General features: G+C 39.3%; 2 protein-coding genes across 3 annotated transcripts; one reads left to right on the forward strand and one right to left on the reverse strand.

The window, feature by feature from the left end:
- Positions 1 to 1,538: 1,538 nt before the first annotated feature.
- On the reverse strand, positions 1,539 to 15,058 carry ccnk.S (cyclin K S homeolog). The gene is made up of 11 exons (XM_018232384.2): positions 14,853 to 15,058; positions 13,235 to 13,465; positions 10,212 to 10,293; positions 9,914 to 10,045; positions 8,711 to 8,816; positions 8,571 to 8,628; positions 6,607 to 6,776; positions 5,460 to 5,698; positions 5,264 to 5,297; positions 2,937 to 3,014; positions 1,539 to 2,697 (listed from the first exon to the last, which is right to left on the reverse strand). Exons 2-11 carry the CDS (start codon positions 13,429 to 13,431, stop codon positions 2,072 to 2,074), a joined length of 1,722 nt encoding a protein of 573 aa, XP_018087873.1. The 5' UTR covers positions 13,432 to 13,465; positions 14,853 to 15,058; the 3' UTR covers positions 1,539 to 2,071.
- Positions 15,059 to 15,211: 153 nt separating this feature from the next.
- On the forward strand, positions 15,212 to 60,215 carry setd3.S (SET domain containing 3 S homeolog). 2 transcript variants are annotated; one of them, XM_018232383.2, is made up of 13 exons: positions 15,212 to 15,357; positions 23,572 to 23,685; positions 24,891 to 24,983; positions 26,870 to 27,018; positions 31,080 to 31,152; positions 32,083 to 32,339; positions 45,372 to 45,430; positions 46,692 to 46,806; positions 49,589 to 49,663; positions 53,142 to 53,308; positions 55,417 to 55,502; positions 57,900 to 58,060; positions 59,724 to 60,215. In XM_018232383.2, the coding sequence occupies exons 2-13, from the start codon at positions 23,583 to 23,585 to the stop codon at positions 60,132 to 60,134; spliced, it is 1,749 nt and encodes a 582-aa protein (XP_018087872.1). In that variant the 5' UTR covers positions 15,212 to 15,357; positions 23,572 to 23,582; the 3' UTR covers positions 60,135 to 60,215. The 2 variants fall into 2 exon arrangements, with proteins under 2 accessions (XP_018087872.1, XP_018087871.1); XM_018232382.2 differs by lacking the exon at positions 15,212 to 15,357 and adding an exon at positions 19,094 to 19,203.
- The last annotated feature ends 11,874 nt before the right edge of the window (positions 60,216 to 72,089 follow it).

Genomic DNA, 72,089 nt, shown 5'->3' on the forward strand with positions numbered 1-72,089 from the left:
GTTGTGATCAACGCTGTGACTTTATCAGACATTTCTATCTTTTACCTTATTTCCGTCGCTGTGAAAACATCAGTATAGTCCTACCCTTGATCACATTTCCAGGCACTTCTGTTGCTCCTAAACAGATTACAGTAATCACTGAACAGCACTGGGTAAGGCACAAATTGCAGTTATCCAAATGGACATTAACACTACATTATATCCATCCTTTTACATTAAAATGTATTTACAGCCATTTGTTATCATTACAAAGAACAAAACGTAAACAGATCACTTGCCAGTTTCATTTTTACTAATCAGAACCAACATCTGACAGCTCAAACCTATATACACACACATTTGTCTCAGCCAATATGGCTCCAAAAAATATTCTTAACGGAACAGGAATTAAGTGTCCATAGTGCTCAAATGACAACAAAATGCAAAAAAGAAAAAAACCTCCAGCTTTCCAGTTTTTACCCGCTTGCTGTATGGGGCCATTAAGTGAGATTCCTCAACTGCTCTGGGTCTCAGTAGCCAGAGGGTTCATGTTTAGGTTAGGACTACATGGACGTTTTCAGCGGGATCTGACGCGCTGCAACAAAACGCATGCGACAAAGATAAGGTAAGTGAATGCACATGTCGCATGGTGTCACAGCGTTGGTCCAACGTGATTGTCGGATGCAGATGCTGCGTCTGCATCCGATAGTCATGTTGCGGCCGATCAACGCTGCGACACCATGTGACATGTGCATTCACTTACCTCATGTTTGGTGCATGCGACTTGTTGCAGCGCGTCAGATCCCGCTGAAAACGTCCATGTAGTCCTACCCGTAGACATGTCCCACAGACAAATATTTAAAAAAGATTTGGGAAGCTCATACAAAATGTTAGTCTGTAAGAAACAAGTGGAAGCATTGGCATGTGATGGTGCTGGATCCCCTCAAGCAGCTTCTTATTAGAAATAGTCTATACTGTTCCTAGAGAGACCTCAGGAATCATTTACACACATTACAATATGTTGGAAAACTTCTTTAATTTCCTATGGAAATAAGGAACTTCATTTAAACAGTGACAACTTCCTAAAGGGAAAGCTAAATTTGAGTTTTCCTTCATTTGCTTCTGGTCCCATCTATAAAGAATGCATAATGTTATTTTCCCAATTTTACACAATTTTTTTCCCCCTGTCCCCTGAAAAGTGTAAAATCGAGGTTGTACTGTATTCCCTGGGCCAATATCTCTGAATGCAGCATCGGCCCGGTCTCCCTTTCCTGGAAGTGCGGCCCGATTTGCTGAGAGTGGGACATTGAAGAGTAACTTTATATTAGAAAAAAAACGATTACATTTAGGAGTTTCTCATTTCCATGAGATAAAGCTTATATTCAACTTTGTTTACGTTTTCACTTCCGGTTAAGGGCAGAGACACGCGCTCAGATTCTTGGAGATTAGTTGCTCTTCTTCAGGGTGACTAATCTCCCCAAACTGCCTCCTGCCGGCTAGAATGCAAATTGCCGGCGGGATGGCAATCAGTGCACTTAGTTTTCCAAAGTTGCCTCACGAGGAAACTTCAGGCGACTTCAGAAAACAAAGCGCTCCGAGTGCCATCCCGCCAGCAATTTCGATTCTAGCCAGCGGGAGGCAGTTCGGGGAGATTAGTTGCCCCGAAGAACAGGCGACGAAATCTCCCAAAATTGGAGCGTGTCTCTGCCCTAAGTCCAATAACCTAAAAATTAAAAAAATAAAAGTTTGGGTTATGGATAGGGATGCACCGAATTCACTATTTTGGATTCAGCCAAACCCCCGAATCCTTCATGAAAGATTCGACCGAATACCGAACCAAATTTACATATGCAAATTACGGGTGGGAAGGGGAAAACATTTACTTCCTTGTTTGTGATAGTCAAGTGATTTCATTTCTCGTCCCTAATTTGCATATGCAAAATAGAATTCGGTCGGCCGGGCAGAGGGATTCGGCCAAATCCTGTTGAAAAAGGCAGAATCCCGAACCGAATCCTGGATTCAGTGCATCCCTAGTTTTGGGAATCGGCTTTAACTGGGTTAAACCAATATTATAGGAGCACAAGAAAGCTGGTTATCTCATCCAAGCAGCGCGGCCCAGCCCTGAAACTGGCGGCATCCCAGGAGGTGGAATTGGAGGAGGGACACCTGGAGGCTGCCCACCCGGAGGTACAGAAGGAGGAGGGTAGGAGGTTGGTGGCATTGCAATTCGGGGAGGGGGATGACTGGGAACTGTATGAGTGGGCGGCAGTCTAGGAGGTGGGAAATTAGGATTGTATGTTGGAGGTGGTGGATAAACAGGTGTAGGAGGAGGAATGTTAGGAGGTGGGAATGAAGAAGGAGGAGGTGGTGGTGGTACAGTGGGTGGAGGATTAGGTGGAAAAACATGAGGATGATATGACAAATGAGCAGGGGGCCCATAAGCAGGGGGAAGACTTCCATAAGATGGCCCTTCAGTCTTCATCATGGACTGTAAACTCTGGTAACCCTCTCCAGACATGTAGGAATTAGTAGTAGACATCCCTGTAATATAGCTAGCGGGGGGAGGAGGAGGGGGTCGATGAGGGATTGGTGGAGGCTGGTGAACAGGGGCAGGATGGGCTGGAGGAGGAATCTGGATCTTGGCATGTTCTGCTGGTTCTGAACCTCCTGCAGCATCTCCTTCACTCACACCAATACTTGGGACCAGAGGTTTTCGCTCTGTGTTTAAAAATGGAAGAAGAGATTTTATTTGTAGAAGGGAAACCCAACACAATATTTTGCCATTTTAGAATTCCCATGTTTTGTCGCATTAACCGCCCCCCACCCAAGATTTTTTTGTTTTGCCAAATTCCAAACTAATTCTTTGTAAAATGAACACGAGTAACTGGGAAAAAGCAAATATATCCCTGTAGTTACAACGAGGCTCTAATTAGAGTTTAGATGAATAATATTCTCACCTGGTGGAGGAAGAGCAGGAGGTAAAGGAGGATGGGAGGTCTCAACTTTTAATACTTTAGGCAGTGGTTGTTCTGCAGCTAAAAACAAAATATGGCTTACAATTAACAAGAGAAAGTAAACTGGAGTTAAAAGACAAATATATTTCCTAGCAGCAAAATTATAATATACGGTAAGAAATGAAATTCCCTTTCATAGGGAAAAAACACACATGGCTCCTAATAAGGGAAACCAGGAAAAGGCAACAATTCAGAAACCTCCCAATGGACCGTATATTATATAGTGAATAAAGTACCCCCTCTTGTAAAATATAAGGATATTATAAGTTACCCAGGAGTTTCATGACCATATAAAAACACAAGGCCGAAGGCCGAGTGTTTTTATACAGGTCAGGAAACTCCGAGGTAACTTCTAATATCCTCATATTTTACAACTGGGGGTACTTTATTTATTATAATACACAAATTTTAGTGAGTCATGTGACAGAAATTACATCAGAACTCACAGTTTATAACTGATGACATCACTACTCACCGTTTATAAGGATATAATTTACAAGATATTCATGGCTTTTGTGTATTATATATATATAAAAAAACAAAACACAACACACATTCCTCTTTTTAACTAGGAAAGCTGTATTAGTGCAGAGAATTACTACCCCTTAAGGTCAGGGCACACACTCTACACATCTTAATACTACTAGAAAATCATGTAAACATTAAATAAACCCAATAGGCTGGTTCTGCTTCCAATAAGGATTAATTATATCTTAGTTGGGATCAAGTACAAGCTACTGTTTTATTATTACAGAGATAAAGGATATCATTTTTTAAAAATTTGGATTATTTGATTATAATGGAGTCTATGGGAGGAGGCCTTTCTGTAATTCGGAAATTTCTGGATAACTGGTTTCCAAATAACCTGTATAATCAGCATAAGCCAAGCATTTATATCATATGATACAAAGATAAATTAAAGGGATACTGTCATGGGAAACATTTTTTTTCCCAAATGAATCAGTTAATAGTGCTGCTCCAGCAGAATTCTGCACTGAAATCCATTTCTCAAAAGAGCAAACAGATTTTTTTATATTTAATTTTGAAATCTGACATGGGGCTAGATATATTGTCAGTTTCCCAGCTGCCCCAGTCATGTGACTCGTGCTCTGATAAATTTCAATCACTCTTTACTGCTGTACTGCAATTTGGAGTGATATCACCCCCTCCCTTTCCCCCCCCAGCAGCCAAACAAAAGAACAATGGGAAGGTAACCAGATAGCAGCTCCCTAACACAAGATAACAGCTGCCTGGTAGATCGAAGAACAACACTCAATAGTAAAAACCCATGTCCCACTGAGACACATTCAGTTACATTGAGAAGGAAAAACAGCAGCCTGCCAGAAAGTATTTCTCTCCTAAAGTGCAGGCACAAGTCACATGACCAGGGGCAGCTGGGAAATTGACAAAATGTCTAGCCCCATGTCAGATTTCAAAATTGAATATAAAAAAAATCTGTTTGCTCTTTTGAGAAATGGATTTCAGTGCAGAATTCTGCTGGAGTAGCACTATTAACTGATGCGTTTTGAAAAAAAACATATTTTCCGATGACAGGATCCCTTTAAGTAGGGATGCACAGAATCCACTATTTTGGAAAAGATTTGAGCGAATACTGAACCGAATCCTAATTTGCATATTTAAATTAGGGGTGGGAAGAGGAAACTTTTTTTACTTCCTTGTTTTGTGAGAAAAAGTCACGCGATTTCTCTCCCTGACCCTAATTTACATGTGCAAATTAAGATTCGGTTCGGCCAGGCAGAAGGATTTGGCCAAATCTGCTGAAAAAGGCCGAATCCCGAACCGAATCCTGGATTCAGTGCATCCCTAGAATTAAGGATCAGGGCACACAGGCAGATTCGGGGAGATCAGTTGCCCGACGACAAATCTCCTCTTCTTCGGGCAACTAATCTCCCCGAACTGCCTCCCCGACGGCTAAAATGTAAATTGCCGGCGGTACTCAGATCGATTTGTTTTCCGAAGTTGGCTGAAGTTTCCTTGTGAGGCAACTTCGAAAACAAATTCCCCCGAGTGCCATCCTGGCGGCGATTTACATTTTAGCCGGCAGGAAGGCAGTTCGGGGAGATTAGTCGCCCCAAATAAGAGGAGATTTATCGACTACTCTCCCCGAATCTGCCTGTGTGCCCTGAGCCTAAACGTTGAGCTTTCCGATGCTACATTGCCTTTCAATAAACAATTTGCAGTGTAAACTTTGAAATGCTAATTACACCTCTCCCTGTACAAATAAATGCCAAACCACAGAAATCACTTACCTACAACTTTACTATCATCTTTAGGTGAGGCAGGCTACAAAAAAAAAAAAAAAGAAAACATTAAAAAATTTTTTTACTAAAGTTTGTTTAACAAAGTGTCAGTGATTTTCAAACCACAGGCAGAAATGACAGGAATGATTTTCTAGACGAGTGTGACCAGACGTTGTGCGTTTGATAAACAAAGAAGAAGTTGTACCATTGGTCGCTTCACTGGCTTTGGAGGACTTGACTGAGGAGAAGGCTTCTTGGACTGGTGGGATGAGATCTGCTGCTGTTCTTTTTGAGGAGCTGCTTGAGAATCTGCATTTTGGGCCTGTTGTTGAGGCTGCACTGAAGCTATTTGTGCCTGAACCTGGGGGGAGGTTTGCGCAGCTCCATGATGAGGCATCTGTTGCTTTCCTTGAGAATATAAATCAAGGATTTGATGACAAATGTCTGGGGAAATAATAAAAAAAAAAAAAACACATAAAAATAACATTTTAGAATCACATTATATTTACACTTCATTCAACAACTATTTGTGTCTGATTTTAGATACCTCCAGTACTAATCTATTCATAAGCCACGTGTTTTTTTTTCTGGCATCTTTTTTACTAGTTTTTTTCCCCACAATCAAAGCAAAAAAAATATCACTCCAACTAGTAAGTACAGCAGTAAAGAATGACTGAAGTTTATCAGAGCACAAGTCACATGACTGGGGGCAGCTGGGAAACTGACAATATGTCTAGCTCCATGTCAGATTTCAAAATTAAGGGGCAAACTTACCTTTGGTCGAATATCGAGGGTTAAATAACCCTCGATATTCGACTGCCGAATTGAAATCCTTCGACTTCGAATATCGAAGTCGAAGGATTTAGCGCAATTTGTTCGATCGGATGATCGAAGGAATAATCATTTGATTGAACGATTAAATCCTCAGAATACATCGAACGAAATTCCTTCGATCAAAAAAACCTTGGAAAGGCTATGGGAACCTTCCCCATAGGCTAACATTGGTGACATTGGTAACATTTAGGTGACGAACTAGGGGGTCGAAGTATTTCTTAAAGAGACAGTACTATCGAATGGTCGAATAGTCGAACTATTTTCAGTTCGAATCCTTCGATTCGAAGGTCGAAGTAGCCCATTCGATGGTCGAAGTAGCCAAAAAAAAACCATTTGAAATTCAAACTATTTTTCCTCTCTTCCTTCACTCGAGCTAAGTAAATGGGCCCCAAAATGTAAAGTTAAATTGCTCATTGCAGTTAATGTGACAAATCCAGGCAGCAAAACATTTGTGGTCTGCAAAAAGTTTTTCCATTGAAAGAAACATGCAACTAGTGCATTAGAAATAATTCAAATACCTTCAAGCACATCAACGGGAACATCTTGGACAAACTGCTCCCACCATCTTCTGTAAAGAGGCTTTAAGGTCCACTCCTGTATCTCAAACTTGCACAGCCTTCCAGCAAGATACATAACGGCTACAGCGATTATTTCTGGCTCCCACTGAAGGGATAGTGTGGTGCACAAACTAAACAGAAGGAACAGAAGGAACATATTGAAGTTCTTTTTTATCAATCCTGCAATGGGAAGTCTCTCAGAACCACCTTGCTTCAGCTGGGGTCATGTCAAAGCACAACTTAGCCTCAATAGTGACTACACTGTACACAACCAAGAAATAAACTGCTTATTTTCCTACTACCGGTAAGTAGAGATGCGCTGAATTCACTAATTTGGATTCGGCCAAACCCCCAAATCCTTCACAAAACATTCGGCTGAATACCGAACCAAATCCTAATTTGCATATGCAAATTAGGGGTGGGAAGGGGAAAACATTTTTTACTTCCTTGTTTTGTGATTTAAAAGTAATGTGAACAATGTCGCGTGCATCCCCTTCCAGCCCCTAATTTGCATATGCAAATTAGGATTTGGTTCGGCCCCTGCAGAAGAATTTGGCCAAATCCTGCTGAATCCGAAACCGAAACCTGGATTGGGTGCATCCCTATAATTAAGCCTTGTGTACAATTTAGGGATGCACCGAATCTAGGATTCAGTCTTTTTCAGCAGGATTTAGATTCGTCCGAATCCTTCTGCCCGGCCGAACGGCCAAACCCCCAAATCCTTCACAAAACATTCGGCTGAATACCGATCCAAATCCTAATTTGCATATGCAAATTAGGGTCTGGAAGGGAATGCACGCGACATTTTGATCAAAAAACAAGAAAGTAAAAAAATGTTTTCCCCTTCCCACCCCTAATTTGCATATGCAAATTAGGATTCAGTTCGGCCCGGCAGAAGGATTCGGCTGAATCTGAATCCTGCTGAAAAAGGCCGAACCCCAGATTCGGTACATCCCTATGCCTTATTGCCCTGTGTACAATTTAGGGATGCACCGAATTCATGATTCGGTTTAGGATTCTGCCTTTTTCAGCAAGATTCAGATTAGGACGAATCCTTCTGTCCAGCCGAACCGAATTCTAATTTGCATCACGCGACTTTTTGTCAAAAATCAAAGTACAGCCTTGTGTACAATTTAGGGATGCACCGAATCCAGGATTCGATTTGGGCTTTTTCAGCAGGATTCAGATTCGGCCGAATCTTTCTGCCCAGCCAAACCCTAATCTGCATATGCAAATTCGTGGCAGGGAGGGAAATCGTGTGACTTTTTGTCAAAAAACAAGAAAGAAAAAAATGTTTTTTCCACTTCCCTCCCCTAATTTGCATATGCAAATTAGGATTCTGATTCAACTTGGCAGAAGGATTCGGCTGGATCCTGCTCAAAAAGGTAGAGTCCCAAACCAAACCCTGGATTCAGTGCATCCCTATGCCTTATTGCCCTGAGTACAATTTAGGGATGCACCCAATTCATGATTCGGTTTGGGATTCCGCCTTTTTCAGCAAGATTCAGATTCGGACGAATCCTTCTGTCCAGCTGAACCGAATCCTAATTTGCAGATGCAAATTAGGGGCGGGGAGGGGAATCACGCAACTTTTTGTCAAAAAACAAAGTAAAAAAATGTTTCCCCCTTCTCACCCATCATTTAAATATGCAAATTAGGATTAGTTTTGGTATTCGGCCAAATCTTTCGTGAAGGATTCAGGGGTTTGAATCCGAAATAGTGGATTCGGTGCATCCCTAGTACAATTACATGCAAAGGTTTAGATTGTGTTGCAACATACAGGTATCGCTTGAAATTTCCAAACCTGAAGCCAGTGGAGAAATTGGCTCTTGGGGATTGTATGAATTAGGTTTCTAACTTTATAGAAAAGGACCAGAACTGCACTATAGTAAAGACTATTGAAAAGAATACTAATTGTACTTTACCTGTCATTTACAAAGGTCCATGCCATTTGAACCAATTTCTGTATTTTGTTCTTGTCTCCTGAAAACAACAATAAGCAAATGTTTAAAGCAGCCAAACGAGGACGACAATCAAAGCTCTCCTTTTAGGAAATATTCAGCACCTTTTAATTGCTTTGCGTATCGAAGAAGAAACTGGTAAGGATGCTCAACCTGGAGGTCAAACTTTATTGTCTGAAGAAGAATTCGCTCAAGGACCATGACTTCCTCCTACAAAGTAGAACAAACCATTATCTGGTTGACTATAATTTAGTGAAAAACATAGTTATACAGTAGAAGACATGCCACGGTAATAAAAGGGGTGCATTTAGACCAGAGATCCCCAACTTTTTTTTACCCATGAGCCACATTCAAATGTAAAAAAAGTTGGGGAGAAACACGTTCCTGGGGGTGCCAAATAAGTGTTGAGTTTGGGTATTTGGTAGCCCCTATGTTGACATGGGCTGCTATAGGAGGTTCTGTTTGGCAATACACCTGGTTTTTACGCAACAAAAATTTGTTTCCAAGCCTGGAATTCAAAAATAAACAGCTGAGGCCACTGAGAGCGACATCCAAGGGGTTGGTGAGCGACATGTTGCTCGCGAGCCACTGGTTGGGGAGCGTAAAGCAGCAGTTTTTGTAACAGAATTGCTGTACTGCTTGTTATTTACTTTGTGAAGTGGCGCCAACTCCAATCCACATTTTTAACTTAAACATAACAAGCTCTTTGAAAAGTAAACAATTTCAAGCAAATCTGCAATATACATAAATTAAAAAATATGCAGACTTTTCATGATTTTTAATAGTTTCTGATATTTCCCTAAGCCTAGTCCCCTGCTGATCTGTCTGACTACTTTGCTGAGCTGGCTGACTACTGTTACTTTGTATCAACAGCCATCTGTCCTTAACCTGCCTCCTCCAAACCTCACAATTCCCTGCACACACGATTTCAGTAAGGAACAGAACATCATAGAGCAATGCATTGTGGGTTATGTAGTTCCAGCATGCTGTCTGTAAGCTGTGGAGAAGTTGTTACAATTTGTAACATCAGTGTTTAGTCTCTCCTTCCCTGCCAGGATTTCAATTGATGCAGAAACCGTTAAACAGCTGGATTTCAGCATAGAAAATGGCATTTATTCATACTTTTTGTAGAAACAGGTAACTGTGATGGAAATATTAGAGGTTTCTGTGTTATTTGGGCCTCTTTATCAAATTGTGGCTTGGAAGCTGAAGTTCCCCCTTAAATCTTTTTAAAAAGTTGGTAAACTGTAAATATAGGTGATACATAATGAGGGTTTTCTTCATTAGCCATAAAAATTGTTTCATACCTTAGGATCATCCCCAAACTGGCCAAACTGTACATCATTTAGTAAGCTACGGGCAGTTTTGATAATATCTTTACATTTCTTGGGCGTTTCTTCAACTTTACCAGCCAGAAAGAGACAACAAGCGCCAGTCACCTGAAAGCAAATGTGAAACAATTCCAGTAAATGTGCAGTTTGCAAACGCATTACTCGAACTCCCTAATTTAGCATAATGGGTCACGATACCTTGATTTAGCGCATAGATAAATCTAGTGTACGTAGCGTTATACATTTTGGCAAAATACATTATATAAATACTTACATATCTAGGAAATTGCTTGAAGGAATGAAACATGTAGAACCGGTGGAAATAAATGATTCCAGTTGCTAGGGTATCATAATGTCTATATAGCAAGTTAAGAATAAATATAAAATGATTGAGCCAATTATCGTTCGACAAGTTGGGTCAGATTGGCAAAAAACTGACTGTGGAACGCACACTGGTCTTGGAGGAGGCACCGTAGTGAGCGAGGAACGAGGCTTTGTGAAAGTGAAACCTAAATGCTAATATGAGGCAAGTTGTGCCAATTGAGAGACCCGAGGAGGTCCATTGTGGGTGAGATTGAACATTTAAAGGACATGTAAAGGCAAAAAAATAAAATCCCATTTTTACTTTCTTTAATGTAAAAATTGTTTTTATAAGAAACCTGACTCTATGCAGTGAAATTCTCCCTTCATTTACTGCTGTGGATAGGAATTGTAAGACGGTCCCCAACTGCTCTGCAGGGAAACAATCATACTTATGAACATGGAGCCCCCACCTTACTTCCCAGCCATGCAGAACTCAAGCAGCTTTGTTTGTTTCCCTGTAGAGCAGTAGGCGACTGTGTAGAGATTTGTATTGGATTTTACTTTTGCCTTCACATCCCCTTTACTGTTTCCAAATCCAGCTGCAGGGACAAAGATCATGGAGCCAGATTTAAACAGATAAACTTGGTTTCTATTTGGAGGATTATTTTCCTGCAGCCACTGGTTCTGCAGTGTTGGAGAAAGTTTGTATTAAATCATACAAAAACTGTAAAATCCACATTAGATTGCATGACAACACAGGACCCAGTGCAGTCTGTATATTCTGATTATTGTCTTGCTGTATCAGCTTCTGGCAGATATTATTTGACTTGTGCTGTTTTGATCATTTATGATGATCTGTAAGCAGCCCAGACCGCACCGAGCATGTGCACAGTCTTGGTCTTGCAAAGATGTTTAACAAAGTTACAAGATGGTGAAAGCATAAATCATTTGTTTGATTAGGCTTGTGGTGCAGTAAGTTCATGTTTAGTATACAAAATACAGCATTTCTGCCTTATTCTATTTTAAACTTTACTTCCCCTTTAAACAAACACTTCAACATGAATATAGTGACTGGGGGATGCCCCAAGCAAGTCACTGGTGCTGTTGTGTGGATGGTAAAAGCGGGATGGAAACACAGAGTTTTGGGATTATACTATACATAATTAACAGGGTGGAAGCAAAGACATGATATAATTGGAAGGTGTGTTGGCAAATCCAAAAAAGAAAAACTTACACTCGCACACCCTGGCCGTCCAGAATCAAACGAATCCCAGGTGCTCGATGATAGAGGAATTGGGCAACCTCAAAAACAGCGTAGACACAGAACACACCGGCACAACATGGGTATTACTAGCAGGTTTAACCTTACTCGTTTATTGCGGATGCAACGTTTCGGGGCGTGACCCCTTTCTCAAGCATGTTGGCAAATCCACCAATATACACATTAAACATTCTCATAGAGAATAATGAACCCACTCTTCATAAAAGTCATTAAAGGGATACTGTCATGGGAAAACATGTTTTTTTCAAAATGAATCAGGTAATAGTGCTGCTCCAGCAGAATTCTGCACTGAAATCCATTTCACAAAAGAGCGAACAGATTTTTTTATATTCAATTTTGAAATCTGACATGGGGCTAGACATATTGTCAATTTCCCAGCTGCCCCAAGTCATGTGACTTGTGCTCTGATAAACTTCAATCACTCTTTACTGTTGTACTGCAAGTTAGTGATATCACCCCCTCCCCTTTTCCCCCCAGCAGCCAAACAAAAGAACAATGGGAAGGTAACCAGATAACAGCTCCCTAACACAAGTTAACAGCTGCCTGGTAGATCGAAGAACAACACTCAATAGTAAAAACCCATGTCTCACTGAGACACATTCAGTTACATTGAGAAGGAAAAACAGCAGCCTGCCAGAAAGCATTTCTCTCCTAAATGCAGGCACAAGTCACATGACTGGGGGCAGTTGGGAAATTGACAAAATGTCTAGCCCCATGTCAGATTTCAAAATTGAATATAAAAAATCTGTTTGCTCTTTTGAGAAATGGATTTCAGTGCAGAATTCTGCTGGAGTAGCACTATTAACTGATGTGTTTTGAAAAAATTTTTTTTCCCATGACAGTATCCCTTTAAGCAGTTACATGACAATTCACACACATGACAATTCTCATAAGGTCACACACATATACACACACACTGTTATCCAGGAAACCCCAGGTCACAAGCATTCTGGTGAAGGGGTCTTCTGCAATTTGGATCTCCATACTTGAAAAGTCTACTAACAAAACATTTAAGCATTAATTAAACCCAGTAGGATTGTTTTGCCTCCGATAAGGATTGATTATATTTTAGTTGGGATCAAGTACAAGCTACTGTTTTATTATTAATGAAAAATTACTTTATTTGAATAAAATGGAATCTATGGGAGGCGGCCTTCCCATAATTCAGACATTTCAGGAGAATGGGTTTCCCTGGTAATGGGTCCCATACCTGTACTCATATTTGAATACTTTTAACAGGGGAACATTATTTTCTATAATAAAAGCCATGTACCAAGGTGACATCAATTTGTACGGATTAGGATAAACAAACAAACACTGTACAGATTATTCATGAATACAATACAGGTATAGGATCCCTTATCCGGAAACCCGATATCCAGAATGTTCCCGAATTACGTCTCCCATAGACTCCATTTTATCCAAATAATTAAAATTTTTTAAAATGATTACCCTTTTCTCTGTAATAATAAAACAATACCTTGTACTTGATCCCAACTAAGATATAATTAATCCTTATTGGAAGCAAAATCAGCCTATTGGGTTTATTTCATGTTTAAATGACTTAAGGCATGAAGACCCAAATTATGGAAAGATCCATTATCCTGAAAACCCCAGGTCCCGAGCATTCTGGATAACAGGTCCTATACCTGTATTAGATTTATGTTGTAAACTATATGAAAAAAAAAGCAACAAGTTACAGTGAAGGATACAGCCCTAGTCGGGTCCCAACATCAAATATGAACCTGGCCCCTTCTCTCCGGTATCTTGCCTCTGTAGCAGGATCAAGCCCCTCCAGCTGTGATGGAGTATGGGCCAGGTCTTTCTTATCCCAATACCAACATGGCTTTACATGGTCCAGGCTTGCAGGGGCAGTGGAAGGGCTAGAATTCTCCTTATTCTCTTTCATTGGTGCGTTTTACCTTTTATAACACACGTTATATCTGAAAAGAAATCAAATATCAGAAAATAAGCTCACGGTATTCGGTGTAGAACATGAAATCAGGCCCTTTGTGTTTAAAAAACAAACAAACAAAGCTCCGGTAACACCAGGAAATGACAGATCACAAGTAAAATTGATATATAATGTTCCCAAACCATAATATTCATAGTTTTTAAATAGGGATGCACCAAATCCAGGATTCGGATGTGGCCGAATCCTTCTGCCAGGCTGAAACGGATCCTAATTTGCATATGCAAATTAGGGGCAGGGAGGAACTCACGTGACTTTAAAAAAGGTTATCCCCCTTCCCATCCCTAATTTGCATATGCAAATAAGGATTATGTTCAGTATTCGGCCGAATCTTTCGTGAAGGATTTGGCGCATCCCTGTTTTTAAATGACTTTTGCTTGGGGGGGGGGTGGCTATATTTAAAAAAAATATTTTTACTGTTACTTTCCCTTTCATTAGGTCTACCTGCAAGCAGGCTGTTGTTTCTCCTACTCAATGTAACTGGATGTGTCACAGTAGGACCTGGATTTTACTATTGAGTGTTGTTCTTAGATCTACCAGGCAGCTGTTTTGTGTTAAGGAGCTGCTATCTGGTTACCTTCCCAATGTTCTGTTAGTAGGGTTGCCACCTTTTAGATCTGGCCCTACCGGTAGGTGACATAGAGGTGGAGGAAGGACAGAGAGGGGCGGGGTTATGTTTCAGGGGAGGGATTATGGTGTTTCGGGGGCAAGATTATGATGGTTTGAGGGTGGGATTATGAAGTTTCGGGGCCGGATTATGATGTTCCAAGGGTGGAGTCATAGAATTTCACAAGGAAGAGACAGCTGGCCTTTGATTAGGTAAATAGTGAAGAGGGTGGGTCTGAGGCAGGCCAGGGGACGACAATAAGGATTACAAATTTACTGACCAATACATTGACGATAAATTTGTAATACAGGCCTTGGCTGGTATTTTACAGGCCAGATGGCAACCCTAGTTGTTAGGCTGCTGGGGGGGGGTGATATCACTCCAACTTGCAGTACAGCAGTAAAGAGAGACTAAAGTTTAGCAAAGCACAAGTCACATGAATGGGGACAGCTGGGAAACTGGCAATATGTCTAGCCACATGTCAGATTTCAAAATTAAATATAAGAGAAAAAAACTTTGCTCTTTAGTTAAACGGATTTCAGTGCAATTCTGCAGAAGCAGCACTATTAACTGATGTGTTTTAGGAAAAAAAAAACATTTTTCTCATGACAGTATCCCTTTAACTATGCTAATAGGACCCCGTTCCTTTCCCCACTAACAAGTCACAATCGTCCCATGATTCACTGCTCTACATATATATATATATACATACACACAACACTGCCGAGGAACAATTAGGCCTTACACTCACCAGGCGCAGAGCCTACGCGCTACTTCCCCTCTGGAGACAGGACGCTAACAGTAAATCCAACTTTCAGCGGCCATCTTGGAAAGTAAATGGGCCGCATCACGTCATGACTCGCCGCCTTTACGCCTCCCGCATGTCTAAGAAAGGAGACATAACTGAAGCAACCAATTACTACTGTCAGCATCAAGAGGAGGTGGGTGGAGCTAGGCACCTGTCTCGGCGCAACCAAACTTCCATGTTAATGCTTTAGCACCCAGCGGCTGGATGAGGGGCGGGTCTGCGTTCGTACTGCCAGACCAATTGACCAATAGGAGATTGAGGAAGCTACATTGCCTTCCAATCACCGATGCTTAGCTAGGAAATGACGCTAATCCCAGGAACACTGGGGTTAGGTTGAGAAAACCTCATATTGCCAATCTTAGGCGCAGTCGGTGTGTTTTTCATGAGTCTCCGTGACAGTTGTTGACTGCTGTGATTTCCAGGGCTACAAGGGGCGGGGAGGAGGGAGGTAAGTTCTCTGTCCTTAAATAATGTGTGCTGCGCAGTACGACACTACCTGTTTCATAGGAGCTTGCACTTTATCTGCTGTGCTTGTATTGTATTAAAGTATTGGGCAGGGATGTAGTGGAGGACTATCTGTTTATAATAACTCTTCCCTACAGCTTTCCAGTTAATCTTATGTTCTAATTAGACTGTATGCAGTGTGTGTGTGTGTGTGTGTGTGTGTGTGTGTGTGTGTGTGTGTGTGTGTGTGTGTGTGTCTGATTTATTGTACAGAGGATTTAGTTGGCAGACAACACATGTAACACCCTATGAAACAACACATGTTATGCCTAATTTCATTTTCCTTATTCCAAGCACCTTGTTGTGCAGCAAATGTCATGTAGTGAAAGCTATTGTGCCATATAGTGTTCAGCAATTTCAACTATAGATTCCAGGCAGAATGAGGTTTATGTTATGTGTATGAAAATTATTTTAGGACATCCTCGCTCTCCTGCATGTGATCTCCTAAGGCAGAGGAATGCAGCATTGCCTGCTTTTTCTCTCACCCATCCTGAAAGGCAGCAGTCGCACCTCTGTCCTCGGTCCTCCCTCCTTCAGCTGTCAGCTCTTCCTCCTCAGCCTTTCCTCTTCGGACATCAGCCGTCAGCCCTCCCTCCTCGGTCCTCAGTACAAACGCCTTCCCTCCTCAGCCATCGGGTTGCCACCTTTTGTTGGAAAAAAAACCTGAAAAAAACTTCCTATTTCTTTTTCTTTTTCCCTATTAATAACATTGGGATCAACCATCATTTTTACCGGCCAGGTGGCAACTCTACTCAGCCATTAGCCCTCCCTCCTCAGCCATTAGCCCTCCCTCCTCAGCCATTAGCCCTCCCTCCTCAGCCATTGGCCCTCCCTCCTCAGCCATTGGCCCTCCCTCCTCAGCCATCGGCCCTCCCTCCTCAGCCATCGGCCCTCCCTCCTCAGCCATCGGCCCTCCCTCCTCAGCCATCGGCCCTCCCTCCTCAGCCATCGGCCCTCCCTCCTCAGCCATCGGCCCTCCCTCCTCAGCCATCGGCCCTCCCTCCTTAGCCATCGGCCCTCCCTCCTTAGCCATCGGCCCTCCCTCCTTAGCCATCGGCCCTCCCTCCTTAGCCATCAGCCCTCCCTCCTAAGCCATCAGCCCTCCCTCCTTAGCCATCAGCCCTCCCTCCTTAGCCATCCCTCCTCAGCCATCAGCCCTCCCTCCTCAGCCATCAGCCCTCAATCCTCAGTACAAACACTCTCTGTCCTCAGCCCTCACTACAAACACCCTCCCTCATCAGCCCTACCTCCTCAGCCATCAGCTTGGCTTAGGAGCTGAGGTCTGAGGGCTGAGGATGGAGATCGTTTGTGCTGAGGACCGAGGAGGGAGGGATGAGGAATGAGCCAGGAGGGGGGAGATTGCAACCGCATATGTGGGCAGCACTGAGGTGTGACTGCAGCGTCTTGGGATCAGTGAATATAATAAGAGGCGAGTCTGCAAACTTCTTCATTAGGAGAGCGCACGCAGGAGCGTGTGTTCTCTGGATGATGTCCTAAAATGCGTTCCGTGTATGTGCCCAGTCCCATTTTCCCACTGTGATTGTACAGTTGCTGGCATGTTTTCTTGCGGCAGCTGTTATGGATGCTGTATTGTGAGAACATCTTTTTGTACTTCTTCTGACCCGCCAACGTCTTTGTGCCCACGGTTTTAAAAAAGATATTTAATGTTTGCACAGTATCCCAAACAAACCCATAACGCTGAAAGGTTTGGCCGAAGCTGCACTGGAGGAGGGAGTGACGGGAATGATAAATAGTCTTTGTGAAGCTTAAAGGAGTAGGAAAGTCATCCTGCACTTTACAAAGGTTGGGCACCCCTAGGTGATTGTAGTTACTTACCTGAAACCCCGGGCCGGTGCTCCTATCAGCAGAAAACTGCAGTGGCCTGGGGTTATACCAGTGAGCACAATGGAGCGCTTCTCTTCTCTTTTTGCGCGGCTGCGCATGCGCTGTAGAGCAAAAAGCCGAATTTTATCCCGGGAAATTTGAAGCAAGAAGAAGAAGCCAGAAGATGATCTATCGGTGGTGCTCACTGGTATAACCGCGGGCCAGTGCAGTTTTCTCCTGATAGGAGCACCGGCCCGGGGGTTTCAGGTAATTAAATACTATAATTTGGCACCCCCAAGTGCAGGATGACTTTCCTTCTCCTCTAAGGGCAGAGACACACGCGAAGATTCAAGGGGGGGGAATTAGTCGCCCGGTGACAAATGATCTCTTCTTCTGGCAACTAATCACCCTGAAAAGCCTTCCCGCCGGCTAGAATCTAAATCGCTGTTTGGGTGGAACTCAGATCGCTTTGTTTTCCAAAGTCGCCCGAAGTTTCCTTGTGAGGAAATTTTGGAAAACGAAGAGCTCCGAGTGCCACCCCGCTGGTGATTAAGATTCTAGCCGGCGGAAAGGTTTTTTAGGCATATTAGTCGCCCGCAGAAGAGGCGATTTGTTCCCGGGCGACTAAATCTCCCTGAATCTTCGCATGTGTCTCTGCCCGTACACAGTATCTTGGTGCTATATAATGAAAGGATAATAATCTGAAGGCATTGTTAGTGGACTCTGCTGAAGTGAGAAATCCCTTTATGGTGTCCATATTCTTATAGTTCTCTACATTGCCACAGGTCTGGACTGGGAGTCAAAATAGGCCCTGGCATTCCACGTACACAGGGGCTCAAATTGTCCTCCACCAGCCCACTAAATAGTAACTGTCTATGGGAACTTACAGCAGCCCCTCTGGCATTTGCCAGAATCCACAGATTGCCAGTCCAGGCCTGCATGGCCATGAAGCTTCATAAGCTCACTAGGAAAACCAACTCCGGGATGCCACTACTCACTACTACTGTATATCAGCCTTGTCAAACATTTTCTATAATAATAATCTACCACAGCTGAGGGTTTTTTTTTTTTTTCATCCAACATTTTGTCAGCCCATTCCCTTAGTTCCTAACTAGGCTATGCGTATATAAAGCTGCATTGTGAGGGGAATGCAGCTGTCATACGAGAAGTATGCAGTACAGCAAATAAGCATTCAGTTACATCTCTCCCTAGTCGGCCCTTCCATCCACTGCACTTGGCCCCTATGGGGAGCAACTCCTAGTTTGCAAATTTCTTTCTAACTCCTAGATGTTAATGTTAGTGCTAGTTGATAAAAAGCAAGCCCCGTGACCTACCCTACATCATTTCCCAACCTGAAACATTGTGTTGGAATTACTTATATAATTGCATGTGACCCACCCATTACTGATGGCACTAAAGGGGCAGCTAGGTGCAAGTATATAAATATATATAGGCAGAAGGAAGTGGATTCAGAGAGAGCTGACGTTGCAGGTAGTGAACACAGTTCAGCCCGACACTTACCCACGACCTGTTTAAAAGTGTTGCTGGCCCGAACGTCCGACTGAAACAACTATAGGATCCTTGTCCAGAAACCCGTTTTCAGAAAGGTCTGAATTACTGAATAGCCATCTCCCATAGACTCCATTTCAGTTTAAATAATTAACATTTTTAAATAAGTATTCCTTTTTTCTCTGTAAAAATAAAACAGAACCTTGTACTTAATTCCAACTATGATATAATTAATTCTTACTGGAGTCAAAACAATCATATTGAGTTTATTTAATTCTTAATTTTTTTGTAGCGTTCATGCATTTTGGTGCTCCAAATTACTGAAAGATCATTTAACCGGAAAACCCCAAGTCCTGAGCATTCTGGATAACAGGTCCCATACTTATACACATTATGCGGGACGGGGGACCCACCGATATGTATGCAGACTATGGACAGACACCGGTGCATACCAGAGGTGGTGTATCAGTAAAAGAATAGAAGCTTTACCTAAATTCATATGTATAGGTTCACTTTCCCTTGAAAGTGGTGTTACCATGGCTCATTTTACGACTGACCCCTGCTTCTCTGTGCACTGCTTTTTACGAATTGTATAATTTGTTTAAATATTTAAATGTAAACTAATCATGGGTGTTTGAACATTTAGTCAACTGTGATTACCTATTAACCTGAACTGGAGAAGTAATGTTTGTCATTGTTTAGCTGGGATTTTGTGTTGGAACTTCAGCATTGATGTGCTTATGAAAACAATTTTAACTGTAACCTACTCGGATGTAATCTGCTTCAGTGAAAGGGCCAACAAATCTAAGGCCTTCATACACATTTAAGTACAATGTATAGTAGGTAACAGTTAAAGGAACAGTAACAAATTGTTTTAAAGGAATTACACTAATGTACTGTTGTGTAAACTGGTGTGTTTGCTTCACAAACTACTATAGTTTATATAAACAAGCTGCTGTGTAGCCATGGGGGCAGCCATTCAAGCTAGGGAGGCACCGAATCCACTATTTTGTATTCGGCCGAACCCCCTGAAACCTTCGCGAAAGATTCGGCCGAATACCGAACTGAATCCGAACCCTAATTTGCATATGCAAATTATGGGTGGGAAGGGAAAACATTTTTCTACTTCCTTGTTTTCTGACAAAAAGTCATGCAATTTCCCACCACCCCTAAATTGCATATGCAAATGCAATGCAAATTAGGATTTGGTTCGGCCGGGCAGAAGGATTCAGCCAAATCCGAATCCTGGAAGAATTCAACCCTTAACTAAAAAAAAAAAAACCTACCCCCCTACCCTACGTAGACCTCCCTCCCTCCTTCCCCCAGCCTAGCTGTTACCCGGGGAAATGCCCCTAACTTTTTGCTTACCTCTCGGTGCAGATTCAGGTATTGCAGTTCCCGGCAGCCATCTTCCGGGTATTCGTGTCTTCTTCCGGCGCTTCAGCAAGTTGTCGCGAACCGTGAAATTGCTCCAACTGCGCATGCAGACCCAGAAGATGGCTGCTGTGAACTACGATCCCTCTGCACCACTACTTGTGCCATAGGCCTTAATTTACCTGTTTGTGCTGCTTATGTGCTTTATAAGGTATCATCTTTACTTTTAACTGTTTTACTATATGGAACCTAGGTCTCACTTTATCCCCCGTTCACGCATATTACTGTTTTTAACTAAATATAAATATGCACTATTTGAAGGCTGATTCTTTCTCCTGTTCTTACAATGATTTATAATCTTGCATGAGTGAAGGAACCGTGAACATTAATCGTTTTACATACTCCAGAGTTTTGTTCTTTGACCAGTCAGTGTTATTTAAATGATCCCCTTCATTTGTTTCCATGGAGCCAGTGACAAAATAATTCTCATTTTCGATGGTGAAATGATACAGGATTCTTGCGTTTGTTATGGTAAAGCCTACACACAAGGGTTTTTGTAAGCCCAACAGAAAGCTCCTTTGATTTAAATTGTATATATATATATATATATATATATATAATATATATATATATATATATATATATATATATATATATATATATATATATACAATTTATACTATATATATATATATATATATATATATATATATATATATATATATTTATTATTATTTTTCCCACTCATTTCTTTTGTAGAGTTAATTTGATCTGACTGTTTGGATATGTAAAGCCTCATATTTGTCCATGATGGTGGCTTAGATGAGTCAGAGCGGTGGACAGTAAGACTTGAAATGGAAGTGTTTCTTTTTGGGATAATTAAATAGCATATCATGTTACAAAAACATGTTTCATTAATAGACTTTATATGGAAACTTGTTTAACATATAGGTTATTTAATGTCATTTATTTTTGTAGAGACCTGTAGTGTAGTGAGTTAGCGGTGGGTATGTGCATTTGCATAGTGTGAGGACTTGCAAAACATCACACCTGAGATTTGTTTTCTCAGACTTCTGTGTGACACACAAAATGGGCAACAAAGTGCTTTCCCAGGCAGTAGTACACTGCATTATATAGTCTTATGGGGAGGCCCATTTATCAAAGTCGATTTTACCTCAATATTTTCTGAAAACGACTCTAACCAAATCTGCACAGGTTTTTTTCTCCTTTTTTTTTTTATCAATACACTTTCCTGAAAATTTTCTTTGTGGGGGAAAAACCCCGGAAAATCATGAAAAAAAAAACAACGAATCATACAAATTTTTCGGAAAACCAATACTTTTTTTTCTGAAAACCACGATATCTTTGGATTATTGTACGAAACCCAGCGCAGTTCAAGACATCTTTGGGACTTCTCTCATTGACTTATATGTAACCTCGGCAGGTCTGAGATGCCAGATTTTCGATTTGGACTTTTTCCATCCTCGATCTATATTACATTCCAAAAAATTTGTTTTTTTTCCTCTAAAAATTCGGATTTTATAATAAAAATCACAAATTTTACAGGTATTTGGCACTCTGAGTTTAATAAATTACCCCCTTAGAGTCCATTCATCCCGACCCTTGTTTTAGCCAGACAACCTAAAAATAACCTAACCTGTGGCCTTTAGCTTGTGCAGGATAATATTTTACACATGTTGCAGTTAGTTTGGGGTATTGTAGAAAATGTGTGTTTGTTACAGGTTTTATATAAAACAAACTTCTTATCTCATGATAATAATAATAGTATTAATGTGGTGAATAGTATTGTTTTTTTTATATATATATATATATATATATATATATAGCACATGAGCTTCATAAAACTATTCAGACAAATTTTTAACATGTGGCACTAACTAGTTAAAAACCTTACTGCTCATTGACTATGTACCTGCGTCATGTTCTGTGCTATCCATGATTGGGCAGTTTAATGTCTAACCAAGGGCATCAGGGCCACAGCTGAGTAAGCGCAAGAGCTCCTTGCCACCCTGACTAGCTTTATTACTTTTCCTTGGATTTGTGGCTTACCAGTATTTTTTATTCATTAGCTTTTCTCTGTAATTCATTTCAATTCTATTTCTCCCTTTCTTCATTTGTCCTTTTTACTATAGGATCAGTTAACCAGAAACCCGTTATCCAGGAAGCTCCGAATTACGGAAAGGCCGTCTCCCATAGACTACATTTTTCAAATAATACGAATTTTAAAAAATTATTTCCTTTTTCTCTGTAATAATAAAACAGTACCTTGTACTTGATCCTAACTAAGATATAATTAATCCTTATTGGAGGCAAAACCAGCCTATTGGGGTTATTTAATGCTTACATGATTTTCTAGTAGACTTAAAAGACCAGTAAAATAGTTTGTACATAACTAAAAAAAAACCAAGAGGACACATTTTACTTCGCAAAGTCTTTATTAAGAAATAACTTACTTATATTCCTCCTGAAAAGGCAACAGGGCGACGATTCATCATGCGGCGCTGGATTCCTCCTCCCTGCCTTGTATAGGAGATAGCCAGGGAGGAGAAATCGATCGCTGCAAAATGGATCGTCAATTTTTTATGAAGAGGAGCGCAAGCGGAGTTTCAGTAAGTTATTTCTTAATAATAAAGTTGAAGTGTCTCTGCATCCAGTCCCTGTGTCCGTGGGATTGCGCTACTGCGCATGTGCCCCACGGACCGTCTCTGGCGCCCGTTAATGTCTAGTTTCTTAATAAAGACTTTTAAAGTTAAGTGTCTTGGTGGGTTTTTTTTCCATTATGTACAAACAAATTTTTTAAAAACATTTTTTATGTTACTGGTCCTTTAAAGAGATACTGACACCAGAAAATAACCTTTTTGTATATCTACCATGACATTGTCTTTAAATGCTATTTATAATTTTGCCATTAAATATTTACCTGATGCTTTTTACATTACCATTCTTAGTCTCATGTTCCTCTATGAGGGGGCTGCCATATTTGTGCAGCAGCAGTCTGTTAGTATCAGAAACTCTAACTGACGGGTGAAGAAGGGACAGTCAGGTTGGCAAAACAACCAGGTGTAGGAACTTCACGTAACCATTATTTACAAAAGCAGAACTATCAATGAAAAATGAACAACATGACCTATAGGTAACTTTTAATGAAGATTAATATTTTGAAAAGACAATTTTTAATGTCAGTATCACTTTAAGGTATGAAGATTTAAATTACAGAAAGATCTGTTATCCGGAAAACCCCAGGTCCTGAGCATTCTGGACAACAGGTCCCATACCTGTACTTATACATATAAACTTGTAACTTCTAAATACTATTAGTTGTCCTATGTGAATTTTTCTCTAGAGCTGCTCCATTTTCTAGGAAGTAATGTTAATCCTAATTGCTTTTCTTGCTGGATGCAGTGTTACCTTCTCTTTCTTTTCGCTGCAGCAAACTCCACAATGGGTAAGAAGAGCAGAGTGAAAACTCAAAAGTCGGGGAGTGGAGCTGCTACTGCTGTGTCGCCAAAGGAAATGCTTAATTTGATCGGCGAGTTATTGCAAAGTAAGTATTGTGGATCCGATATCTGGTAGAATACATGGGTTTGATTGTTCTGTTTACTGATAAAACTTCTCATTCTGGGATCAGTTATCTGCAAACCTGTCAACCAGAAAGCTCCAAATTGCAGGAAGGTCTTCCCCCATAAACTCCATTTATCCAAATAATCCAAATTTTCTAAAATTATTTGCTTTTTCTTTATAATAATAAAACGGTACAATGTATGCTTATTGGAAGCAAAATCAGCCTATTGGGATTATTTAATGTTTAAATGATTTTCTAGTAGAGTATTTTCTAGAGGTATGAAGATTCAAATTATGGAAAGATCCATTATCTGGAAAACCCCAGATCCTGAGCATTTTGGATAGAATCAAACATACCAATGACATACAAATACTGACTGTGGTAAAGAGGTTCTGCTTAGAGCTTATTATTACATTTAAAAAGAAACAAATCAGGCTGGCTGGAAATTCTTGTTAGGGGAGAACACTTTGGAGTTGTTGACGTAGCCTTCTACCAGAAGGTCTGTCCAGGCCCACATGTGATCCAATCTTTGATTCCAGGTCCCTACAATTAGATTTTTTATTTTTTCAAATGTCCCAATAGCCATTTCTCTGATCAATGAATAATAGGCACTTTTTGTACATCTCCAGGGGTCTGTATTTTAGTAAATACTGGCGTTATTTCTGGCAGAATCCATTTTATAGCCAGGATACACTGAATAGCTTTATTTGTTTCATTGAGAATGCAAAAATAGAAGAGGGTTATTTATCAGTGGTCAAATTATGTGAATTTTTTTAACCGTAATAAATTCGAATGTCCTCACAACTCAAATGGGAGGTTATTTATTAAAACTCAAATGTCTAACATTCGATCGAATAGGAAGGACCCTAAAATCTGAATCTAATTAGATTTGAGTTTTCCTTTCGAAAAAGAAACTCGAATGTTAGGAAGGCTGTTAACATCTTCAAATCGTTCAACGGACCTCTGCCATTGACTTCTACGTGAATTCGGCAGGTTGTAGGTGGTTGTATTGAATCTCACATTCAAATTAAAATTCAAAAATTCTAATTTACCATTCAAACTATTTGTAAATCTGCCCCATAGTATCTTGAGCAGAACACCTTTAGTAATTTTAAAATCAACAATTAATAATATATAAGTGTTTGAATAATGTGCTTGGATTTAAAATCTGCTTTTTCTGTTTTCAGAGTGCAGCAACCCAAATTCTACTCCTGGGAGAGAATGGGAAGAGTATGTGCAGATCCGTGGGCTTGTTGAAAAAATCCGCAAGAAACAGAAAGGTATGTGCAGTTAGTTAAAAGTAAAATATATAATTATAATTTAGAGAGCATCTACATATTTTTCTGAGTAGGGAATATATAAGAATATGTACAGACACTAAAGAGGGTCTTTCACATTAGATATTGATTAGAAATGTATCTTAGCAAAACATGCTCCATAATGTGCTTACAAAAAAAACTTTAACTGAACCGCTTAAAGAAAGAACAAACTGAAAAATAGAAAGCGTAAAAAAAAGTCCTTGCATAACTATTGATTATATCTTCATAGGACATTGTCTTCGCAGTACATACACAGTATTCACTTTTATCTGAAAAAAATGCGAGGTATTGTGTAAAATACTAAAACATTTGGTTGCAAAATTAAATTATTTTCATGTTAATGACACTTTTCTTGTTCTTGCTTTGGGGAATTCCAAGTTTCAAATTGTTTGTTTATTTTCTAGAAAACAGCAGAAGCCTGTTTTGCTTTATGTCCGGATCTTTAGATATACTCTCAGGATGAGATTCACTGGTCCACCAGGCAAAGGAAGAACAAATACAATAAATCGCTCATACACATTTAGGCCAATAGCAAACAGGGTGTTCCATTTTAGCTGTCGGAGAAGCACCCAAAACTGCCCTTGCAGCCTCCGGCTGACTTTTATTGGAACTGCTTGAAAACATGCATTACTGTTTTCATTGAAGTCATTGTGAGATGGAATGGGTAGTTTTGTCGTGCCCCATATGCCAAACTCTTTAAAGAAACAGTTCAGTGTAAAAACAAAAACTGGGTAAATAGATAGGCTGTGCAAAATAAAATATGTTTCTTATATAGTTAGTTAGGCAAAAATGTAATGTATAAAGGCTGGAGTGACTGGATGTCTAACAGAACTAGGGATGCACCGAATCCAGGATTCGGTTCGGGATTCGGCCAGGAGTCAGCCTTTTTCTGCAGGATTAGGCCGAATCCTTCTGCCCGGCTGGACCGAATCCTAATTTGAAGATGCAAATTAGGGGTGGTGAGGGAAATCGTGTGACTTTGGAAGGATTCGGTGGTTTGGCCGAATCTAAAATAGGGGATTCGGTGCATCCCTTAGAGTACTGCGCGGAACCAATTTCTAAGACCCGAACTGCAACCCGCATATATACCAATCCTGATCCGCTACCTGGACCTGCAACTGCCTTATCCGCAACCCGACCCGCAACCTGCCGACCACCATCAAACAGGAAGTCATGGTGCTGCAAACCGGAGCTTTTAAAGGAGTAGAATATAGACAAGATTACATAAGATAAGACTTTTAGATGAGACCCACGACCCGCAGGTATACCCGCACCTGAAAATCCTCCCCTCATTCTGCAGGGTGCCAGTTTTTTTTTTTTTGCGGGTACCTGAACCGATGCAGGACTCGAACAGAACACTACTTCCTGCTTTTGAACTCTCTAAAGTCAGCGACTTTAAGGGGGCCCACATGAGACATAACTGTTCATTGAGTTTGCAATAGCTCCTTAGCATGCAGCTCAGATTCAAAAGCAACAGTTATGAGCCATGTGGCCCCACTGATTGGTTACTGCCTGGTAACCAATCAGTGGAAACCAAGAGAGCTGAAAAGCAGGAAGTAGTGTTCTGGCTATTATGTTACACATCCAGTCACTCCAGCCTTTATACATTACATTTTTGGCTAACTAACTATATTAAAAACATTTTTTTATTTTGCACAGCCTATCTATTTACCCAGTTTTTATTTTTTACACTGAACATTTCCTTTAAAACACTTTGCAATTATTTGCTGCTATTAGTCTCATAGTAAACTTAAAGCAAATACTTTTTTGTGACCTCATTCTTTATAGTTTTTCTTTAATTGCTTAAAGATCAAATATTTTATTTTTAATTTTAACATTTAAAATAGGTTTATCTGTTGTCTTTGATGGGAAAAGGGAAGACTATTTTCCGGAACTAATGGAGTGGTGTCAAGAAAATGGAGCATCTACTGAAGGCTTTGAATTAACAGAGTTTCCAGAAGAGGGCTTTGGCTTGAAATCAACTCGAGAAATAAAGGTGAATGACTGGGAATGTGAAGAGTGAGTCTTGTTTTCTGTCATCTTTTCTTTTATTTGTTTTAATGGCTTCTGGTCTGTCACGTGAGCAATATTTAGCATATTATATCACACGTAGCAGGTGTAGGTAACATGGTTGCTCCAGCCATGAGGCACGATGAGAAACTTATATCAGATGGCAGCACCCTATAGTTGACAAAATATTGCTCCCGGTAACTTTGGGGCAAATTCACTAAGATCCGAAGTTGCGGCGGCGATAGCTTCGCCACACTTCGCCAGGCGTAGTTTCGCCAGCGCTACGCAAATTCACTAAAATGCGAAGTTGCGCTCAGGGAGACGAACGGTAGCGAAGTTGCATTAATTCGTCAAGCAAACCGAAGTTATGCTAGTGATGCCTAATTTGCATACGGCGCCAAGTTAAAGTACAATGGATGTATATGTAGCACCAAATACATTACACTACACAAGCTTGGGAAAGCTTCATAAAATAGAGGTGTTATTTTGTTCTATACATGAGCCCACTGTATAGTTTATGTGCCATATGTTAGGAAATGTAGGGGGGGAAAATTAACAATCTTTTTCAGCCTATCACAGGAAAAGACGCCAGCGTTTTTTGGGACTTAGAAAAAATGTTAGTTTTTTTTTTTGAAGCAAGCCCTTTCTACTCTATTGCACTTTGCCTGGTCTGAGGTGACGAAGGCAAGTCTGGCGCAAGATGTAACGTTCAGTAAAATGCGCAAGTTAGTGAATTAGAGTAGTTACGTCCCATTCGCCATAGCGCAACTTCGCCTGGCATAACGGTGCGAAGTAGCGCTAGAGTAGGTCCACTTCGCTAACGAATTTAGGCCAGCGCCCGTTAGTAAATCGGTGAAGTAACGAAATAACGTTACACTGGCGAATTTGCGCTAGCGTTAGCCACTTCACGCTTTAGTGAATTTGCCCCTTTGAGTGCAGTTCCAATTTTTAATTGGAATTTCGGCTCTTCTAGTGCAGAAAAAGCTACTGCTCTCCCTGCACTAGTGATGCAACCCCCATTCTGACAGTGTAGAGTTAAGTAAGGAAGGGTGAAGGAGGGTGGCATTGATGTGCCTCAAGGTGTTAGTTGGGGCTAAAACATTCCTGACAGGTAAACATAAAATTTTTTTTGTTTTTATTTAAACTATTCCCCACCCTAAAAAATTTTCTTTAGATGAAAAATCAGTCCCATCTTCCTGCAGACAGCAGGTTGTTAAGCAGTTAATTGTAAAGTCATTTTTTTCCTTGGCAGTATAATTTTAGTTTTTTTTTTTAGTTCAATTTATGTGTTACTATACTCTCTTACAATGAAGCACTAGCAAATCCTGCCAACCCAACCAATCCATAAGTATGCCTCTGGATGAGTACCAAATCCATGGGGCATACTCCCTAAAGGGCGAAGTGAATAACGCTAGGGAAAATTTGCCAGCGTGATGTCATTTAGGAACTTCGCCGATTTTCTAACGGGGGCAGGCGTCACTTCGCTAGCGAAGGAGATAGACGCTAGCATTGCTTCGCACTTTAATGCCAGGCGAATTTTTGCTCTGGTAAACGGACGTAACTCTGCAAATTCACTAATGAACGTTACCTCGTTCGCCAGCTCAGACCAGGCGAAGTGCAATCGAGTGCATAGGACTTCCTCTATTTTTAGTGAAAAATATTGTAAGTCTCAAAAAACACTGGCGTCTCTTTTTTTTTTTTTTTTTTTTTTTTTAGAATGATAGCCTGCAAAGGTCCGTAAATTTTTTTTCCGCTAACCGGGTTCCCCATACATTTTCTAACATATGGAACATAAACTATACAGTGGGCTCATGTGTAGGGCATTATAACAACTCTATTTTCTTTATTAAGGTTCCCTCTACTTGTGTAATGTAATGTATTTGCTGCAACATATACTGTACGTCCATTCAACTTTATAATTTCCCACTGTATGCAAATTTGGCAACGCAAGCGCATCTTCGTTTCGATTGCCGAAGTAACGACAGTGTTCAGCACCCTGGCAGCAACTACGCACTTTAGTGAATTGTCATTGTCCTGGAGAATTTATGCCTGCCAAAGTGTTGCGATGGCTGCGAAGCTGGCAACTTTTCCCGGTTAGGGAATTTGCCCCCATTTCTGTACGTGTGACCCTACAATTTTTTTATTTGCAATCTCTGAGCTGAAGCACAAACATGGGGAGGCACATTTATCATAGGTCGAATTTCGAATTCATGTGAGTTTTTAAAAAGTCCCCTTAACTCCCATAAATTCGAAATTCGACCAATCAGAATTTGTGAATAAAATCAAATCTTTTAAACTCGGATGAATGGAATCGCTCCAAAAACTCTAATTCAAATCAAATTTGATTAGAATTTTAAAAACTCGAATGTCAGATCCCTGGACCTCTCCCATTGACTCAAACAACAATTTCTGGAAAGGTTTTGGGTGGCGAATAGTCTAATTTGAATTTTAAAGGGCCAGAGTATGATAAATATTGAAAATTAAATTAGAATTGTTTAAAAAAAAAAAACTCTTTAATTGAATTTGAATAACTCCGTTTTTGAATTTGACAGTTTTGACCATAAAAAAAATGTGAAAATTTGAATTCAAGATTTCAGTTCGACCCTTTATAAATCTGCCCCCTAAAATGCACCTATCTACTCTAGGGTGACTACCTAGTATACTGTGAAAAGGTTTTTTTTGGTGTGATGTGTGCACCATCAAAGTAAGTCCACCTGCACCGTGTTAAATGTCTTAAATGAGTGCGCATGCAATAGTGGTTTTGGCATATGCCTGGTGCCCTTACTTTGACGACTCACACTCGCTACACCAAAAAAATATACATACATATATACACAGTTCCAAAGGTGCACACCATTTACGGAATGGAGTACCTGGGTGCCAAAGCCAACAAAGTAAATGTAGAAAGTGAAGAATGGCAACACTCACAGGATTTTCATGAAAAAAATAAAGAAAAACTTTTTATTTAACTCGACGTTTAGATCCCTTACGGAGATCTTCTTCAGGAGTATACAAACAACCCTTGCTTGTTTGTATACTCCTGAAGAAGATCTCTGTGAGGGAGATATATATAATATAGCAAAAATTTATGTATAAAAAATATGTTCTATTTTAGAATATACAGGTATGGGATCCATTCTCTGCAAACCCGTTCTCTTTAAAGCTCCGAATTATGAAAAGGCCATCTCCATTTGACTCCATTTTATCCAAATCATCCAAATTTTTAAAAATGTTTTCCTTATTCTCTGTAATAATAAAAAAGTACCTTGCAAAAGATCCAAATTAAGATATACTGTTATTAATCCTTATTTGAAGCAGAACCAGTCTGATTTAATGATTTTCGAATAGACTTATGGTATGAAGATCCAAATTACGGAAAGATCCTTTATCTGGAGAGCCACAGGTCCCAAACATTCTGGATAACAAGTCCCATACCTGATCTAGCTTTGTTTACTAGTTAAATTTTGTAGGCTGTTAAACTCATATCATTTAACGCAGCAACTGTCACACTTAAGTGTACTAAATCCATTGTTTTTCTAATTGATCGGTATTTTCTGTTTTATATTGGGATGCACCGAATCCACTTTTCTGGATTTGGCCGAACCCCCGAATCCTTTGCAAAAGATTCCGCCGAATACCGAATCCGAATCTTAATTTGCATATGCAAATTAGGAGTGGGAAGCAGAAACATTTTTTACTTCCTTGTTTTGTGACAAAAAGTCGCGTGATTTCCCTCGCCGCCTCTAATTTGCATATGCAAATTCGGATTTGGTTCGGCTGGGCAGAAGGATTCGGGCGAATCCAAATCCTGGATTTGGTACATCCCTAGTTTTATATGTAAATTAACCAGCAGGATCCATATCAAGTGGCAGAAGGCCTCATCTAAATCACATGACTTCCTCATATTATCCAGACAGATTAATACAGTTCAGATATTACTTTCCAGTTATAGGTTTTACATCTTGCATTCTTTACGGTGGTGTCTCCTGCATGTGCTTGTTCGATTTATCTCTGTCATATGATTCATACAATTTACTCCACTCCCAGGCTGAAGAATTATTCCTGTGGATTCCAAGGAAGCTTCTGATGACTGTTGAGTCTGCAAAAAGTTCTGTTTTAGGTAAGCTTTTTATGTTCTATTCATTCTCTTGTGTTTTCATTGTTAAATTTAAGCTGGTGTAGCCTAATTTTGCAACTTTGTTGAACAGTTTTTCTTGTTGCCTAAAGTATTTTGCTGTATTTATTGCTAAATATTTAGACGTTTAAAGATTTACCTGAAACGTGAAGTTTTGCGGTATTAAGAAAAAAGAAGATGGATTTAAAGGGGTGGTTCACCTTTTAGTATGTTATAAAATGGCTAATCCCAAGCAACTTTTCAATTGGCCTTTTTTTAAATTTTTTGATAGTTTTTCAGATTTCACATGGGGGTCACTGACCCCATCTAAAAACCGAATGCTCTGTAAGGCTACAAATGTATTGTTGTTGCTACTTTTTATTACTCGTCTTTCTATCCAGACTCTCTCTTGCTAGGGCAATTAGAAGCCTAGCAACCAAATTGCTGAAACTGCAAACTGAAGAGCTGCTGAATAAAAAGCTAAATAACTCAAAAACCACAAATAACCATGAATGTAAACCAGTTGCAAATTGTCTCAGAATATCACTCTCTACATCATAACTAAAAGTTAATTCAAAGTTGAATAACCCTTTTAATCACTTTTAAATACATCTCGTCCCTATGGGGCAGATTTATTATAAAGGTTTTTTTTTAAATGGGTTGCAATGTATATGTGCAAAATTGTTAATAATAAAGATGCAGTTTTTGTTGCATAAAAATACTAAACATGTATATAAGCCTAAAGATTTTTTTTTTTTTTTTTTTTATTGAAATTACATTGGTCGAAAATTTTTACTAGGTTGTATCCATTTTTTCTGCATCAAAGTCTGAGTTGAACCCTCAATACTGATTTGGTTTGCTGGGCAAGCATTTCTAGCAGTTTGCTCTGATTTTGTTCAGATCGTTGCTGAGTTTTAATACATCTTCCCTTTTTAGGACCTCTTTACTCGCAAGACCGGATTTTACAAGCCATGGGGAATATCACTCTGGCTTTCCATCTGCTGTGTGAAAGAACAAACCCTGATTCTTTCTGGTTGCCATACATCAAAACGCTTCCAAATGAATACGACACACCCCTGTATTTTAATGAGGATGAGGTCCAATATCTTCAGTCAACCCAAGCCATTCTTGATGTCTTCAGCCAGTACAAGAACACAGCTCGACAGTATGCCTATTTCTACAAAGTCATTCAGGTATGGGGGGGATCTGCATTGTTTACAAAGTTTGGGTTGACCAGATTTATGCACAAGTTTCTGTTCTCACTTTCAGTTATATTTTAAATTAATAATTTTCCTTTTAATTAGTGACAGATTTCTAGTGACTCATTCTGTACCTTTAACATATAGTTATACGACATTGTCTTGTGATGCTTGAAATGCATAAAGTCTTGTGTAAAGGAGGCATGTTGCTAACTGAGTTGACTGTAGGGTTGCCACCCGGCCGGTATTTTACCGGCCTAGCCGGGAAACACCTGCCAAGGCCGGGGCCGGTATTACAAATTTACCTGCAATGTAGCTGCCGGTAAATTTGTAATACCCTTAAAAAGACCCCCTCGGCCCGCCACCCAATCCCCTTTAAACTTACCTTGTCCTTCGGTTCTTGTCCTGGAAGCGCTGTGGCCCCGCCCCTTTGCGGCACAACCCCGTCCCCTTTGATGCCACGCCACCTTTTTGTACCCGCCCCCACCAGCCGGATTTTTTTTTTGGCAAAAGGTGGCAACCCTAGTTGACTGTTTATATCATGTTTTGTTCTTGCTATGAATGCAGTTGGCTTCTTAAAGCCTCATAATGTCTCTAAGGACAGCCCAGAGGGTCTTGCTGTTAGGTCACATGAGCCAATTAACACAGAGTTCTGTCTTTTGCTTCCACACTTCTTCCTGTTACAGTTAGAGCTGCAGTATTTCTGGTCAGGTGATCTCTGAGGCAGCACACAGACCATCACGAAATGGAGGTTCAAACAAAAGACATAAAAGGGCAATATTTACTTAAATATATATTCCAGTTTGATAAGATCCCGCACATCACTAGCTTGTACCATTGTCCTTAAAGGGGTTGTTACCTTTTTTTTTTTTTTTTTTAGTTGGTTTCAGATAGTTCACCAGAAATAAAGACTTTTTCCAATTACTTTCTTTTTTCTATTTGTGGCCGTTTTACTAATATTAAAAATTTAAATTTTCACCTGCCGACTCTTTAACTGTTCTAAATTGATGCATTTAGTTGATGCATTTGTTATCTTTGTCCCTGCTGAGCAGAATCCCTGAGTTTCATTAAAGGGGAACTCCGGCTTCCAAACCAAAATTGATAAAGAGGCCCACATACAACAGAAACCCTAATATAGCCATCACAGTTACCTTTTTCTTCAAAAAATATTAATAAAGGCCATTTTCTATGCTAAAATCCAGCTGTTTAACAGTTCTTCTCTTTCTGCATCATTTGAAATTCTGGCAGGGAAGGAGGGACTAAACACTGATGTTACAAATTGTAACAACTTCTCCACAGCTTACAGACAGCAGGAACTACATAACCCACAATGCATTGCACTGTGTTCCATTCCTTATTGAAATCACGTGTGCAGGGAATTGTGGGGTTTGGAGGATGCAGGCGGAGGACAGCTGGCTGTTGATACAAAGTAACAGTAGTCAGACAGCTCAGCAAAGTAGTCAGACAGACCAGCAGGAGAGCAGGGGGCTAGGCTTAGGGAACTGTCAGAAAACATTAAATATCATGAAAAGTCTGCATATTTTTTAATTGATGTATATTGCAAAGTTGCCTGAAATTATGTTTACTTTTCAAAAAGCTCAAGTTATGTTTATCTGGAGTTCCCCTTTAAAGGCAGCTGAATTGATACAATAGTTGCCAATATTCCACAGATGCTGCTGAGAAATGTATCAACTAAATGTAGCAAATTGTAACAGTTCTGAGTGCTCCCGGATCACTGATCTGCCTGATTGAAACACTAGAGACATGAACATTAAAATTTAAACTTTAATTTTGGGCAAACGGTAAAAAATAAATAATAGAAAACAATTGGGAAAAAAAGTCTTTATTTATGGTGAAAAATCTAAAAACATCTCTACTGAAAAAAATGTTTGAAAGGTGAACAATCCCTTTAAGCCATGGTACATCGGGTGTTTAAATTGTTTGGTGACAAAAAAATTTCCCTTTGCATTACAGTTGCCAGAAGTAAAACTTTTAGAGATCTGTATTAATTTCCCATGGTTAAAGGACAAGTAACATCACAAAAAAAATTTGTTCGTATACATCGAAAAAATACCACCAAGACAAATTAAACTTTAAAATGGCAAAGTCTTTATTAAGAAATAACTTACCGAAACTCTGATTTCGCTCCTCTTCGGAAAGCGATTGGGCGATCCATCAATTTCTCCTCCCTGCCTTCATTATAGGAGATAGCCAGGGAGGAGAAATTGATTGCCACAAGACGGATCGTCGCCGTGTTGCCTTTTCTGAAGAGGAACGGAAGCGGATAAAAGAAGTATGCAGTAGAACTCTGATTTTACTTTTCTCAGGGGACGACATCAAAATGGTGTAAATTATGGGAAAGCTTAAAATCCAGGGGGGAAAAGATGCTAATTCCCTGTATGGGGCTGCGGAAAAAATGAAACTGCAAAATCAGGGTTCTGCTGCAATAGAATTCATGTGATTCCATTAAATTATTTTTTAATAGACAAAGGAAGAAATAATATTTGCTTCATTCATGTTTTATAACCAAGAAACTAAGGATGCACTGAATCCACTATTTTGGATTTGGTCGAACCCCCGAATCCTCCGCGAAAGATTCAACTGAATACCGAATCCAAATCCTAATTTGCATATGCAAATTAGGGATAGGAAGGGGAAAACTTTTTTTACTTCCTTGTTTTGTGACAAAGTCACACGATTTCCCTCCCCACCCCTAATTTGCATATGCATGACCTCCTAGTCTATGGAATGACCCTTTACGCTAGAGGTTATATGGCTTTGCTTCAGTGGCTGTACTGTTATTAACATTGACCGCTCTCTTTCTGTGACTTGTCCATAAAAGGCTTTATTCTAAGGGGAGCACCGGCAAAACCTCTGCTGTGTGTGTAGTGCATTGACAAAAAAGAAAACACAGATTTTATGTTTTGCAGCTGCTCTTCCAAGTCAGGCTGTAGCCTGATGTGATGAGGAAAAGCAGGTGCGACATTTGGTAGACAAAAATAAAACTTAGAGCATGGAAAGTAAAGCGAATAAAAGTGGGCCTCTCCGACACTGTAACAAGCATGTTTTTTGGCAGTTTAATAATTTGCAAACACACACACACACACATACATTTATTGATTCATTTATGCAGCACCCAAACCAAAAAAAAAAAACAATTGTGTCAGTCAGATGGTACTCAATGGCGGTTGCTATGGAAGAATGTACTTAGCAACACATATAACAGGACAACAAGGAAAAACATAACCAGAAAATAAACATAGGCATAGAGGAATAGACAATTCACTTGGATATAGAAAGGAGAAAGTTTAACAGAACACAGGACGTAACACTAGAATAGAAAAACAAGAGAATGGTCACAAAAAAAGGAGCAAACCAGAAGTGAACCCACAGTATTAATTCTTTTGGTTAATTTATGCAGCACCAAATCCAAAAAAGGAACAATTGTGTTGGTCCGTATATAAACAGATGCACAATGGTGGTTGCTAAGGAAAGTTGTACCTAGCAACATATCAGATACAGCAGTGCACCAAATAAAGAAATAAGCACGGAATAAACATGGGCATGGAGCAACAGACAATACAGCTAGACATAGAAGGGTCAGTGCTAAAAGGAGTAGAAACAAACCAAGAAGAAGGAAACAAGCAGGAAAACAATGAGGCCCATCACGCTGGATAATGTATAAAAATAGGGGTGTGGAAGCACTCTAAAGGCTAAGTAATAGTATATTTAAGTATAAAGGAAGTGCTAGTTTTAATGCACATTCCCTGGGCCCCTGTCTCAAAAGTAAGTTTACAAAACAGGGGTTTTTAGTTACAAAGTTATGATCATAAAGTTGAAAAGCCACCATACCACGTCAAGGTAAACCCCACATGGCGGTCCCTAACTTGTTTGCCTTTTGGCCATAGTATAAAAAGTCTTACTGCATAGTAGCATTCAGTGTAATCAGTGTCTGTTGAACCTTGGTTTCAGTGAAAAGGATCTATCCTCCCCCGCCAGTATGCGGCTTTTAAGGGAGAGGCATTGTCCAACCAACGCCCATTTTTAAAAAAGTATAGGGCCCCATTAGTCACGCTGGATACAAAACTATATATCTAGTCTCCCAAAGGAGTTCAGCAGTTTTGATGCCCCTTAGCCCTCTGTCATATTACTTTGCTGCTTTCAAATGGGCGTCGCTGACCCCTTCTAAAAAGCAAATGCTCTGTAAGGCTGCACATGTATTGTTGTTGTTACTTTTTATTACTCTTCTTTCTATTCAAGCCTCTCCTATTCATATTCCAGTCTCAGGGGAATTTGGACCGTAGCAACCAGATTGCGTAATGCAAATGGAAGAGCTAAAAGCTAAATAACACAAAAACCACAAATAATAAAAAATGAAAACCAATTGTAAATTGTCTCAGAATATCACTCTCTACATCATACTAAAAGTTATCTCAAAGGTTAACAACCCCTTTAACTCTTCTACACAATACAAAAGACTTTGGGGGAGCCAATTTGTAATTTTGTTAGCCCCCCCCCACGCATCCAGGTATACACTGCACATCTGCAGTATAGTCAACGCCAAAGAAATTCTGCGCTCTGCAACTTGTATCAATAGTAAATCAAATGAAATGGAAAATTATCCAGGCCCCCAACAAAATAAGATACATGTTCTTGGCACAGGTTTATGTTATTGGCCTTAGTTTTAGTGACCCTTTTCCTGGTACTTTTGTTCGATGTACTATAAAAACGTTCTCACATCTTAATATCACATTTCTCTGCTTCTTGTGTGTCCCTAAACGTTTAAATATTTGTAAATGATACTGTTGGCTCCTTTTTCTGGCAAAACAACTTGCCATTTTGATTTAGTGGCCCTTTTAAGTTACTCTTACATCAAAATATGCCTAATATAACTTTGCAAGCAGTGCACAGCAGGTTGGTACTTCTACATACAGAAGAAGAAAACAATATATAGGGGTATATGTATCAAAGAGTGAAGTTAGAGATCGCCATGGTCCTCTAGAGTGAAATTCAGCCACACCACATTCATTTCTATGGCATTGTGAAAGGCGTGTTTATCAAAGGATGAACTTTCACTTTCACCCATTGATAAACACTTTTTAAAAAAGCCCAAAGAAATGAATGGAGAGTGGCGGAATTTCACTCTAGAGGACTGGGGCGATCTGTAACTTTACTCTTTGATAAATATACCTCATAGACCTAATCAACTGGTAACATTTCATGGAGTACTACATTGTTAGACCAGAAAGGTCCTTCCTCAAGTTCATATTACAGAATAATAATCCAGGAGCTGGGGATACAGTTATGCCCAACCATACTGGCCAGATGTGTTTAATGGCTGCTACCACACATGCAGAGAACAAACGAAAAACATATGCAAAATACAACATACAAAGTTCATCTTTAAACTCTAACACATTTCATTTAAACTGTTAAACTTGAGGCATAAAGTTGTTTAAAGGAACAGTTCAGCGTAAAAATAAAAACTGGGTTAATAGGCTGTGCAAAATAAAAAATGTCTAATATAATTAGCCAAAAATTTAAGCTAAAAAAACTGGAGTGACTGGATTTTTAACATAATATAACACTACTTCCTGCTTTTCAGCTCTCTAACTCTGAGTTAGTCAGCGACTTTAAGGGGACCCACTGTTCAGTAAGTTTGCAATCGATCCTCAGCATTCAGCTCAGATTCAAAAGCAACAGTTATGACCCATGTGGCCCCCCTCAAGTCTCTGATTGGTTACTGCCTGATAACTAATTCATGGAAACCAAGGGGCAAATTTACTAAAGGGCGAAGTGAAAATTCGCCAGCGTGACGTCATTTTGGTACTTCGACGATTTGCTAATGGGCACAGTCGTAACTTCGATAGCGAAGGAGATAGACACTAGCACAACTTCGCACTCTTAACGCCAGGCGAATTTCCACTCTGGCGAACGGACGTCAATTCAACTTTAACTTCTGGCCGTATGCAAATTGGCCAACGCTTACGCAACTTCGCTTTGCTTTCCAAAGTAACACTAGCACAACTTCGCCAACATTGGTCGCCCTGGATGTAACTTCGCATGTTAGTGAATTAGCGTTGTCTGGGTGAATTTACACCTGGCGAAGTGGACGCTAGTGCAAATTCATCGCTTAGTGAATCTGCCCCCAAGAGAGCTGCAAAGCAGGAAGTAGTGTTCTGGCTATTCTGTTAGACATCCAGTCACTCCAGCCTTTATACATTACATTTTTACAGATGACTTTTGTTTGCAGCCTGGCACCTGGAATGCTTAAATGCTTTGACACATTTTGGTGATATTTTTCTTTTCTTTTAATATTGCGTTTCTGGCATTTGAAAATGCAAAAATTCTTTTTTAATGAAACTGACATTTGCAATTCTCTTAAATAACTTGTTTCTGGTTTTTGCAATGCTTGTAAGATCTTAATCAGCTTATTGGTGCTTACAGTACATATTACATTGTAATTGTATTCTCGGTGCAGAAGTATTTCTTTAGTATTGACAAGCCACAACATTAAGTGCTGAGCAAAATCTTCTGCTGTGGATTATTAAATCTCTGTCAATTACAAATACCAAGGTTGTATATGAATGTCAAAGTAGCACATCAAAAATTCACACAATGTGACTTCTTCAACAGTATTTAATACTTAATGCATTTGTCATTTTCTTTTTGTAAACATATTGACATGTTTTATTAATTGCCCACTGATGGCAAGCAATGATATATCAGTATTAAAGAAGATAGCATGAGTGAGTGACTAGATAGGCTAAAATAGCTACAAATGCACTCTGGGTTTAGTTATTAAAATTAGGGATGCACCGAATCCAGTATTCGGTTCGGGATTCGGCTGAATCCTTCTGTCAGGCCGAACCGAATCCAAATCCTAATTTGCATATGCAAATTAAGGGCGGGGAGGGAAATTGCGTGACTTTTTGTCACAAAACAAGGAAGTAAAAAATGTTTTTTAAATTTAAAGGGGTGGTTCACCTTTAAGTTAACTTTAATATCTTATAGATTGGCTAAAGCTAAGCAACTTTAAAACTGGACTTCGTTTTTTTTTTGTTTTTGTTTTTTTTTAATATTTTTTGAATTGTTTGCCGCCTTCTCCTGACTCTTTCCAGCTATACATTTATTTTTATTGCTACTTTTTATCACTAATCTTTCTATTTGGGTCCTATCCATATATTCCTGTCTCCTATCTTAATCAATGCATGATTGCTAGGGTATTTTGGACCCTAATTACCGGGTTGCTGAAATTGCAAACTGAATTAATTTATTAAAAAATTTTCGCCATCGTCAGTCACGTCGCCCTTTAGTTAATTTGCCGCCATGTGAGCACTTTCATTTATATAATTATGATGGAGCTGATTTGCCTGTGTGGCAGGCTACTGTTATTTACCATGTTATTTTACTCTATTGCTGAGTTGCTCCCATTTAATAAAAATGGATTGATTATCTCATAAAACGCTCAACCTCCGTCTTTTAGTGTGACTTAAGTGGATCTGGCGGCAGCATTTGTAATAAATAAGACAAGATAAATAAAATCTCTATTCTGTTATAGCTGCCGAAAATTGAATGCAGAATAGTATCGAAGGCTGGCGTAACACATTAAACAAAATCAGTATTTTCTGCTGTTTTTTTTGTATGTTTCTTTCCCCATATATATCCACTGCTGACTACATAGGAGTAGCTAATTCCACTTGCACCGTTGGGAGTTTGTTTGGCGCGTTCCTATTGGTAAATACTAAAATTATATATATATATATATATATATATATATATATATATATATATATATATATATATATATAATGTGTTTTACTTTATTTTTAAAGCATTGTTAAGCTGCAGTGCCGTACAATGCATACAGTACAGTATAAATAAAAGTACAATATATAAAAGTATGCTATAAATACAATAAATATACACAGTACACAGAGCTAAAGTGCTTGTGGTTATAAACACAGTGGAAAGGAGGTCCCTGCCCCATAGAGCTTACAGTCTATATGAATGATGGTGTGAAGAGTTCAGTTACACACTGGCTACACATGTGATAGGTTTGCATACATTCAAAACTCTATTGCTTATTGAACAAATGTCGTGTTACATATGTTTTCTGCCATATTGTTTCATAACACATGAAATTAGGGATGTGCCAAATCCCTAATTTTTGTATTCAACGAATGCTAAATCTTCCATAAAAGACTGAATATTAAACCAAATCCAGAAACGAATCTGCTTATTAAAAATGTGAACCGAATAAAAATAGCATCACCTTGGCCAAGGGCTTTGTTTTACTAGGAGGAGAGCTAATTTCTGGTTCATTATTTCTGTATTTTGGCAACCCAATTAGAGAATTGCAAAAGACCGACAAACTGCCTTCAATTGCAATTTAATTTGCAAAACGTCAAAGTCATTTCAAAATCTAAATGAATACATAATGGAAAGTATGACATTTACTTTAATTAAGGAAAGAAAAAACATTTTTCTTTTTTTCAGTGGACATCCCCTTTAAACATGCTGAACAGTGCCAATTTGTCTCTGAATCTTGACCAAATATTATGGTAATTGCCGAATATGTTTCATTTTCAGGCCAGTAGGTGGTGCTAGAATGACAGCAATGTTCGTAAAACAGGACGATTGGAAGTTATTTTGTAGTGACATATAAAAAGTTACCTTTATATCTGATTTATACCTGAAAAAGAAATTAATTTTCTAGATTTACATTTCTCTGAATGCACCAAAATATCCATTTTGTGTGAGTATTTTTATTTTTAGATGGTAGATGAGGATAGCAAAGAGTCAGTTATTAGCCTAAGGGGGAAAATTATTTTTCCTACCCAAAGAATCATTTTGACAGATTTACTGCGTATCATTTTAATACAAGGTTACAGATTTATTATCCAAGCTTGTCTGAAAGGTAAGCGAGCTCGGGCTTATATGGAAACTGTCCTAGACTTACCTCTTTCATGAGTTTGCTTTTATTTAACCTCTTAAAGCTCTCAGTATAGCTGATGTGCCGAGGCTTGCTGGCTTAAACCCTGTGTTCTTCTTATATGTAGTCCGCAAACTAGTGTGTGTGTGTGTGTGTGTGTGTGTGTGTATATATATATATATATATATATATATATATATATGTATGGGATCTGTTATCCAGAATGCTCGGGACCTGGGGCATTCCGGATAGCGGATCTTTCCATAATTTATTAACTTAAATGGTACCTATCATCAACAAAATGTTTCCCCCAAACCTGAGCTGAGTGGAAGCTCCTGATGCAGCCATGTTGTGACATTTATCAAAATGTCACCGCTCTTGGGGCAAATTCCCTAACATGCAAAAATTCGCCAGTGACGGCTTCGCAGCCTTCGCAACACTTCACCAGGCGTAGATTCGCTAGGACAGCGCTTATTCACAAAAATGCGAGGGTGCGTCCATGACGCTGATCGCTGGCGAATTTTCGTTAGCGTTACTTTGGCAATCAAAGCGAAGATGTGCTAGCATTGCCTAATTTGCATACAGCAGGGAAAAGATAAAGTTGAATGGACGTATGTATATGTTGCAGCAAATACATTGCACAAGTCCAGGGAACCTTAATAAATAAAATAAAGTTGTTATATTGCCCTACACATGAGCCCACTGTATAGTTTATGTTCCATATGTTAGGAAATGTAAATCTGAAAAAAGGAAAAGACGCCAGCGTTTTTTTGCGACTTAGAAAAATGTTGCACTAAAAATTGTGGAAGTCCTATGCACTCCATTGCACTTCGCCTGGTCTGAGCTGGTGAAGGAAAGTCTGGCGAAAAAGGGAACGTTCCGTAAAATCCGCATCTTAGTGAATTTGCGGAGTTACATGCGTTCGCCAGAGTGAAAATTCGCCTGGCGTTAGAGTGGGAAGCAACGTTAGCATCTATCACCTTCGCTAGCGAACTGATGCCTGCGCCTGTTAGGAAATCAGTGAAGTTCCAAAATGATGTCACGCTGGCGAATTTTTGCTAGCGTTAGTCACTTCGCCCTTTAGGAAATCTGCCCCCTTGAATGTTTTACGTGTACATGTGATGTCACACACATGCACATACTGAGTGAGCCAGAAGAATCTTTCATTTTGCGCATGTATGTGACTAGACATTGGTGCCTAGTGAAGGTAGCCAAGCGCTCACAGAGGGCATTTTTATTGAGAAAAAAAAACTATTGTGTGGGCTCTATTATCCTGCATCTCCAGTGGGGGGAAACTTTTTTTTTTATATATATATATATATATACAATAGGTGCACTTTAACAGCCTTTCCATCTAATGCCGTCATGCACACAGAGAGGATATTTTGCTGGCTTAAGCTGGCCATAGACGTGCAGATTTCCTGCTATATCGGACGAACGATCGGACGGCCCAATCTCCCGACCTGCCACTAACCGTTCAGATCAAATAAAGTAAAGCTGCCCCTGACAGCAATCGAAAGTTTATGTCCGACAAAGCTGGTGACAGTCCCACTGATATGGTCAGATCGGCAATACATGCAGAGATTTATAGGCAGCCGACGGAAAACCTCTCAGTTCGACTGAACGACCGATCGCCATGGCACGAAAAATGTCGGGACTCTCCACACACGGCCCGAAAATTGTACGAATCCTTGATTTTTTCATCTATGGCCATCTAGACATTGTCTTTTGAATAAAGAAATCTGGTGCCTGAGCTGCTGGCCCTGGGCATGTCAGTGTTTCTAGAGAATGTCAGACACAAATTAAAAATGGAAGCTGTACAGAGCAGAAAACTCGTACTTAGGAATAGTTTAAAGCAGGGGCAAGCAGAGGAAGCAGACCCTGTGGCTGCAGGGGGGCGCAGGAGGTATAGGAGCCCCATGAGTCCCTAATTCATATACAGTTTCAATAAATATTGGTACAACAGGTCAGCCTCTATACATTTTTGGGGCCTGAAAAATGAAAGACTGAACTGGAAAGCATTACCCACCAAAGTAAGTATATGCTTGTAGCACAAAGGGTTAACTCCAGGAGGCATGCACTGTTTTGTGTAGGCATCTTTAACCAGTTCAATGGAGGCGCATCGTAAGCAGATTTGTGCAAGTAATTAAGCAGGCATGGGAAGCAAAGGGTTATACAAAGAGCGAGAGTGGGAGAAGGTGGAGAAGAAGCCACTGGCAATCTCCCACCCAATTGGCAGGCTCGCAGTGTATAATTTTCCTCAAATTGTGCACTGAGCTCAATCTTTTGTTTTCTAATTGATTTATAGTTTGAGCCACTTTTACCTCATCCCCTACTGTCCTGCACACGGTGCCAGCGAGTACATTACAGTGAGCGATGATAAATTGCCTTGCACTTGAGATGCTAATGCACCAACAGTAAAACTGCATCCTACACAGGACTTCATTAACGGCACTAGGAGGCTTCCCAGCACATTCTCAGGGCTTTTTATTGTAAGCTATGTAAGAGGTGTTTGATTACATTTCTCAGCATAACAAGAACGTAACTGCGTCCTGCATAGCTCATAATATCTGTTATTGGGCTGCTATAAAAGAAATGATTCCGATATAGAGGCAAATTCACTAACCTGCTAGCGCAGGCTTCGCCGCACTTCGCCAGGACGCCGCTAATTCACTAAAATCCGAAGTTGCGCTCAGGGAGGCAAACGGTAGTGAAGTTGCGCTAGCGTTAATTCATCAAGGAAAGCGCAGTTACGTTAGCGATGCCTAATTTGCATTCGGTGCCAAGTTAAAGTACAATGGAGGTATATGTAGCAGCAAATACATTACACTACACAAGCCTGGGAAAGCTTCATAAAATAAAATAGAGTTGTTATTTTGCCCTATACATGTGCCCACTGTATAGTTTAGGTGCCATATGTTAGGAAATGTAGGTGGGAAAGGGGATACCCCCAAAAAAATGTACGATCTTTTTCAGCCTATCACCCTTAAAAAAGGAAAAGACGCCAGCGTTTTTTGGGACTTAGAAAAAATTTAAACAAGCCCTATCTACTCTATTGCACTTCGCCTGGTCTCAGTTGGCGAAGGCAAGTCTGGCGCAAGAGTTAACGTTCATGAAAATCCGCAAGTTAGTGAATTAGCGTAGTTACGTCCCGTCGCCATAGTGCAACTTCGCCTGGCGTAAGGGTGCGAAGTAGTGCTAGAGTAGGTCCACTTCGCTAGAAGATTTACGCCAGCGCCCGTTAGTAAATCGGAGAAGTAACGAAATGACGTCACGGTGGCGAATTTGTGCTAGCGTTAGGCGCTTCGCACTTTAGTGAATTTGCCCCATAGAGAGGGGAATAGATCTGGAGTTATCCTGGACACTGACCTTAATCCTTGGAACACTTCATAGAGAACAGCTGAACAACTGAACAACTGAAAGGGGGCTTTCATCTGATCTGCTCCATTGTTAGTTCATCACTTCTATAAAATATGTGTGTTTATTGCCATAACTCACTCTGTACGGAGGGATTCTGTCTTTCTGGGCTCTCCCATTTACTGCAGAAAGTGAGGGGGGGCACAGAAAATCACATCCCTTCAGTTATATAGCATAAAAGTACAGTGTTGGCATCTATAACGTACTTTTAATTAGAACAAATCCGCGTATCCATGTTACTAAACATAAAATCAGATCAAATATTAAATTTTTGTTGTGTAAAACAATAAAGTAATGACTTAAGAAAAATCATAGCCATTTCTTTGTCCAGACAGTTGTCTAATTAATCCTTGCGTACGTTTGTGTATGTTGAAACAAAGGGTGCTTCCTTTTCGCACTGGCCACTTTTTTTTTTTGTTAAATTTGTGATGTCTGCGAGTTCCAGTCTAAGAATATGAAGACGCAGATTAATGGCAGCTGCTGGGCACAACAAATTAACTTGACAGTGATGTATGGGAACATAATAGCAGGTTGATCCCTGAGTACCGCTGCTGGACGCCTCCTGTTTCATTTGGCTCTTGTTAAGAAGCTAAATTATGAAATTGTACTGACTGTTTTCTCATTTTTGTTTTCCTATTTTCCTTCCATTTCTCTTCATTGCTTCAAAACCCCAGACCCATCCTAATGCCACCAAACTGCCTTTGAAGGATTCTTTCACTTTCGATGATTACAGGTTGGTCCTTTGTTTGTTCTCAGTAAGATGATGGATAGAATGATGCTGTAAAAGCAGACTCCCCCTCCACTACTGTAATGGTTTATCGCCCCATTTGCTCTGTTGGACCAGTATGCTTTTGGTGGCTCTAATGAGCCAGATGCATGCACTTCATTGCATTTTCATACGCACAGATGCCAATACATGTGGCAATAAAGTTAGATATAAGGATGGTTTGGGTGCTGCTCTTTAACCCAGACTGGTTCCTTTAAAATGCCATTTTCTTTTCAAAGGCGTGGTTCAACTTTAAAGGGGTAGTTCATCTTTAAGTAAACATTTAGCGTGTAATAGAATGGCCAATTCGAATCAACGTTTGTATTGGTTTTCATTAATTATATTTTATAGTTTTATAATTATTTGCCTTCTTCTTCTGACTCTTTCCAGCTTTCAAATGGGCATCGCTGACCCCATCTAAAAAGCAAATGCTCTATAAGGCTATATTGCCACTTTTTATTCCTCATCTTTCTAGTAAGGTCCTCTCCTACTCAATTAACTCTAAAACCTTAGATAAAAAAAATTTAAACCAATTCCAAATTGTATCAGAATATCACTCTCTGCCTCGTACTAAACGTTAACTCAAAGGTGAGCAACCCTTTTAAGTGAACTTCTAGTATTTTATACAATGGCCTATTCTAAGCAGCTTTTCATTTTGTCTTCAATATTTATTTTTTATAGTTTATGAATTATTTTTACTTTCTCTTCTGACTCTTTCCAGCTTTCAATAGGGGGCACTGACCCCCATCTATAAACAAATGCTCTGTAAGGATACACGTTTTATGCTAATGCTACTTTTTATTGCTGATCTTTCTATTCAGTCCCTCTCCTATTCATATTCCAATCTCTTATTCAAATCAATGCATGGTTGCTGGGGTAAATTGAACCCTAGCAACCAGATTGCTGAAATTGCAAACTGGAGAGCTGCTGAATAAAACCACAAATAAAACAAAATCAAAGCCAATTGCAGATTGTCTCAGAATATCACTCTCTACATCATACTAAAACATAACACAAAGTTGAACCACCTCTTTAAGTGAGATACAAGACATCCAATTAATAATTTAAGAAGTTTATTAATAGCTTAGTTAGCATTTTAAATTATGGCAACTTTTTTTTTTTCTTTTCAAACGCCATTTGTCCTTTGAATCCCTGTGTAATTTCATGGTTCTAAGAAGACCTTTTCTCTGTCCCTTTAAAAATAAATGTCCATTTCTTCTGATTCTAGATGGGCAGTATCTTCTGTCATGACAAGACAGAACCAGATCCCAACAGAGGATGGATCAAGAGTTACTTTGGCGTTGATCCCATTATGGGATATGTGTAATCACACCAATGGGTTGGTAAGTGCTTGTAAATTGTGTGGCTCAATTCACATTTAATTGCAGTTGTGATATGCGCAGGTTTCTGGATCCAGGATTTGTCACTGAAATGTTAAAATTTCTATCCCTTGACTGTCACCTTCTAACTTTACTTTGGGTTAGAGTCCTGCAGCGGGTCCCCCGCGGGTAACCCGCAATAAAAGCAGGCACACTGCGGAATGAGGGGAGGATTTTCAGTGGGTATTGCCGCCGGTCGCGGCTCTGCTGGTCAGGTTGAGGGTCTCATCTAAATGTATTATCCTATGTAATATTGTGTATATTTTACTCCTTTTAAAGTTTTGCAAAACTTGTTTCTGTCCCTGCCCACTTCTGATGAAGTCACTTTGCAGCACCATCACTTCCTGTTTGATGGTGGTCGGCGGGTTGTCGGAAAAGGCAGTTTGGGGTAGCGGATCAAAGTCGTAAAATATGCGGTGCTGCGAGTCGGGTCTGGGTCTTAGAAATTGGTTCCGGGCAGGACTCTCTATTGGGTTACAAACTGGTTTATTGAGATCGCAAGTAGACGTCAATCATTTGTGTCTTGAGTTATTTTTTCAAAATCTTATTTGTGGGTTTTCAGAATTGTCAACAAAATGTTATTTTGCTTGTTAAACAAAGCTATCATTTCTTTCTTTTTATATAACCAAATAACTTGATATTACTACTGCACAGCAGAGGAATCTGCAGCATAATTAACTGATTAACGTTCTGTATTGTCAGCACTGCAATTTTTCAACTCTATTTAAGTTGAAACGGTTGAACTGTCTGATGATATCCCCTATTGAATGTTCTTTAGTAGTATAGGGAGGATCAAGCATCCTGTGTAGAGTTCACCTACTGTTAGTGACTTTATAGTCTGTAAACTGTTTTTTTAATTCACAGATATACTGTGCTGCCTATATCCTTCTTTTCTCTCTTAAGAGAGGTCTCTACCATGTTGCTTTTTACCTTTGGAATTCCGGTGCTGATTTAAACTGCAAAGAACTTTTCCTCTTCCCAACTAAACTCACATGCAACTCCTGAAGCACTAGCACAGCATCAGTTTAAAATCTGGTGCTCATAATCCAATCCTTTAACTGTTGTGAATGGCTATACTTATAAACTTCCTATTTGTGTCTGTAAGATAATAATGCACTGAAAGTTTTGTAAAACAGATGCCTCCTATATCTTGCAACTATTTAACTCATGGTACATAACCTTTAATTTAATAAGGCAAGTTTCTTTTCATTCTTGACCATTCTTGGTCTTCATTCTTGGCCATACTTGGTCTTCATTCTTGGCCATACTTGGTCTTCATTCTTGGCCATACTTGGTCTTCATTCTTGGCCATACTTGGTCTTCATTCTTGGCCATACTTGGTCTTCATTCTTGGCCATACTTGGTCTTCATTCTTGGCCATACTTGGTCTTCATTCTTGGCCATACTTGGTCTTCATTCTTGGCCATACTTGGTCTTCATTCTTCACATCTGCATTTTACAAGTAACACTATTTCAAGATTAATATAAAAGCATGCACGTAGAGAATATAAAGCAGAGTATTTGTTTTATTATATGTAGTTTGTTCTTTTTAAAAACCAAGTGCAACTGAGCTACTGTGTATGGAGAAAATGACGAAGATGGGTCTTTTGGGGATCAGCGCTATATTTGTTGCCAAATGCATTGCATCTATAATTATTTAGGATGCATCTAATGTTATTTAGGTGATAAACAAACCTCCTATATGTGAGAAACCATAAACCGTTTCAGCCAAAATCAGAAATAATCTGAATCATTTGAAAACCTTTTCCATTGAAGTGCAAAGCGAGTGTTTAACAGTAGCTGTCTGAATTTTGCCATTCTCTAAAAGCAAAGGAAAATAGTTTTCAAACTGTTTTTTTATTTAAATGGCTCTGTTTAGGTTTAAGCACATTAAACAATTTGTTGTGTAGGCTGCAGGTAGTCTTTGGGGCAAATTCACTAAGATGCGAAGTTGCGCCAGGCGCAACTTCGCCGTACTTCGCCAGGCGTAGTTTCGCCAGGTCTCCGCAAATTCACTAAAATCCGAAGTTGCGCACAGGGGTAGCGTAAGGTTGCGGAGTTGCGCTAGCGTTGATTCGCTATATAAAGCAAAGTTACGCTAGCGAAGGCTAATTTGCATACGGCGCGAAATTCAAATTTCAATGGAGGAACACGTATCTGCACTACAAATGCCTAGAAAACCTTCAAATCAGCAAATAAAAATTTTATTTTGCCCTACACATGTGCCCACTGTCTAGGTAAGTTGCCATGAGTCAGGAAATGTAGGGGGGAGGAAGGGGAGCCCCAAAAAATTTTCAATCTTTTTCAGCCTATCAGCCATCATGTAGAAAACACGCCAGTGTTTTTTGGGACTTAGAAAAAATTTTGACTTTTTTTGAAACAATCCCTATCTACTCTATTGCGCTTCGCCAGGTCTAGCGTTCGGCGCTTCGCGGCTTAGTGAATTTGCCCCTTTGTGTGTCTCTCAGGCATGGCTTGACATTGATGCTTTAGAAAAACATCATGCACTTTGAGCAACATCAAGAAAACAGGTGTAGAATAGGTATACAGTTTGTGTCCTAGGTGTTTGTTATCCCCGCCAGATTTCATAAAATATTCAGTTCCAAAACTGTCACATCAGGTGGAACAGAGTAGCTCGTTGAATGATTTTCATTAATGTTTTATGCCGTCGAAAGACAAACTTGCTGCAGGTAAAATCATATCGAATGAGTTCAAATCTTTATTAATTACTTTTTTCCTTGCTTAGATAACAACTGGTTACAATTTAGAAGATGACCGTTGTGAGTGTGTAGCACTGCAGGACTTCAAGAGTGGGGAACAGGTAAGAATAGCCTTTCAGCTGTAAAATAGCGGTCACGGGAGTTGCTGGAGGGGAGTTTGACTTGATGTAATTATATCACCCTTCTTTATATAAATGTTTGTATATAATTCTCCATGCAATAATGTACTTAACTTTGTGCTAAACTTTCTTATTACCTGGTGCTGTGCAACTCGGCTAAGACTGTAAATATAAACCTGATACTGTAGAAACACCACTGGGTTGAGTTGTATAGAAAACTACTGAGATGGTTGGGAGCTAAATTCATAGCACAACTAGACATGTGTTTATAACTGTGGATGATGCTGAGATATACACAGGTATCATGGATGGGAACAATAGACCTAGGAAGAAGTACATCAACCCTATGAATTAGTACTAGCTAACAGTTCACAGTTGTTCTTAATTTATGTAAAACTATCCAAGAACATTTACCTCTAGTAATATACCTAATGGTGTTTTGTTATATAGCCCTTTGATTGTTATTATTGTTTTAATATAGTCATGTATGTATGTATCAAATTTGTGTTACTCATTTACAGAAAGTGAAGAAAAGGCAATATAAGGCTGTTCCAAAAAATAGCAGTGTCTGCATTCTTCTTTACCAACTCAAACATTCACTGGATAAACTGAAACATGTTTCAAGATTTTGCTTTCCTTTGAATCACTGAACTAATATTTAGTTGTATAACCAGTGTTTCTGAGAACTGCTGCACATCTGTGTTGCATGGAGTCCATCGACTTCTGGCACCCGTTACATTCCACAATTCTTCTGCATTTCTTGGTTTTGCATCAGAAACAGCATTTTTTATGTCACCCCACAAGTTTGCTATTGGATTAAGGTCCAGGGATTGGGCTGGCCACTCCATAACGTCAATCTTGTTGGTCTGTAGCCAAGATATTGCTCATTTACTGGTGTGTTTGGGGTCTTTGTCTTGTTGAAACTCCCATTTCAAGGGCATTTTATCTTCGGCATAAGGCGACATGACTTCTTCAAGTATTTTGATGTATTGAAACTGATCCATGATCCCTGGTATGTGATAAATAGACCCAACACCATAGTATGAGAAACATCCCCAAATCATGATGCTTCCGCCACCATGTTTCACTGTCTTCACTCTGTACTGTGACTTGAATTCAGTGTTTGGAAAACAGAACAAGCTTTCTTTCATCAGTCCACTAAATGTTGCGCCATTTCTCTATAGGCCAGTCAATGTGTTTTTTGGCAAACTTTAATCTCTTCAGCAAGTCTCTTTTTCAACATTGGGACTTTGCAGGGGCTTCTTGCCGATAGCTTGGCTTCACATAGATGTGTTCTAATTGTAACGTTACTCACAGGTAACTTTAGACCTTCTTTGATCTTTCTGGAACTGATCATTGGCTGAGTATTTGCCATTTTGGCTATTCTTCTATCCATTCGAATGGTAGTTTTCTTCCACATCTTTCAGGTTTTGGTTGCCATTTTAAAGCATTTGAGATAATTTTAGCTGAGCAGCCTATCATTTTCTGCACTTCTTTTTATGTTCCCCCCCCCCCTCCAATCAACTTTTTAATCGATTTTCAGAGAGAAATGCACTATAAGCAGCATGCACAACATTTGCTGCCTTCCTTCCTTAAATATTGGCCGGAATTGACACTTGTTTTTTCACAGAATGAATGACCTCACTAATTAAACTCCACACTGCTATTATTTGGAACACACTATTATTATTTTGAACAAGCCTCAATTAATGATTCAATTACACAGAATCAGCAGCATGCATGTCATTTATATTACTCTACTATACCTACTATTAAATTGTTTGCATGTAGAAATATTATTTCTACCAAAAACAGTGATTGATCAGGTTAGTGATGTCGGAATGTTGTTATTCTGAACACAAGTGTGTGTGTGTATGTGTGTAAAACCATGTACATCATTCAAACTGAGATATCATTAATGCTTATTGAAAGGAAGCCTAACTACTTTATTTAGGGGCCCATTTACTTAGCTCGAGTGAAGGAATAGAGGGAAAATAGTTTGAATTTCGAATGTTTTTTTTGGCTACTTCGACCATCGAATGCGCTACATTGACTACGACCTTCGACTTCGAATCGAACGATTCAAACTAAAAATCGTTCGACTATTCCACTATTCTATAGTTGAAGTACTGTTAAAAAATTCTTTGACCCCCTAGTTTGCCACCTAAAACCTACCGAGGCCAATGTTAGCCTATGGGATAGGTCCCCATAGGCTTCCTAACAATTTTCTGATCGAAGGAATATCCTTCGATCGATGGATTAAAATCCTTCGAATCGTTCGATCGTAGGAATAGCGGTAAATCCTTCGACTTCGATATTCAAAGTCGAAAGGATTTTACTTCGCCGGTCGAATATCGAGGGTTAATTAACCCTCGATATTCGACCCTAGGTAAATGTGCCCCTTAATGTTTACATGATTTTCTAGTAGATTTAAGGTATTAAGATCCAAATTATGGAAAGATCAATTATCCAGAAAGCTTTAGGTCCCCAGCATTCTTGATAACTTGTCCCATACCTGTAATCCCCAGTACAGCTCTTAACGGGTCTTGTGGAAACAAAAAAAGTTTTTATTTACTTTACAAAACTATATTTTTGTTTTCACAAGACCTGTTGAGTGTTGTACTTCATGGGACTATATAAATGTGTGTGCATAAAATGAATTATTGCTGCAAATAGTTACATACTTTCATCACACATAAATATGTAACTGTGGATCATTTTCTTAATAAATTCAATTAACAGTCATTATGTTTATGACTCATTTTAACTGATTTCTTATCTACTTTTTAGAATTAGAGTAAAAAACAAATGAGGTTTTAGCTCATATTTATGCACACATCTAGAATTCAAAAGGGTTCACGAACTTTCAAGCACCACTGTAACAGTAAAATTGTATGCAACTTTCTGAGCTGCAGATTTTTCTTCTTTAAACCAGAGCAGGCTGTCAGATATGTGCAAATAGGCATCTATGGAAGGAAAAGTCAGACCATTAATGCATACATTACTAGGGATGCACCGAATCCAGGATTCGGTTCGGGATTCGGGCAGGATTTAGCCTTTTTCAGCAGGATTCGGCCGAATCCTTTTGCCTGGCCGAACCGAATCCTAATTTGCACATACAAATTAGGTGTGGGGACTGAATTCTTGTCACAAAACGAGGAAGTAAATAATGTTTTCCTCTTCACATCCCTAATTTGAATATAAGATTTAGGATTTGGTTCGGCATTAGGCCGAATCTTTCGCGAAGGATTCGGGGGTTTGGCGAATCAAAAATAGTGGATTCGGTGCATCCCTATAAATTACAGAATAATTTTATCCTTGGGAGGCAGATAATTGTTATTTTGCTGTCACAGATGGATAAACAGAGCTGTAGGGAGTTGTAATCTCTTTCCAGAGAACATGCTTTAGACCTTTTTGGTGGTTGTTGTTTATTTATTTCTTCTTAATACCCCCTATTTAGATTTACATATTTTATGGAACTCGTTCCAATGCTGAATTTGTTATCCACAATGGCTTCTTCTTTGAAAATAACTTGCACGATCGTGTGAAAATAAAGCTGGGTGTCAGTAAGAGCGACCGGCTGTATGCCATGAAGGCTGAAGTCCTGGCTCGCGCTGGCATCCCCACGTAAGTCTTGCATACAGCTGTTTTAATGAGACTTGAACTGCTTTATACATCTCCTTGTTTCCGCAACATTTCAACAGTTGCACAGCCCCCCACACAAAACAAAACTCCAAGGGCTCGCAAGCTCTTTCCTAAAATCCTTATAACTAGTTGTTCTTCAAAATGCCACAAAAATTATCCATACATCCTAATAATTGCTTTTTAATTGCAAAAAAAAAAATTACTTTATAAAAGTCATAGATCTTGGGTCTCTTGATTTGTAGAACAGGGAAAGCAATGCATATTTAGTGAAATGAACGATAATGATGCGGACCGCATCAGAGCTCACCCGGTACGCTGTGTCCTCCCAGCTGCTGCCCTCGCGAGTCGCCAATTACTTTGTGCCGGTATAGTCTCCTTCTAACTTGAACTCCTGCATGTTGGGCGCTAGTCCGGAAAGTATTGCAGGGACACAGACTTCATGTAGGAAAAGCGGCTTTATTGAATCACACACAGTGGAATCTTGTAGTGCAGTGTAAGTGCTGAACGCCTGATTTACGCATGAAACCCGGCACTTCCCCTGAGACTGTGTCCCTGCAATACTTTCCGGTCTAGCGCCCAACATGCAGGAGACTATACCGGCACAAAGTATCAGCAACGCAGCAGTTTTTACAATGTTACCCTGTAGATTTTTTTTATTATATAATTATTTATAATATAATGTTACCCTGTAGGTTTTTTTAATTATATAATATATATTTAATAATATAATTTTATTTTAATATAATTATATATTATTAAATATACGTTCACCTGGGCACTGTTGCTGCAAAATTGTCATAATTAGTATTGGTGCTGAATAGTATACCATCTGCATAGGGTTTGGCACACTGTTCAGCACCACTTTAAAGGGGTTGTTCACCTTCCAAACACCTTCAGTTTAGTTGTTTTCAGATTGTTCCCCAGAAATAAAGACTTTTTTCAATTACTTTCCATTCTATATCTTTTACGTTTTTTTTCCAAAATCTAAGTTTAAAGTTGAATGTCTCTGATGTCTGTTTATTAGCTCAGTAATTTAGGCGCAGACTAAAGTGTTACAATTTTGCAACATTTAGTTAATACATTACTCAGAAGCATCCCTGGAATATTAGCAACTATTGTATCAATTCTAACAGCTGCCTGTAATGAAACCCAGTAGTGATGTGCAGGCCGGCCCGATACCCGCGGGTCAGTCGGGTTTGGGCTGACCTTGCACTGTTCTCTGCGGGTAGCAGGCAGGTGTGGGTTGAGCTCTTCTCCTGCACTCCCCGCCTGCCACCGTCAAATGCCGGCTTCCGACTTCCGGGCTGTTCCTTAAAGATGTTGCGCCTGCTCGCCCCATCCCTTTTGTGACATCATTGGCGGCGCGGGTCTATAAAAGGGACCTGGAAGTTGGGCTTGGGTGGCGGGCGGGCGGGTGCGGGTCGCCCTGCCCATCACTAAAACCCAGAGATTCTGCTCAGCAAGAAGAAATGTATCAACTAAATGTATCAGTTTAGAACCGTTTACAAGGTCGTCGACCCCCCCTCCCAGAGTTGCTTTAGAAGGTGAAAAATGACACTACACTTCAATATTAGAAGAACAGCGACACATATCAAATACAAAGTCATCGGAAAAAGTCGTTATTTCTGGTGATCTATCTGAAATAACTAGTTGTTTGAAGGTGAACAGCCCCTTTAACCCTTTTACTGCAGTAAGTATTGTACAAAATAAACTACAGGGAGAATGGGGCGTTTGACTTCTGCTGCCATGCACAGAAAAACAAAAGTGTTCACTGCTTTTAAGGTTGTATCAATAGTCTGGTACACAAATAATGGCCATGCAAAGATATCAAAACATTTTTGCCAGGTGCCTGAGCATCAGACTGCTTTGTATTTATTAGCATTACAGGCAGTCTCAGGGGGACTGATGCACTTTGATTAACTTTTGTTCTAATAGATCGCAGCACCAATATTAATGCCCTATTCCCATTAACCTGTCATCAAATCAGGTGAAAATCAGATTATAAGGTCGACTTTGAATTCATAGTTGCAGTTTTTTTAATAGTGATTTCGGATGCCTTTTTGTAACAATTTCATATATATACTTTACAGATCCAGTGTATTTGCATTGCATGTCACAGAGCCACCAATTTCTGCCCAACTACTGGCTTTTCTTCGAGTTTTCTGCATGGATGAGGGTAATTATGCATTGATAACTTTTTTATCTTTTATATAACAGCATGTAATATAAAGTCCATAGATAGATACTTTTTTTTAGCCAACAAAAATGCATAAAAACATGCGCTGACCAAACGATTAATTAAGCCTCTTATAAGAACACGCCTTTAGCTAATGAAAATTAAACATTCTGAGCTTCTCATGAAAAGTATTACCCAGCTTTATATACCTGTAAGTGTGTTAGGGGCTAAAGGGTGTTTTTGGAAATGCTGGACTCGTAAATGTGGGATTGGGTTGTTTAGTCAAACTAATATTTTTGTCTTGCTGCAAGCAATCAGCCAATAATAACAGGTGAAATATGCCAGTGACATGGAGTGTGTTGGATGCAACTACAAATAATGTTAGATTAAGCAGTTCCCAAATAATGCATTGCAACATTTTATGCATTGTCCCTGCTGCAGGTTTACAGCTGTGCATGCTCCATTGTTGACCAGTAGATTTTGAGAGTGTGATGTTAGGACAGAGGGGAATATAAGTTCCAAATGTTCCCTAAGTTTATATCTTTCTAAATACTGAACTGATACTTATATGTTTTATGTATTTGTTTATTACTAGTGTGGGCTGTGAAAACAGGTATAATTATTATGTATTTATATAGCGCCAACATATTGCTGTGCTGTGTATTTGTGGGCAGGGCTACCACTGGAAATCATGGGGTTCCCCCTACAAAAGTTATAAAAAAAACTCTGCTCTGATTTGCCACTGAATTGTAAGTCCTGGTAAAGCCACACGAGGATTGGATAAGTTAGAGGAGAGGTTCAAACTTCACCCATTCAACCTTCGTGTGTCTTATAATTAACTGGCAAATCAGAGCAGTTAGAATAAAAAAAAAGATGCAGGCACCGGACCTTCCTCCCTTCCGAAGTCTGCAGCTCACTGACACCTTAACACCCTAAACCATCCAGGCCTGGTATCGATTGGCAGCCCTGTTCGTTCGTTATAATATCTAGTTCACTATATAGAGGAGAAGGAACTGGTAGGAACAGTGAGACCAGAGAATTTTCTGATGTTACACCACAACGCATAATTAATACAGACACCTAGGGTATGAAAAAATAATGATTTGATGTAATATATAGGTACAAAAAGGTTGTTACGCTCCCTGCCAGAAGCACAGTAGGAGGGGGACAGCCAATCACAGCCCTGCAGTCACACAAGCACAGACAGGCTTCAGTTCCCTATCAGGTCCTGCTAGCTGCTGCCCTACAGTGCTGAGAGCCTCCGGCTCCCCTGCACAGCCTGGGAATTCAGGGAGCAGGAAGTGGAAGGGAGGCATTATTAGGGTTTCTGCACAAATACTCAATAAATCTGCCTGAAACATTACTTTTTAAGCACAATTCTTCTATATCTAAATGAATGTAATCCACTGGTACATTATTATTTTTTACACTGAATGTCTCCTTTAAAGGGGATGTATGGTCAAAAATTAAAATCCCCCTTTGGCTTTGGGGGAGTGAATATAACTGTTTTTCTAATTGCAAATCAATTTTTCTTATGACCCATTTTGTAAGTTGCTCGCTGCACACTCATATACCCCACATACCTGCTCATGCTTCAGCAGTGCGCAAAACCTTCACGGCCCGTGGCCGTCTCATCTGCTTGGCCCACCTGCCTCTTCTGCTTGTCCCGCCCTCCTACCAATGAAAAATGAGAAGGCAGTCAAGCAATGGTGGGAGTGTCGGTGAGGTGCACGCATATCGAGCAGGCGTCTGCAAACAAGACTGCCTACTTGGTTTTCATTGGTAGACGGGCAGGACCTGAAGTAGAAGCAGGCGGGCCAAGCAGACGAGACGGCCACGGGTCGTGAAGGTTTTACACGCTGCTGAAGCACGAGCAGGTATGTGGGGGATATGATTGCGCTGTGAGCAACTTAAAAAACTGCTCATAAAAAAATAATTATTTGCAATTAGAACAATGCTTATATTCACTCCCCAAAGCCAAAGAGGGATTTTAATATTTGACCATACATCCCCTTTGAGTGCTCTCCAGTAATACTTCTCTACAATGTTTCATAAAAAGAAACGAAATTGTGTAGGCATAGCCCTGCTTTTTTTTTTTTTTTTTTTCATCTCCCGCCCCGTACATGAATTTTCAAGCACATGTAGTATTGCTTTACATCGAATTCTAGGTTTTATGGGCTTTGATCCAAATGTTTCTAATGTAGTTAGTTAGCCAAAAATGTAATGTATAAAGGCTGGAGTGACTGGATGTCTAACATAATAGCCAGAACACTACTTCCTGCTTTTCATCTCTCTTGGTTTCCACTGACTGGTTACCAGGCAGTAACCAATCAGAGACTTGAGGGGGGGCACATCGTTCATACCTCTAACTTAAATCTTTCCCTGGTCTCTCTGCAGATGAACTAAAAGGGCACCTAATTGGCGATCATGCAATCGATAAAATCTTCACTCTTGGAAACTCTGAATTTCCTGTGAGCTGGGAGAATGAGATTAAACTTTGGACATTCCTTGAAGCTAGAGCTTCTCTTCTCTTAAAAACCTATAAAACGTCTGTTGAGGTAACTATCATCCTTAAGGCAATCTCTTACTTTAGCAGCTCTTTTAAGGACACCATCTAAGATAATGAATGCAGTCTCATGGATAAGATGTTTAAAGGAGAAGTAAAGTTTAAAATATAATAAGGCAGAAATGCTGAATTTAATTTTTAAACATGAACTTACTGCACCACAAGCCTAATCAAACAAATGATTTATGCTTTCAAAGTTGGCCACAGGGGGCTGTCATCTTTTAACTTTGTTACACAAGACAAGACTGTGCACATGCTCAGTGTGGTCTGTGCTGCTTACAGATCGTCATTAATTATTATTAACAGCACAAGTCAAATAATATCTGCAAGAAACCGATACAGCAAGACTGATTAATAATCAGAATATACAGACTGAACTGGGTCCTGTGTTGTCATGTAATCTAATGTGGATTTTACAGTTTTTTTATTGTTTAACACAGACGTTCTCCAACTCTACAGAACCAGTGGCTGCAGCAAAATAATCCTCCAAATAGAATGCAAGTTTATCTGATTAAATCTGGCTCCGTGATCTTTGTCCCTGCAGCTGGAGTTGGAAACAGTAAAGGGGATGTAAAGGCAAAAATAAAATCCAATACAAAGCTCTACACAGTCGCCAACTGCTCTACAGGGAAACAAACAAAGCTGCTTGAGTTCTGTATGGCTGGGAAGTAAGAAGCGGGTTCCCCCTGCTGTTCATAAGTATGATTGTTTCCACGTTTAGCAGCTAGGGACCGTCTGACAATTCCTATCCACAGCAGTAAATGAAGTGAGAATTTCACTGCATGGAGTCGGGTTTCTTATAAAAACGGTACACATTTTTTAATTAAAGTATAATAGAGATAGGTTTCTTTTTCATTAAAGAAAGTAAAAATGGTATTTTATTATTTTTGCCTTTACATGCCCTTTTAAAGGATAAGTAAACCTTTAAAATAAGTGAGTGTAAAATTAATGAGGGGGCTATTCTAAGCACTTTTGTAATTTACATTCATTATTTATTTTGGTTTTATTCCAAGATATTAAGGGATACATGTGCTGTTAATATGAATGAATTTTGTTACAACAGCGCCACCTGCTGGTCATTTTCTGACCAGTCTGACCACCAAGTAGTCAAGGAAGTTGTCAGGAGAAAGAAAGAGGCTGCTCTGATGTTCTTCTACTTAGGAAAGATGTGAGAAACGTTCCTAATTGTTTTCCTAAGCAGAAGAACATCAGAGCAGCCTCTTTTAGGAAAGATGAGATGTGTTGTGAAGCTACATCTGACAGATTGAGGTGAACTTTGGCAAAGTAGAGGAGAATGGTTTGACTGCTCAAATCAGTCTAACAGTCAAATTAAATTGATTTGCTTTGGTTTCAATTCGTTTAAAACTTTCCTGACTGTCAGGAAAAGTTTGCTAATCCTTCTGGATTCTCCAATTTACTCGGTAATAGATGTGACCCAATTTCAGGGTAAGATAAAGAAAATGTATTTCAGTTATTTGACTTTTTTATTATTTTGATATAAAACACCAGTATATTGCAACAAGGTGGGTTCTTTTATGTTTGTTTTTGGACTTCTTTATTATCCATATTTTTGGGTCAGGAATGTATTAAATCTAACACACATTTTCACCGTTGTTTCATTTAAATACATTTTGAATCTTTTTCCTTCTTTTCAGGATGATAATAAGGTTCTGGAACAACCGGACTTGACTTTTCATTCAGCAATGGCAGTTAAGCTGCGTCGGGCGGAGAAGGAGACCTTGGAAAAGGCAGTAAAAAGCGCCAGCGATAACCGTAAGCTGTATAGCAAAAATTTGGAGGAAGGCACTCCACTTCCAAAATATGAGGAGGGCAACATTGCTTTTGTAGAGAACAGTGTAGCAGGCTCCAAACTTCCCCTTGTTCTAGAGAGCCTAGATGAAGAAGATGTCAAGCTCCAAGAAGCCATCACAATCTCAGAGATAACAGAAAATGGATTTCTTAATGACAAAGATTTGCTTCCCAATGGGACCAAATCCGAAAACGACAATATCCTTGCAGACGATAATCATCAAGAAACGGCAATTGCCAAAGAGTTTTGTTCCTAAACCATCAAAGAGGCGAAAGTACAGTTGTGAAAAAAAAAAATTGACTGTATATTCGAATTAAAACCGGCGAAAGTTTGTGCAGCTCTGCATTGGTGTGAGTTCCTGTTTCTGCAGATCAGCATTGCTGCTTTCATATTTGTTTGTTCACCCTTTTCAGAAGAGAAACTCACACACAAATGGGGCTCTTTTTAAACCTCTTGTCCAGCTTTAAAGAGGGAACAACCTAGAGTGATCTTTAGAGTTTATTTTTTTTTCCCTCCAGTGTGAGGAAAAACTCTCACCAGTGAAACCAAACTAGTCTGCAATTAAGCAGCCGAAATAAAAAAAGAGCTTGATGATCGGGATGTCCTCAGTTGGAAATTATATGAATAGATAGTACAGGTGTAGGATCCGTTATCCAGAAACCTGTTATCCTGAAAGCTCTGATTTGTGTAAAGGTTGTCTCCCATAGACTCCATATGATCCAAATAATAATTTTTAAAAAGGATTTGTTTTTTCTCTCTGTTATAATAAAACAGCAAGTTGTACTTAATCCAAACTAAGATATAATGAATCCTTATTGGAAGCAAAACCAGCCAATTGGGTTTATTTAATGTTTACATATTTTTCTAGTAGACTTAAGGTATGAAATCCAAATTATGGAAAGATCCGTTATCTGGAAAACCCCAGGTCCCGAGCATACTGGGTAACAGGTTTCATACCTGTAGGACCTGCATTTTTTTAAAATGTTTTTGGTATTCATTAAAGGGATACATGTTTTTTTCAAAACACATCAGTTAATAGTGCTGCTCCAGCAGAATTCTGCACTGAAATCCATTTTTCAAAAGAGCAAACAGATTTTGTTATATTCAATTTTGAAATCTGACATGGGGCTAGATATATTGTCCGTTTCCCAGCTGCCCCCAGTCATGTGACTTGTGCTCTGATAAACTTCAGTCACTCTTTACTGCTGTACTGCAAGTTGAAGTGATATCACCCCTCCCCCCTCCAGCAGCCTAACAACAGAACAATGGAAGGTAACCAGATAGCAGCTCCCTAACACAAGATAACAGCTGCCTGGAAGATCTAAGAACAGCACTCAGTAGTAAAAGCCAAGTCCCACGGAGACTGATTAAGTTACATAAAGTAGGAGAAATAACAGCCTGCCAGAAAGTAGTTCCATCCCAAAGTGCAGGCACAGGTCACATGACTGGGGCAGCTGGGAAACTGACAATATGTCTACCCCATGTCAGATTTCAAAATTGAATATAGGAAAATCTGTTTACTCTTTTGAGAAATGGATTTCGCGGCCGAATTCTGCTGGAGCAGCACTATTAACTGATGCGTTTTGGAAAAAACATGTTTTCCCATGACAGTATCCCATAAAGTTTGAATCTGTTAAGGGTACCCATGAAAATCTTGCATTGCTGAGATCTCCAGCTTTGAATTAGTTACATCAGGGAAAAATCCAATATGTACATCTGATAGGCAGGAATTTTAAGTATTTATTTGGCTGGTACCTCCTGCAAAGGTTGTCAAAAGGACTAAGCATGCGCATTATAGTTCATCCAAGGCACAGCAATTATGTGCTTTTGTTTCATTTCCCCCTAATCTTACGGGAAAAAAAGCATATTTTGCAGTATGTGAACATGAGCAAGTCTTACATATCCATTGTGTAAGAGTGTTAGTAGGCACTGGGAGTTCGGAGGCATACGGGTCCACACAAAAGCTTTAGCCAGTTCAGTGCAGGAGGGGTTAGCAGACCATTGCAGCTTATCCCCCAAATCTAAAGGCATTTGCACAGTCACTTCTCTATTGTTCACATTTCTACTTTTCACTGAAATCATCATTAAAATAGAGCTGAATAAATTGTGCCGTTTGGAATTTTATTGACCCGTCCTTTCTTAGGTGCATTTCACTGGGACAAGTAACCTGTTGCTTTTGCTCCAGCCACAAACTTTTGTTTTTGTGATAGACTGTTGGCACTTGGGTGGCACAAGAAATGTCACTATAAAAGTTTCTGTAAGTAATGTAACAATGTTGTGTTGTGTTTTTTTTTTTTCCATTTCATTTTGAGGAAAAAGAAACCTGTTCCTGCTTGTAAGAAAAATGCTTAGTTCTGTGTGAGTTTTTTCCAAATTGTATTAACAAAAGCCATGATGATTAAAGGGGAACTATCATGAAAATGTAATATAAGCTTCAGCATACTGAAATAAGAAACTTTCTAAATACAAACAATTAAACATTCTGTACCATTTCTGAAATAATCAAGTTGATCTTTACTATTCCTCTCTCATCATATGTTTCTCTTCATTCTGTCTTCATTCAGGAGTTGGGTGTCAGATGAATGATCCAATATATCTTATAGGGGGGCTTCATTTGCCTAGAAGATGTATTAGAGCTCACTCTATTAAAATCACCAGACATCATGTCTCTCTACATGCAGAATTTATGCAAAAGGCAGTTATTTTGTTTGTACTGGAATCAGTTGAGTGAGCTCTAACACATCTGCTAGGCAAAAGGAGTCCCCCTATAAGATATATTGGATCATTCATCTGACACCCAACTGCTGCATGAAGAGAGACAGATGCTGAGAGAGAAATAGTGAATATAAACTTGATTATTTCAGAAACAATGCAAACTTTTTAATTGATTGTATTTAGAAAGTTCCTTACTTCAATATGAGGAAGCTTTTATTAAATTTTAATTTTTGCGATAGTTCCCCTTTTAAAAATAAGATGAGAAACCGTGCCAGAAGCTGTAGTTGTCTTAAAACTTATTTTTGGAAATTATATTCTTATCAAAAAAATCTCTATTTTAGTCCATATAATGAAAGCATGGTGAAAAAAAGTATATAATCGGGGAAAGAGATGCAATCTAAGGCTATCTACATATTTCAATAAAGGAGAAAGTGGCATTTCGACCCTTGTAAGTGTAAAAGGGTAGGAAAAAATCGCAACCTCTGTGCTACAGAAAATGGCTGTGAAAAGTAAGGCACAATGTTAATATACTCATGGCCAGCTGCAAATTTGCTAGTTTATAGGAAAATATGGCTGCTCACAGTAATAAAATACGACGAATGCGCAGGCTGCCTGGTAGTGCCAGTGTTGGTTCTTCTATCCAATAGAGGTTGCAGTGGGGGGAAACATTTGGGAGAGAGGGAGTAATCAGTGCCATTATTCCAGATACACAGTGAGGGGGGTTCAAAGCTTATTATGCAAAGCTCAGGCCTCTTGATCTACACGGTCCTTTTATGGAAATTTGCAGTGATTCAAATGATCCACCTCTAGTTGCTTCTCTTTTGCAACAATTTAGAAACACTGATATGATGCAACCCAAAAAAAGTTGCACCGCCCTGAGCCCTCCGCACGGGGAGCGGATAAACCGAAAATTTCCATGGAGCAGTCAAACAAAGTAAAAAAAGGTTTATTGTGTCCACAACCGTACGCGTTTCGTGTTATAAACGAACACAAAATGCGTAAGGCTGCGGACACAATAAACCTTTTTTTACTTTGTTTGAACAACCTGCTAGAAGATTGTCTAACTTTCAGCTTCGGCTAACTCACTTGCTAACCTTTTCTGGGTTTTTCTAAAATAAGACTCTTAAGCTCCTTAAGGCAGAAATATTTTCCTTTAAATTTCATACAGAGAATGCCCAACTCTCTTAATACACATACAAAGGGTGCTGATTTATAAACATAGGTGTTAAATTGAACCACTGCTCAAGCTATTAAATAATACATACTAACTTGAAGTAGCAGTTCATATGTGTGTGTGTGTTTTCTTTTTAATTGGGACCTAAAGTATCCATTGAGCTTTTTAATTTCTGATAATTGTTTTTCTTTTGAGGAAGAACAGCTTGAACAGAAATGGAAATGCATTTAGTCAAAGTAATGTATATAATACCTGATCAATATTAATACTGCAACATTGTGCTAACATTTAGACTCTTGTTCTCCACTGCAAAAACATGTTGCCAGGTTAATTGGTTCTTATAACATTTTACCCCTGTGTGTTGCATGAAGGTGACAGCAGCCTTAGATTGTAAGCTCTACTAGTGCAGGGACTGATGTGAAAGCAGGACAATCTCTTTTAGAAGTTGCATATGTGTCAGTGTTACATGGATAAAGGGTGATGAGAATAAATGCAGTTACCTAGAGCCTGGCATAAAGCTGCATTAACTTTTTAGTTACTGATTTCAGGGTTTCCTTATCTTATTAATATAATTAATAATCCCAACATTCAATTTTATCAAGGAATTTACCTGTTTGAAACGTAACTTCTGTAGTTGATTTTGTTTATATTTAGTATGTAGTTATTAATGGGTTAAAAGATGGAACACTTTACAGACTGCATATTAGAGTGTTTATATTATATATACATATAATACACAAAAGCCATGAATATCTTGTAAATTAAATACTTATAAACGGTGAGTTCTGATGTCATTTCTGTCACATGACTCCCTAAAACTTGTGTATTATAATAAATAAAGTACCCCCAGTTGCAAAATATGAGGATATTAGAAGTCACCTCGGAGTTCCATGACCTGTATAAAAACACTCGGCCTTGTGTTTTTATATGGTCATAAAACTCCTCGGTAACTTATAATATCCTCATATTTTACAAGAGGAGGTACTTCATTCACTATATATATATATATAATACACAAGAGCCATGAATATCATGTAAATTATATCCTTATAATACACAAAAGCTATGAATATCTCGTAAGTTATATCCTTATAAATGGTGAGTTCTGATGTCATTTGTGTCACATGACTCATTGAAACTTGTGTATTATAATAAATAAAATACCCCAATATGAGGATATTAGAAGTTACCTCGGAGTTCCATGACCTGTATAAAAACACTCGGCCTTCGGTTCGGCCTCGTGTTTTTATAGGGTCATGAAACTCCTCGGTAACTTATAATATCCTTATAATTTACAAGAGGGGGTACTTTATTTATATATATATATATATATATATAATCGTATAGTAATGGCCAGCACTCCATTCCTGGGTGCACGGTAAAAAAGTTACATATGCACCAGGATTTTTACTAAAGGTGTGTAATTGCATATTGCAATAACAAACTTTTTCATTTAATTAAAAATCCTGGTGTTGCTTGTCGTTCTTATGCATATATATATATATATATATATATATATATATATATATATATATATTCCATTCGGCTACCGGCACTTTCGATAAAGTCTTTATATGTGCCTGGGTGCAGAGACCTCAATTATTCACTATATCTCCAAAAAAATCCGCACTCACAGGGCTTACGAAATACAAAATTAATGTTTATTCCTGAACTTCAGCCTGACGTTTCGGCCCTATCCCGGGCCTTTCTCAAAAGATTTATGCAAATTACTTCGCTTTGCTTGCCGAATTAATGCTAGCGAAACTTCGCCATCGTTCGGCACCCTGGACGCAACTTCGCATTTTAGTGAATTAGCGTTGTCCTGGCGAATTTTCGACTGGCAATGTGAGCGAAGCCGTCGCTGGCGAATTTCTGCCGGTTAGTGAATCTGCCCTATAGTATATTCAAAACATTTAAACATTAAAAAGACACTGACACCAGAAAATGAACCTTTTTTACATCTACCATAAAATTGACTTTGCATGCTCCTTATTATTTTGCCCCAAAGTATTTGCCCAATGCTTTTACATTACTTATCCCTGTGATCGCCTATCACAGGGATAAGTGCAGCAGGAGTTTTTTTAGTGTCAGTATCAAACTCATATTGTTACACTAATATGTATTGATGCAGCTTAGTTAGGATGAAGTAAATAGAATTATATGCTTATGTGGGCTCCAGTCATATCTTAATATAATGTAATCAAGCTTCTTCTTTGCTTATAGCTATTCATTTACTGTCCGGCATTTTGCTTTCCTCCTCACATACAGCACATATTGGGAATACCACAAAATTGTGTAAAACCTTTTTCTAATCTTGCAACTGATGTACCTCTGTGTTTGGGACAGCTAATATATGGTACTTAAAAAGAATTCTTAGTGAATGGTCAGAGATGGAAACCTTGAATCTACATTTTTTTGTGTTACAGGAGCTGCAGATAAATCTTTTGCTCTGGATGAAAACTTTCAGTTGTTGAAGTTGATTCTGTTTCAGATCTTTACTTTTAAAGATCTGGGTTACACGAAAGACCCTCCTTCATGTGGTGGAAAAGTTTGCAGGAATTCCAGCCAACCTATCCATGTTGCATGGTACAATTACCATCTCAATTGTGCTTCTAATTGCAACAGATTCAGCGGGAAGCAGCATGAAATTGCATGATGAATGACTGGTCGCATGGAAGAACAAAAATGTTTGTGAGCTATGCCTCTGATTTTTGTGTTGTTTTTGTGAGTTTAAATGTGTTCGTCGCTGCTTGACATTCAGTAGCTGCAGGAAGCCTGTCATTGTCTCTCCCGATGAGTTTCCCCTCAAGCTGCTGGAGTTAATTGCTTTGTAATTTGATACAAGGGTCTAAAATGAGAGGAGATTGCCGTATGTTACCATGATGGTGTGTGTTTGGTAGTTTAAAAAAAATTGCCGTAGGTGTCAATTATTTTGCATCAAAATTTAAACTAGTTACAAACATTTATATTCTATTACAAAAAGAGAGATTGGTGGAGTCATTGGACATTATGGGGCAAATTTACTAAAGGGCGAAGTGACTAACGCAGGCGAAAATTCACCAGCGTGACGTCATTTCGGCCAATTTACTGATGGTCACTGGTGTAACTTCGCTAGTGAAGGAGATAGACTGTAGCGGTACTTCACTCCCTAATGTCTGGCAAATTTGCGCTCTGGCGAATGGATGTAACTACGCAAATTCACTAAGATGCGGATTTTACTGAACGTTACTTCTTGGGCCAGACTTGCCTTTGCCAGTTCAGACCAGGTGAAGTGCAATAGAGTAGATAGGACTTCCTCAATTGAAAAGTCCCAAAAATTGCTCATGTCTTTTCCTTTTTCAAGGTGATAGGCTGAAATAGAGGATACAATTTTTGGGGGTAACCGGCTTCCCTCCTACATTTCCTAACATATGGCACATAAACTTAATACAACTTTATTTTATTAAGGTTTCCCAGACGTGTGTAGTGTAATGTATTTGCTGCAACATAAACGTCCATTGAACTTCAACTTCTTGCCGTATGCAAATTAGCCAACGCTAGCGCAACTTCGATTCACTTGGCGTAGTAATGCTGGCGCAACTTCGCCAGCGTTTGGCACCCTGGACGCAACTTTAGATTTTAGTAAATTAGCATTGTCCTGGCGAACCTACACCTGGCGAAGTGTTGCGCTGTGAGCGAAGCCGTTGCTGGCAAATTTTCGGAGGTTGGTAAATTTGCCCCTATAACTCTACACCAGCCTACCAAATTTTTAAATGATCGGCACTATCTTGAGCAGTTAACAAAGTAGACTTGGGGATATTAAGCATTGTGAGAAAATTTGTAGGTAAAAGTGCAGTAAATTATTTTTGTTTGGCCAAGGGGAGGCTTATTGTAGAAGAGTTGTAGCTGTGAAAGTCTTATTCTGAACATACGTTGATCAAGTTTCTATGCCCATCTTGAGAGAGCTCTGGCTTGTATGTCATTGTTGGGGTTATGTCTCACATTAACTGTGAGAAACGGTCATCAAGGGCAGAGGTACTTGCATTATTATGCACATGGCAGAGATCTTCAATGTAAAAGTCGAAAAAAAGAAGAGAAAGGTAACATATACAGTAGTCTGAGCTGTCACAACATGTATTTGTGGGGAGATTCAGAGAAGGTAGAGGGTGCTAGTGTGGGTTGAACATTTAGGAGGTTGTCATTAAAAAGTGATAAAAGCAGCTCGGGAAAGGTGACAGCTGAGCAGAGTTTAGAGAATATCAATCAATGTTCTATTTGATTGGAATGAGTGGGTGAATCATAGGAAGGAGGAAAGTGGGATGGTAGCAGGAGGAACTTAGAGACAGCAGAGACATTAGGATTGTAAATAGGATATGAAATTAACCAAGAATGAAATCTAAAAGATATCAAGAAAATGAAAACTAAAAGCCAAGCTGAATAATTGACAACATTTTTGAGTATTCTCTGTTGGTCAGGATATGACATTGTTCAAAAATTGCCGATCGAATTAAAGGCAAAGCAGGGGAATTACAAGGAAGGAACAAATGAAAGAACTTTAAAGGTGTAATGGAGTGTAATGGAACCCTGTTCTAGGGGTACAACAAAGGTTTAGTGCGCATATGAGAGATTGAAAAGTGGGCTGGAAACTAGTCTAGTGCTGAGGGGGATGAGGCTGTAACAGAGCGGTGGAATTGCTATGCTTGGTTGATGTACTGCCAGTAATAAGAAGGAAAGAGACTTACTGAATGGGATTTGTAGGATCTCCCTTTCTGTGGAGCAGAGGAAAGTGCTGAAGCTGTTGAACTGAGTGTTCTTGAACTTCATGGGTTGAGAAGTAACTAAATAACTAACAGAACATATAGCTTTGCATAAAGTTGTGATTGTACAAAGCGTTTACAGGGTCAGATTCACCTTAATATCAGAGCTGTATAATGTCATTACTAAATGTGTTATACACTGGAGTCTAATGTTTCCACATACCCTTATCAAAGTGATCCAAAGCATATTGATTAGCACTGGATTAGCTTCTTTTGTATTCCTAATAATGCATATACTACTTTCCAATAATCCCACCAATGAGCATTACACGTACAAATATATATTTGCTTGGTGTAGCCCCAATAAAATGCATTTGTATTCTTGCCTATTCTTGGGTTAGCTTCTCATAGCTCCAAAGCTTCAATTATTTAGCCTTTAATGTTATACCTGTGGCGACTGTGACAGTTTGGCTGTTTAATAAATGTCAAATTGTCCCCTTTGTGCCAATCGCTGTCCCCACAACTGAAACGGTGAATGTTGTAAAATTATACATCATTCTTATGCGAATACAAAGATGTAGTTCACAGAAGGATTTGCTGTCAGAATAGTTGATGTTGAAAGGCAAAAATGTGAATATAAATAATTATGAAGTAGGACATACAGGACAGGAAAATATGGGAGAAAATACTTCTGAAATTAAAGTGCAAAAAAATATAAATTCCCACATTAACTTCTTGCCCTTTTAAAACGGATAGTTAACAAGCTCGGACTTTATTTTTACCAGACCTTTTCTTCTGCAAAAATGAGTTATAGAAAAAGAAATTTGAAATTAAATTCATTTAGTCTTGTGTCAATCTTTTTGAACTGATTCTTATCTGAGGCTTTGATGAACAAGTAGGTGGAGCTATGTCCATTCTCCATGTAACCACCAGCGCCAGGGACCAACAGGTTTGGTCACCTATACTTGAAGTAACTTTAAAAACATGTTTTTTTTCAAAACCCATCAGTTAATAGTGCTGCTCCAGCAGAATTCTGCACTGAAATCCAATTCTCAAAAGAGCAAACAGATTTTTTTTATATTCAATTTTGAAATCTGACATGGGGCTAGACATATTGTCAGCTTCCCAGCTGTCCCAGTCATGTGACTGCTCTGAGGTCATTGAGAGCAACATCCCAGAGGTTGGGGAGCAACATGTTGCTCACAAGCTACTGGTTGGGGGATCACTGCTTTAGTGAGTAGTTATTATTCTTGTAAAATTCTTGTATTCTTGCTTAAAAAAGTTTTTTCTTGCTTCATGGTGGGTAACTCCACCCGACCTCCTTCAGAGAGCATTTCAATATTGCCATGATTAATATATAGGGTTGCCACCCGGCCGGTATTTTACCGGCCTAGCAGGTAAAATACCTGCCAAGGCCGGGGCCGGTATTACAAATTTACCAGCAATGTAGCTGCCGGTAAATTTGTAATACGATCAAAAGAGACCTCGGCCTGCCCCCAATCCCCTGCAACTTACCTTTTTTTTTCCCTCTTCTAGCATCCGCGGGTCTCCGTCGCGTGACCCCGCCCCCTTTGACGTCACACCCACTGCTTTTGACGTCATGTTCCGCCCCTTTTGAGGCCCCGCCCCCAGCAGCCGGTAAAATTTTTTATAAAAGGTGGCAACCCTATTAATATACAGAGCTGCAAATATCAAATACAAGTACAGCAGTGGGAGAAATGGCGGATTTGTCCCTACCTTTGTTTTTAACCTGGCTTTGTAAATGGACGGACTCCTCACTGTGATAAAGTAAGGGCTTTGACAACGGTAGATTGTTCATTACAAAATACTGTACGTCTGAAGTCACAAATTGACTCGGGTGTTAAAGCTTTATTCAAAGTGCTTAGTAATTTCAAGTAATGACCGGTTCTTACCGAAGAACAAACACTTGCGAAAGGTCATTTTTATAAGCACTGAAATAAAGATTTGGTTTGTTTTTTTTAAATACATTGCTGTCATCATTGGCTGTAATTAATATCAGAAGTATTTTTCTCTGGCAGTGCAGCCAATTGCTGTAGCACTGGGAGACTGGACTTCTTGCCACATTGGATTTTAGTAACTGAATACGATGTGTGTGTGGTCATTAACTAATGTGACATTGTAAAGGGAAACCTGGGAATGTACATTTGTCAGGGGTGTGAATGGTAAATGAATTGAAGCCAATATGTGGTTATGGTGTATAGTATAAATACTTCAGTCATTGTGGCCGGGTTCCATTTCTTTAATGTGTTATAATAAGCAATGGCGTTCAGCTATGGGGGCAGATTTACTAAAGGGCGAAGTGACTAACGTTAGCGTAAATTCGCCAGCTTGGCGTCATTTCGTTACTTTGCCGATTTACTAATGGGCGCAGGCATAACTCCACTAGCGAAGGAGATAGACTCTAGCTATCGCCTGGCGAAGTTGCACTCTGGCGAAGGATCTTAACTGCCCAAATTCACTAAGATGTGGATTTTACTGATCGTTGCCTCTTGCGCCAGACTTGCCTTCACCACCTCAGACCAGGCGCAATAGAGTAGATAGGAGTTCCTCAAAAAATTCTAAGTCCCCAAAGCAAGTGTCTTTTCACTTTTCAGGGTGATAGGCTGGAAAAAAATTGTAAATTTTTTCTGGGGTACTCGGCTTCCCCCCTACATTTCCCAACATATGGCACATAAACTATACACTGGGCTCATGTGTAGGGCAATATAACAACTTTATTTTATTTTATTAAGGTTTCCCAGGCTTGTGTAGTGTAATGTATTTGCTGCAACATATACGTCCATTTAACTTCCCGCTGTATGCAAATTAGCCAATGCTAGTGCAACTTCGATTCGCTTGCCGCAGTAACGCTAGCACTACTTTGCCAGCGTTCGGTGCCCTGTATGCAACTTCCGATTTTAGTGAAGTGGCGTTGTCCTGGTGAATTTACGCCTGCCGAAGTGTTGCGATGTGAGTAAAGCAGACGCTAGCGCAAATTCGGGGCTTAGTGAATCTGCACCCAAGGTGTCTAGATTTCATCAACAGTAGTAAATGTCACCCTTCTTTCATGTTTCTTTATTGAGGCTTTTTTTTTTCCTGACTTTTTTTTATTTGTGGTTCCATAATATGCCTAAACCCTAACCTGAAGTTACCAGAACATCTGAAAAACCGGGGGGCGTTTCTAGAGGATCCACATCCAATGACTGCACTGAGAGCCAAATCTATAACCAACAATGCCTTATACAGAACAGACAACATCATTCATTTAGTAGCCCATAGCAGAATGCATAACAAGGAAAGTTTCTTACCACATTAGTCAGCCATTTAGTTGAGTATGATGGAAGTTCAACTACTTGTTTCTCTGCTCCTTGTTTAAACATCGTAACAATGCAGCAAAAGGCTGATTTTGTCTAGATTGAGAATGGTTTATGTTCATTAAAAAACGTCTTATGGGATCATTTATTCTTGAAATTACAGGTCCATTACCCGCAAACCCATTACCCGGAAAACTTCGAATTACGGAAAGACCATCTCCCCCAGACTCAATTTTATTCAAATAATACAAATCTTTAATAATGATTCTGTT

The sequence above is a fragment of the Xenopus laevis genome, chromosome 8S, assembly GCF_017654675.1.
Source record: "Xenopus laevis strain J_2021 chromosome 8S, Xenopus_laevis_v10.1, whole genome shotgun sequence".
Taxonomy (NCBI): domain Eukaryota; kingdom Metazoa; phylum Chordata; class Amphibia; order Anura; family Pipidae; genus Xenopus; species Xenopus laevis.

What these genes read in the sequence shown, in the direction of transcription:
- ccnk.S (XM_018232384.2), bottom strand. Translation starts at nt 13,431, where the DNA reads ATGAAAGAGAATAAGGAGAATTCTAGCCCTTCCACTGCCCCTGCAAGC. An exon ending in TCCCGTTGATGTGCTTGAAG is followed by an intron (nt 5,699 to 6,606) that starts GTATTTGAATTA and finishes TTATTTCCCCAG; the next exon opens with ACATTTGTCATCAAATCCTT. An exon ending in TCCTGCTCTTCCTCCACCAG is followed by an intron (nt 2,698 to 2,936) that starts GTGAGAATATTA and finishes TTTTAAACACAG; the next exon opens with AGCGAAAACCTCTGGTCCCA.
- setd3.S (XM_018232382.2), top strand. Translation starts at nt 19,140, where the DNA reads ATGCGGGACGGGGGACCCACCGATATGTATGCAGACTATGGACAGACA. An exon ending in GTAATCACACCAATGGGTTG is followed by an intron (nt 46,807 to 49,588) that starts GTAAGTGCTTGT and finishes TTCCTTGCTTAG; the next exon opens with ATAACAACTGGTTACAATTT. An exon ending in CCTATAAAACGTCTGTTGAG is followed by an intron (nt 58,061 to 59,723) that starts GTAACTATCATC and finishes CCTTCTTTTCAG; the next exon opens with GATGATAATAAGGTTCTGGA.